This window comes from Cannabis sativa, chromosome 1 (genome assembly GCF_029168945.1).
Source record: "Cannabis sativa cultivar Pink pepper isolate KNU-18-1 chromosome 1, ASM2916894v1, whole genome shotgun sequence".
NCBI classification, from domain to species: domain Eukaryota; kingdom Viridiplantae; phylum Streptophyta; class Magnoliopsida; order Rosales; family Cannabaceae; genus Cannabis; species Cannabis sativa.
This window is the reverse complement of record NC_083601.1, coordinates 16175253-16247341: the sequence shown is the minus strand read 5'-3', so window position 1 is coordinate 16247341 and position 72089 is coordinate 16175253. Positions and strand designations below refer to the sequence as shown.

General features: G+C 36.4%; 3 protein-coding genes and 1 long non-coding RNA gene across 5 annotated transcripts; all 4 read right to left on the bottom strand.

Moving 5' to 3' along the window:
* Window positions 1-40581: 40581 nt before the first annotated feature.
* Window positions 40582-41340, bottom strand: LOC133039955 (uncharacterized). Its single transcript, XR_009688898.1, has 2 exons — window positions 41079-41340; window positions 40582-40788 (listed from the first exon to the last, which is right to left on the bottom strand). It is a non-coding gene; the product is annotated as an uncharacterized LOC133039955 (long non-coding RNA).
* Window positions 41341-51366: 10026 nt separating this feature from the next.
* LOC115702108 (transcription factor MYB1R1) lies at window positions 51367-53577 on the bottom strand. Its single transcript, XM_030629565.2, has 3 exons — window positions 52665-53577; window positions 52390-52586; window positions 51367-52292 (listed from the first exon to the last, which is right to left on the bottom strand). The coding sequence occupies exons 1-3, from the start codon at window positions 53077-53079 to the stop codon at window positions 51795-51797; spliced, it is 1110 nt and encodes a 369-aa protein (XP_030485425.2). The 5' UTR covers window positions 53080-53577; the 3' UTR covers window positions 51367-51794.
* Window positions 53578-57736: 4159 nt separating this feature from the next.
* Window positions 57737-66661, bottom strand: LOC115705232 (probable acyl-[acyl-carrier-protein]--UDP-N-acetylglucosamine O-acyltransferase, mitochondrial). Of its 2 annotated transcripts, XM_030632501.2 has the most exons (11): window positions 66345-66660; window positions 66156-66241; window positions 65898-66022; window positions 65694-65802; window positions 59718-59810; window positions 59509-59625; window positions 59329-59412; window positions 58978-59082; window positions 58794-58880; window positions 58532-58663; window positions 57737-58151 (listed from the first exon to the last, which is right to left on the bottom strand). In XM_030632501.2, exons 1-10 carry the CDS (start codon window positions 66436-66438, stop codon window positions 58544-58546), a joined length of 1020 nt encoding a protein of 339 aa, XP_030488361.2. In that variant the 5' UTR covers window positions 66439-66660; the 3' UTR covers window positions 57737-58151; window positions 58532-58543. The 2 variants fall into 2 exon arrangements, 1 of the variants encoding a protein (XP_030488361.2); XR_004009427.2 differs by lacking the exon at window positions 57737-58151 and having other exon boundaries at window positions 58794-58887; window positions 66345-66661.
* A 359-nt stretch (window positions 66662-67020) lies between these two features.
* Window positions 67021-69048, bottom strand: LOC115694972 (uncharacterized). The gene is made up of 3 exons (XM_030622074.2): window positions 68658-69048; window positions 68482-68550; window positions 67021-67944 (listed from the first exon to the last, which is right to left on the bottom strand). The coding sequence occupies exons 1-3, from the start codon at window positions 68892-68894 to the stop codon at window positions 67804-67806; spliced, it is 447 nt and encodes a 148-aa protein (XP_030477934.2). The 5' UTR covers window positions 68895-69048; the 3' UTR covers window positions 67021-67803.
* Window positions 69049-72089: the final 3041 nt, after the last annotated feature.

The window sequence follows — 72089 nt, the reverse complement described above, 5'->3', positions numbered from 1 at the left end:
ACATGACTCAACCTGTTGGTTTTGAGGAGCCTGGCAAGGAGCATATGGTTTGCAAGCTCAATAAGTCTATTTATGGACTTAAACAAGCATCAAGACAGTGGTATCTCAAGTTTGATGCAGTTGTCACTGCAAATGGTTTCATGGAAAACAAAGTTGATCAATGTATATATATGAAGGTCAGTGGGAGCAGCTTCATCTTCCTGGTACTGTATGTTGATGATATTTTGCTTGCTTCTAATGATAAAAATCTGTTGTCTGAGACAAAGCAATTGTTATCTGACCATTTTGATATGAAAGACCTTGGTGAGGCTTCATATGTACTTGGGATACAGATCCTCCGGGATAGATCTAAAGGTATTCTTCGATTGTCTCAGAGAACTTACATTGATCGGATTTTGAAAAGATTCAATATGCATACTTGTTCACCTGGAAAGGCACCAATAGTGAAAGGTGACAAATTCTCAAAGGGCCAATGTCCACAAAATGACAAAGAGAGAGATGAAATGAAAGTGGTTCCTTATGCGTCAGTAGTGGGTAGCCTGATGTACGCTCAAGTATGCACACACCCTGATATTGCTTTTGTTGTTGGCGTGTTGGGTAGATACTTGAGTGATCCTGGACTTAGCCATTGGAAAGCGGCTAAGAAGGTCATGCGGTATCTTCAGGGTACCAAGGATCATATGTTGACTTATCGGCGAGCTGACACTCTTGATATAGTTGGGTTTAGTGACGCCGATTATGCAGGATGCGTGGATGATAAGAAATCCACATCAGGCTACATTTTCATGATGGCTGGAGGAGCTGTTTCGTGGAAAAGTGTCAAACAGACACTCACAGCATCCTCAACAATGGAGGCAGAGTATATGGCGTGTTATGAGGCTACTTGTCAGGCAATATGGCTGCGGAACTTCATTTCAGCATTGGGTGTTATGGACTCTATCTCGAGGCCGCTGAAATTGTATTGTGATAATTCCGCAGCAGTAGCTTTCTCTAGAAATGTTAGAAGTACTTCTCGTTCTAAACACATTGACATAAAGTATTATTTTGTTAAAGAGAAAGTTACAGAGTCTCTTATTTCCATTGAATACACGCCCAGTACTGGCATGTTAGCAGACCCACTAACGAAAGGCTTACCCATATGTGTATTTTTAGAGCATGTTGCTCGAATGGGATTGTTAGGAGCCTAGCTTGTTGAGCTCAGTGGGAGTTTTATTATTATGTATCGGACATGCTAGTATCTTGTATGGAATGCTTATGATTTATGTTTTGAACATGCATAATGATATTGTAGTCACTTCTAGTTATTGTTGACATATGTGTGCATATATGTGTTATTCATCGAAGTGACAGGTACAAAAGGAGATGAATGCGCATAGTCTCAATTTTGTTGTACCTCATGCATATTTGGTTTGATTGTTAATGATTGTTATTGAATTAAAATGTCTTCAAGGTCAATTCATACATAATATATGTATCCCGTCGATATGATATTATGTACGTTTTTAATTGGTTACCTTATGTGTAGTAGACAATGTTATGGTGATTGATTATATTGTCCAAGTGGGAGAATGTTAGAATTATTTATTTGTGGACTAATATAATACTATAACAACAATCATTAATTATGTGCCTAATATTTCTCATACAATCATAATGGGATGGTTAACAACTATTAATTATTTAGAGGCACATGAGAGCACCCATATGACTATAATTGGCCCATTGAGTTATAGTCCACCATCAATTAGTCCTTATTAACCCAATAAGTTATATAACCCTTTAGGGTTAGATGGGTATGTGAGGTATGTATATATAAGGATGGATAGTTTGTGTGAATAGGATGGTAAGACATAAGTGGGTTTGCTCCACAATTGCCTCTTGATTACTCTTCACTCTCTAGCATATTGTTTTGTGTGTTTTGGACTTGGATATTGATCAATGGCTCAATATGATGGGATGAGCAATATGGGAGGTATGTTTTCTTAACCATTAATGCTCTAAATTTATTGCTTGGATCTTAGATAATTGTAAGAGCATCATTGGATTAATATATTTGATTATAGTGATTATAATGCTCTTGTTTGAATATTCCTTTAACAGATAAACCTAATGACAATTTTTTGATTAGTGGACTAGGCAATTCAAGGTTTGGTGAACCACTATAGTTCCCTTTCTGTCATTGTTATTTTCTTAACATTTTATTACTTACTATTTTGAGTACTCATCATTTTTTGTATATGTAAGTGTTCTTGTATTGCTCCAATACTCATATGTTTTTTTTTTTTTTTTGTGTTGTTAAAATTCCTCTAACATATAATATTAAACTCATTTTTTTACTCTGGAAACAATTATTATGTGATATAAAAAATTATGAAATATACTGTAATATTTTCAAACAAGAATTGAAATTTACGGTACAAAAAAAATAATTACAAAAATCTGATACTTGTAACGAATGGTAAATGCTTATAAGCTTTAAGAGCATCTCTAATCATGCTCTCTAAACATGCTCATTAGCTAAAATAGAAAGTGAAACTTGAAAAAATGAACTTCAACCATACATAAATAACTTTTGATAATCGAAAATGGATAAAGAACTCTCTCAATGTAAGAATCTCCTTACTTTTTTATTTAACTTTTTTAATAATATTTTAATCAATAACACTATTACTTTTTTATTATTTTATAAAATTAATTTATATTTAACAAATTCTAATTATAAATATTGTTAAAATAATCAAATACTAACTAAAGTAATGAACATAATTGAAGTAACAACATTAAAAATAGTTTTATATTTTAACTTTTTAGCTAAAAAAAATAGAGAGTACCCTTAGAGATATGCTCTAATAAATGTTTATAAATTCGTAAATGTTTATTATACTTTTCGTGTATTTACACTTTTGCCCTTTCATTATTATTATTTATTTACTTTTAACAAAATCAAGTATTTTTAACATGTACATGTATGTTTCTTTCTTTATTATTTTTTTTTTTTGCAAGGTTAACATGTATATATTTCAATGTTTGCTAATTATTCCCCTTTATGACAACTTTATACAGGTTATTAATTGATATATCAATATAGAAATATAAAATTCCGATTAACCTTATTGCTTTCTTCAATCCAAAGATACAACAAAGATCATCACCATGTTTTAAATGAAGCTGTTCACTGCCACTTGATCATAAAGGATAAAACATAGTTTTCTTTATACTTAATATATATAATTGTAATATAAACTTCAGCTGAAGGCACATATATATAAATATCATGATCCCAATTAATAACTATAATTATATATAATAATAAGAACAACTCATTATTAAAGTGTATATGTTGTTAGTTAAGTATATATATTTGATAATTAATTAATATTCAAATTTTGGAATTATTAGTCAGTCATAATTACTTAAAATTTAATCTAGTACTCGATCTAATATTATATATTCATATTCTATTTATATGTTGAAGTAGATGCCTAGATATAATGACTAATCATATATAAATTAATTATATATTATCATAATATATTATTTATTAAACTGTGTTGTATATATTGCTTACTCGACAGACTTTGAAGATTTGTGTTTCACGTTATGCTCATCGCTCAGCTCATAAAGACAACAACCGTTTATTTATTCATATTCAATTTAATAAACCAACGTTTTATTATCCTAATAATATATTATTCGATTTAAATTAATGCCCCTTTATATTATTAATCAAAATACCGAGAAGGAAAATGCAATTTGTTTTGTTGCTTAAAAATATTGGTTTATGTCGATTTTCACTCTTTTAAATGAAGCAGAATGATTAACTTATAAAGTCAAATATATATTAAACTTGCAATTAATGTAGCAATTGAAATAAGACTGATTAATATTATGTAAATGACGTGGTACACGTACCTGAACATAATCAAATACGTAGGATATAATAGTACCATTCAATGGTAGATACTATATACTATATATATAGTGCTTTTTAGAAAAAATAAATAAATATATAGTAAAAATGATTGAATATATATTGATTATTAAACTGATGGTAGTAATTAATTATAGAAAATAAAATCATTAAATTGTAAAAGATTATGGATGTAGACGCAGGCGTCCTTAGTTGAAATTGGCCATAAAAATAAAAAAAAAAAGAAAAAAATTAAATCCTTACTATAAAGAGAAATAGTATTTTTAAATATTATTAAAATAATATGTATATTTTTTAAAAGGTATTTTTTTTATTTAGGCCCCTAAAATGAGTGGGCTTTAGGCGCGAGCCTAGCCCACCTATGCTTAAGGCTGGCCTTATGTACACGGGATTGACTTTAAAATTTAATAGGTCATAAAAACAAATATTTTTAAGCTCTTATATTTAAAGTAAAATATAGTATATTTTAAAATTAAAAAAAAAAAAAAAACTAATAAGGATTTTTTTTCCCGAACTTTGACATGTACCAAATCATGCTTTCTGAACTTTTTTGGTCGTTAAAAATTCTTCTTGAACTGTTGAGATTGTTAGATTTAAGGACTTTTGTCCAATTTTAGTAAAAAAAATTTTAAACTAGATGAAAGTTCAGGGGTCATGATTTAGTACATATCAAAATTTGAGAGATAGTTTAGTACATAACAATCAATAAAACAGTAAAATTGAATGAAATTAGATTTTTAAATCTAACAATCTCAATAGTTCAGGGGAAATTTTTAAGGACCAAAAAAGTTAAAGGGTATGATTTGGTACATGTGAAAGTTCGGGGAAAAAAGTCCTAATTAGCCTAAAAAAAATATATGTAATTTTAAAATGAATTTTTTTTAGCACCTTAACTAAGTGGGCATAGATCTAACTAGTCTATACCCAGGCCTGTGTCCACATACATATAGAGAGAAAGAGAATAATTGAAACTTCACCATGAGTGTTGAAATATTATCAAGAATAAGGTATGTCCTTTGTCCACTTTGTTGTTTTTTTTTTTTTTACAGATTAATTGTCACCTCATTGATTGTCACATTTAATGTATGCGTCTAATATTATGGTAGGTGGTGTTCTAATTAATTGATAAAAAATATTGTTAATCATCAATATAAAATCTTTTTCAAAAAAAAAAAAAATCATCAATATAAAATAATGAAAGCAATTCTTTTAACGACCACATTGAAGAATATAATAATAGATTAATAATATACCATCATGATCATTAATGGTGTGGTCAGAAATCGCATTTAGGTAATTCTTTATTACTTTATTTATTTTGAGACCACTAGATTTTACATTTTAGACTTTAAATGTAATGATTTATTTTGTGAGAAAATTACACTCTATACCCTTTTTATATTGTCCTTTTTTATTTTTACCTTCTTTTTTAAAGTCTATCATTTTTACCTCTTTTTTTAAACATTGTACCAATTTTGCTCCTATCACTTCAAGATACTCTCCATGTGACTCTCTTATGTCAGGGTATTTTGGGTACAGTACATATAAAAAGAGGTATGTTTCAAATAAATATAAAATTAGAGGCAAATTTGGTTAATTGATTAATAAAAGAGGCATTTTTCAACTTATCCCTTATTTTGTTTGATTAGTTAAAGAAGTAAATAAATGATCATCATTTTTTATGTAAATATTATTTTCAAATTTATACTTAATGCTATTGATGTGAAATATTTTCCATTTATTAAGGATGATCAATATACACTGTAAATATTATAGCGAGAAAAATATATGGTGTAAATATTATTACATTATTGCGTGTAAAATTGTTAGGTCGTACAATTAATATAGTTGGTTTTGATAAAGAATTGATTTATTTTCCCTTAAAGTGTTATCATTAATTAGGTGGAGAATAATTTGAAAAATAATCTTTTTGATTCATTATTTTATTTGTGGCAAACTCTCTTATTATATGCATTCAATAAAAAAAAGTAATAGACTACACTCATAAAGTTTTTTTAAAAAAAAATTAGAAAGAACACAAATGTAGAAAAAAAAAAAAATAGCATAAATGTAAGCTTATTTTACCAAAATAATTAAAAAAAATGACAAATTGTAGAACTCAATTTGAAAACAATATACAGAAAATTGAGAAAAACAAATTACCCTCCACCGCTAATAACACAAAATAAATATACATTATATTACATACAATTTCGGAGACAGTTTAGAGCACTCATAATAAATAATATAAAATAGGATTTTTTTATAATGAATTTTAAGAACCAAACTAAATTTATTATTTTAATTTTTCTTTTTACGTGTGAATAGATGTTAATATTATACGTCTCTTCTATGATGCATCCACAAAAATGAGTGTACTAATGTATTTTCTTTGTGTTTCTGAATGTAGTGATAATCTTAATTTTTTACATAATAATGTAGTAGTGTTTACTAAGTATCCGATTTAATCCAATCCGCACGATCCAATCTAATTCCATCCGCAAAATGCGGATATCCACACTTGTTCGGATTTGATTGGATTGAAAAATCTAAAATCTGCACTTGTGCGGATTAAATGTTGTTTGACCTCAAAAAGTAACCGATCCAATCCAATCCGCACTTAATTGTATATATTTTTTTAAAAAATAATAATATGTAATATATATTAATTTTCTAGTAATATTAAAAGAAAGATAAATTTTTAATTTCTTAATCTTTTTTAGTAATATATTGAGTTAGTGTATGTTGCCCCTAATTTTGCCCAATATACGTGGACCAATCAGACAGGGACACGTGGATCAAGCAATTCACAATATTTGCTAAGTCTTTATGCCATAAGGTAACGTCTAGGACGTAGGTCCCAGAGAAGGCACATGGAACTCAGTATGCTCCCGGAAGCTCATATAACGCTAAGGCATCTCCGCGAGGTGTCAGGTTTCTCCTAAGCAATCAAGTCGCATTAAATGCCGCATGGGAGGAAGCGTGTTGGGACTGCTACACGCAATAAAGTCTGACGGCACAACCTCCAACCAGCAGCGGCACAGTAATGATCATTTAAGTCTAGCGACGGCTACACTGTGAAGAGTCACGTCAATCAAAAGACAAAAAGGACATTCCACATAAAAACCCTACAACACCTAGGGATTTGACTATGCATTACCCATGGTATATTCATTGGGAATACCCAACTTTATGGATACTTACAGATACACTTGTAAGGACAATTCTGGGGATTACCCCACCAAAAACACTATAAATACCCCTTAAAGCTCATTAAATGGGATCGAGAATCTTGGGTTGCATATGAGCAAGTAGAGTAAATACTCACCAAGAACATTCTCTGTATTTATAAGGGTGAAACTCTCCCAAATATATTCTCTGTATTAAAGACATTCATAAATAACAGAGACTTGTGGACTAAGGCTCATTAACGCCCCAACCACGTAAAAAATCCTCCTCTCACTTTCTTACAGCTCAATAACTTTATAATATTTTATTAGTTGCCGAAAATCTCGGTCAACATTTTGGTGCTTTCATTGAGAGCTGAAGAAAGCCACTATAAACAAACACTTGACTTCACAAACATGGTGGAGACTAGGAGTACTCGTCAGCCTCGCCCTCTTGAAAACGCTCAAGACCCGAATGAGGAAGATGTAGCCTCAAGAGCAGCAGAGGGGTCCGAGGAAGAGGAAATAATCCCCGACGATGACTACGAGGGAAACCTCGATGAGTATGCCTACGACGAAGGTAGTTACTCAGAACTGGTGCTTCTCAGACAAAAAGCTATCGATCACGAAGCCGAGATCGAAGCTCAGAAAGCGCAAAACCAGAAAATGCAAGAAGTGATGCTAGCCATGCAAAAAGCCATGGAGGCAGCTGACATTCACGTGCACCCCAAGGCAATGACCGCTGGACTTGACAAGGAGCCAGCGACGTCTTCGCCTAGTTCCCAACAGCAGAAATCTAGGGAGCCTAGCCCTATAAGATACCCTGCTGAAGGGAACCAAACAAAAAACCCTACTTCTACCCCAGGGCGAAAGAAAAAGGCGCAGGATTTGCGAAAGGTCCGCTCAGATTTCCCTAAAGGGAAAGGTCCGCAGAGGGGCAAGCCCCAAAAAGGGAGCTTTGGCCCTCAGGATCGAGGGGACCGAAAAAGCGTTTCCGTGCACCAAGAACCCGGGGGTAGAGGGAGAAGAGGACAGAGGTGTCCTCCCGTTGATCTGAGAAATCAAATCAATGGGAACCAAGGTGATCTCCGAGATTACCTTGACCAAAAAAGATACGGACACGCGGTCTCCACGGGTACGTTAAACGAAAGAATTATGGCGGAACTCGCCATACTTCGAAATGACATCGCCCGAGTCTCCCGGAGACAGAAAGGAGATGACTCTGACTCTGACAGCGAGGATCGAGAGCCCTGTGCTAAGCACATCTTAGAGGCGGAGCTCCCTAAGAACTTCAAGATGCCCGAAATGGCAGCTTATACCGGGAACTCCGATCCTAGCGACCACTTGTCACGGTTCAACCGTGTCATGACAGTCATGAGGGTCAGCAATGACGCCAAATGTCTGTGCTTCCCACTTACCCTAAGTGGGTCCGCGGAGGAATGGTTCAAAAAACTGGAACCAGGATCCGTGGGCTGTTGGAACAAACTACAGACCAACTTCCGGAGACAGTTTGTCGCCGCAAGAAAGGTCAATCTGGAGGTCAGTGCCTTGACTAATATCAAGCAACTGCCCACCGAGACCTTGAAGAATTATATAAAGAGGTTCCGAGAGGAAGCCTCGAAAACCAAGAAAGTTGACGACGCACAACAGCTTGCACTTCTCCAAGCAGGCATCCGCACTGGGACTCCTTTCTGGAATGAACTGCAGCAAGAAGGAGCTGCTAGCCTTCAGGACTTCCAGAAGAGAGTCCAAAAATATATCAACCTCGAAAAAGCCCAAATCGTGGCTTACGGAGGATACTATCCCACCGGGATAGCAGGGTAGATGCCCGGAGTATCGCCCTCGGGTACTGCCCCGACCGCCACTCCACAAGCAAGTGGCATACAATTCTCTGCTACCCCCGGATATAGCCAGGGCCAAGCCTTGGCACCAGCATCATCCCATTTTGGCAACCCGTCCGGAGTGAATGGACAAGCTCCTTCACACTCTGCTCCGGCTGCTAGTCTGGCAGGCCCTTCCCAGGGTTCGAGGAGTAAAAGGTCCTCCAAGGGCAGCACCCGGACGGGAGAGAAGCGCCAGAAAAGGGGGTACACCCCCCAGTATACTCAATACACGGAGTTGTCGGACTCCCAAGAGCGTGTGTACTGTAACACCCTAACTACCTTAGGCGTATTACGTGATTTTTAAACGTACTGTGCAGCTCGTTGCTAATCAACGAGGTTTATGGAAAAACGTGATTAATTAAAATTTTGCTTTTTGATTGAACTTGTAAAACATATTATAAAAGACTCGGGATCCCGATTATAAAAATATTTACAAAAGTTTCACTGTTTAACTATTACATCAAAATAAAAGTCGTCTAACGACAGTTACAAAAATCTCAGCCTTGCTGTCCCGAGGATCGTACGCTCCAGGCCTAACCGCCCCGACATGTACAATCTCATAAGCTCGCTCACGGTCCATCAGCTATAGCCTTGCCTTTACCTACACATGAACATAAACTGTGAGTCGACAGACTCAGTAAGAAAAGCATCATAATATCATACATAACTAACTGCCGTGTCCAACACGATACTGAGTCCCGCTACTGCCATGTCCAACATGGTACTGAGCCACTACTGCCATGTCCAACATGGTACTGAGTTTTGAACGTTCATAGGGACGGTACTATTGACACGTAACAACCTGATCGGTCGAACCGGTCATACTCCGGCTGCTGGTCATACTCCAGCCTGTACCGACGTGTTACTATATCCTCCTGATCGGTCGAACCGGTCATACTCCGGCTGCTGGTCATACTCCAGCTTGTACCGACGGGATACGTCAATAGCACGGAACCACCAACCAAGTGTCAGCCTGATCGGTCAAACCGGTCATACTCCGCCGGGTCATACTCCAGCCTGTACCGACGTGACAGGGTTGGATGGTTCGAAGCCAACATACAACTAATGTAATCTAATAGGCTTCCTACATGCTCGCTAAACATGTAATCTACATATGCATACTGTTATACTAATCTTACCTGGATTCCGATTTCAGGTGTGCCGGTCAACCTGACTGGAACTGAAGCTGAGCGGCGGATTACTGGCTCCTAAACCATAAAAATCACAACGCTATAAGTGACACGCTAAATCACTTCCCGGGGACTAAAACTTGGAACTAAAAGTTTCCCTATCGATAAAAAGCATGGCAATACCCCTAAAAACCTAAAAACGAGGAAAAAAGGGTTCGGAAAAATTCCCCAACCGGCAGACCGGTTGCCCAACCGGAATTCCGGTTCTGGGAATTACTGAACCCTCATCCGAATTCCGATGCACAACCGAATTCGGTTCACTTGCGAGCAGCCAACTAAAATTCTCATAACTCGACCAATTCAACCCCAATTGGTCCCAAACTTTCCAGACCTGTTCTAAACTATCCCTAGAACAAATCCAAAGCATCAAAACCACCCAGAAACCACATATACAAAAATCACCATTGGAGCTCAAGCTTTGAGTTCCAAACTCAAGCTTGAGCAAATCCACCTAAACATGCATTCCACTAGCTTAATTCTATTTAAACTAGCATAAAATCATCACTGAAAACAATTAGAAACTACAGCAACAATACAGAAACAGAATCACTATAATTTCCTCCAAAAATCATATTTTTGCAAAGAAAACTCAAAGCTTTAACAATCTAACCTACATGCTTTCATCATAGCTCAATTAATATCAAATAACATGCTTTAAATCACATATATCAACAACAAAATCACGGACAACATATACCAAAATCATGCATGCATTTCATCCATTTTCACCATTTTTTAAGAAATTAAAGAAGGAGAGACAAGAACCAACCTAGCTAGCAATGGACCTTAAGAGATGATGAATCAACAAGCCAAAATCAAGGGAGAAAAACCCACTCCTTGCTGCTCAAAGCTTGGCCGAAAATGGAAGGGAAAGAAAGAGAGAGTTTCTTTTTTTTTGAAAATTCTATTTTTGCTAAGTGTGAGAAATGAAATAAAAGCTATTTACATAAACTTATTTCAGCCAACTAAAAATAAACAATTAACATTTAATTTCCATTTAAAAGTCACTAAAAGACAAAAAGTCATTGGGGCAAAAAGACCATTTTGCCCCTCCACCATAAAATCACATAAATCATACTAAAGGGGTATTTTTGGGAAATTCTAAATTCCCGGCCATTCCCGACATTCCCAATGTCTAAAACCCGTCCCCAAAATACTAACATACTAAGTTGTGATTTCTACTGAGCCAAACGCCGAGTTCCAAAATACCGGACACCGGAAATGCGAAATATAAAAACTGCTGAATAACATAAATAACAGTATCATAAATTATTTAAATAGCTATAAATAATTTCATAATTAATCCCAATTAACTGATAATTTCCAAATTAGCTAAGCGGGCTTTACAACTATCCCCCCCTTAAAAGGATTTCGTCCCCGAAATCTAACTTGAACAACTCTGGATATTGAGCTCTCATATCTGACTCTAGCTCCCAGGTGGCTTCTTCCACCTTACTGTTTCTCCAGAGAACCTTGACCAATGCTATGGTCTTATTCCGAAGGACTTTATCCTTTCTATCCAGGATCTCGCACCGGCCGTTCCTCATATGACATGTCCGGCCGAAGGCCGAAGACTCTCATAATCGAGTATATGAGAGGGGTCGAAACGTATTTTCTCAACATTGAGACATGTAATACGTTGTGCACTGCTGATAAGGCTGGAGGCAATGCTAACCGATATGCCACTTGACCTATCTTCTCGAGAATCTCGAAAGGTCCTGTAAATCTAGGGCATAACTTGCCTCTTTTCCCGAAACGTTTAATCCCCTTCATCGGAGACACCCGTAAAAATACATGTTCCCCTACTTGGAACTCAACATCTCTGCGTTTCGGATCTGCGTAACTCTTCTGTCTGCTCTGTGAGGCAAGCATTCTAGCTTTTATCTTTTCTATTGCCTCATTGGTCCGCTGAACTGACTCTGGACCTAGGTATTTCCTCTCCCCTGTCTCATCCCAGTGGATAGGGGATCTACATTTCCTACCGTACAACAGTTCATAGGGAGCCATCCCTATCGTACTCTGATAACTGTTGTTGTACGAAAATTCTATCAACGGTAGATACTTACTCCATGAGCCTTCAAAGTCCATAACACAGGCTCTCAACATATCCTCCAATATCTGAATTGTCCTTTCGGACTGACCATCTGTCTGAGGATGGAATGTTGTACTGAATTTTAGCTTTGTACCCATTGCCCGTTGCAAACTTTGCCAAAATTTGGAGGTGAATTTCGGATCCCTGTCCGAAACTATAGACTTCGGTACCCCGTGAAGTCTCACTATCTCCCTGACATATAACTCTGCCAACTGATCCACTGTAAATGTTGTTCTAACCGGCAGAAAATGAGCGTATTTCGTAAATCGGTCCACCACTACCCAGATGGAATCATACATACCCGTGGTCCTAGGTAACCCGACCACAAAATCCATTGTAATATCCTCCCATTTCCATTCTGGTAGGGTTAGAGGCTGCAACAACACTGCTGGTCTCTGATGTTCAGCCTTGATCTGCTGACAAGTGAGGCATCTCGATACGAATTCTACCAAATTCTTCTTCATACCGTTCCACCAGAAGTACGGTTTCAAATCTTGGTACATCTTGGTGGTGCCGGGATGCAGAGAATACGGGGTAGAATGAGCCTCCTCAAAGATCTCATTTCTCAGTTCCACACTGTTCGGAACACAAACCCTGGCTTTATACAAAAGCATCCCACTGTCTGACACTGAAAAGTCTTTGGCTTGACCAGCCAATACCTCAACTCGGATTTTCACTAACTCCGAATCTGTCATCTGAGCGACCTTTATTCTTTCCAACAGATCAGATTGCAGCGTTAAGTTGTGAAGCTGACCTACCACAAACTCAATGCTGGATCTAACCATATCCTCTGCTAGCTGAGGTGAGATCTGAACCATGCTAGCTACTTGCCCGGGACCCTTTCTGCTCAGGGCATCGGCCACAACATTGGCTTTTCCGGGATGATAGAGGATCTCACAATCATAATCCTTCACTAATTCCAACCAACGCCTTTGTCTCATGTTTAAATCTTTCTGAGTAAAGAAATACTTGAGACTTTTATGGTCGGTATAGATCTCACACTTCTCCCCATAAAGGTAATGCCGCCAAATCTTCAGTGCAAAAACCACTGCGGCCAATTCTAAATCATGAGTCGGGTATCGCTGTTCATAATCCTTTAACTGACGGGAGGCATAGGCGATAACCCGATCGGCTTGCATCAATACACACCCCAAACCCTGTTTGGATGCGTCACAGTAGACTACGAACTTCTCCTTGTCCGAAGGCAAAGCTAGTACCGGAGCAGTAATCAACCTCTGTTTCAGCTCCTGAAAACTAGCTTCGCATTTATCTGACCAGATAAATCGCTGATTCTTCTTTGTAAGCTCGGTTAGGGGCATTGAAATTTTGGAGAACCCCTCCACGAACCTACGGTAGTACCCAGCTAATCCCAAGAAGCTTCTGATCTCTGTCACTGTCTTCGGTCTCGGCCAATCCCTGACGGATTCAATCTTCCCGGGATCCACCTTGATCCCATCTTTACTCACAATGTGCCCTAGGAAGGACATCTGAGATAACCAAAACTCACATTTCTTGAACTTGGCGTAGAACTTATGTTCTCGAAGTCGTTGCAGTACCATCTGAAGATGTAACTCATGCTCCTCTTCTGATTGAGAGTACACGAGGATGTCGTCGATAAACACAATCACACAAATATCGAGGAAATCCTTGAATACTCTATTCATCAGGTCCATGAATGCTGCAGGAGCATTGGTTAGTCCGAATGACATAACCAGAAACTCGTAGTGTCCATACCTAGTGCGGAAAGCCGTCTTCGAATGTCCTCCTCTCGGATTCTCAACTGATGATAACCCGAACGGAGATCAATCTTAGAAAAGACCGTCTTCCCCTGAAGCTGATCGAACAAGTCATCGATCCTAGGTAATGGATATTTATTCTTCACCGTCAGCTTGTTCAATTCCCTGTAGTCGATGCACATCCTCATGGATCCATCCTTCTTCTTGATGAACAAAACCGGGGCTCCCCAGGGTGACACACTGGGCCGAATGAACCCTATGTCAAGCAACCCTTGGAGCTGAATCTTTAATTCCTTAAGTTCAGCTGGAGCCATCCTATACGGGGCTTTGGAAACCGGATCCACCCCTGGTGCCAAGTCAATCACGAAATCAATCTCCCGCTGGGGTGGTAACCCTGGAAGTTCTTCGGGAAAAACGTCCAAAAATTCCCGAACCACTCTGATGTCCTCTGGCCGAATGGTGTCTGGCCGAGTGGTGTCCACCACCACGGCCAGAAACCCTAAGCACCCACCGTGCAATAATTCTCTCGCTGACATAGCCGAGATCACCGGGATCCGAGATCCCTGAACCGAACCCACAAAAACAAACGGTTCTTCACTTTCCGGTTGGAAGACCACCATCTTCTTCTTACAATCAATGCTCGCCGAATATTTAGATAGGAAATCCATTCCTAAAATAATATCGAATTCGACTAAGCTCATCTCTATCAGATCAGCGCTTAACTCTCTACCATCTATCCTGATCGGCATAGACCTAATCCACCTATTGGAGATAACCAATTCTCCGCTGTAACAGGGTTCCAAACCCTGATTCATATCTATCAAAGGGTCTACCCAATTTACTAAAGACTCTGGCCGCCACATAAGAATGTGTAGCCCCAGAATCAAACAGCACTGAATAAAGCGAGTTGTTAATAAAAAGCTGACCTGTGACTACTGATGGGCTGGCATCTGCATCAGCCTGCGTGATAGCGAACACCTTGGCTGGAGTGGGTATCGCTGGAGCTCTCGGTGCCTCTGGTCGGAGCTGGGGACATTCCCTCTTGAAGTGTCCGGGCATGCCATAATGAAAGCATCCCTGACCTTTGCATTCGCCCCGATGGTGCCTCTTGCAGCTAGGGCACTCGGGATAGGAGAATCGGGTCTCATTACCACCAGGACGACTCCTGCTCGTTGCGGTTCCCCCGAACCTCTTGTTCGACTCGAGCCGCCGGCGATGGGTGCCCTTTTCCTCTCGATCAATGGCCGAACCACTACTCCCCCGCTATAGCCCGATGCGGGGAGGGGGTAGGAGCTCCGCCACTAACCGAGTACCGACCGATTCCGACATGCACCCCACCGCGCCCTCGGCTCGCGGTGCCTTCTCCACCATCCGAGCATAGGTGGTGCTGTCGTCTGTGGTGATCATCAGGTCATGCCTGATCTTGGGATTCAACCCGTCCAGATACTTCTCCTTCTTGCTGAAGTCGGTCGGCACAATTCCCGAGGCTAACCTCGCCAACCGATCAAACTGAGTAGTATACTCAGTGACGCTCATGTTCTCCCGCTGGGTCAGGTGAACGAACTCTTTCCTCTTGGCGCTTCTGACCGCCTCATTGTAATACTTTGCGTTGAAGAGTTCTTGGAACCTTTCCCAAGTCATGGTGGTGACATCATGAATCTGAGACACCATGTCCCACCATACCAGGGCGTCCTCCTGGAACTGAAACGTGGCGCACACCACTCTGTCGTTACCGGTGACACCCATGAAATTCAGGATTCTGGTAATCACCGTCAGCCACTGCTCGGCTTTCATTACATCCGGACCTCCCAGGAATACCGGAGGTGCTTGCTTCCGAAACCGCTCATACAATGGTTCCAACATATGGGCCGCCACCACTATCTCGGCCTGGGCAGCAGGGGCAGGTGCCACTGGAACTATGGGCACAGGAACTGCAGGAGCACCCTGCTGTCTCAACCTCTGAATCTCGAGGTCTTGCTCTTCGATTCGGGCTTGCATCTCCGCAAACCGTAACTCCCAGTTCGGGGCTCCCCGATCGGCCGGGGGAGCCCAGGCGCCTGTGGCGGGTTCTCATCACCCCGGCCACGAGCCCTGCCTCGGGGACCTCTACCTCGGCCCCTGGCAGGTGGGGGAAACTGAGCTCCCTGTCCCTGATTCGACCCTACGGAGTTGCCCTGACTCCTGGTAGTCCGCCTGGCGTCCATCTAGTTAGAACCGCCTGCGAAACCAAGAGGTGGCAAATCAGGTCGTATTCAAGGCGAGCTTACTAATGCCGCTTAATTTGGATATTAAAAACGAAACATGCGCCTATTCTACTATCAGGCTACTAACATGCTTCCTAACAGGCTTTTCTTTTTCATAACTGAATAAAATAAACTACTAAAGCAATAAAGGCTTACTGAACCGTGAACCGAGCTAACTGCTGATGATGATTGTACATGTCGTGACGATCTTCGGAAGACAACCTGGCGGCTCTGATACCAAATTGTAACACCCTAACTACCTTAGGCGTATTACGTGATTTTTAAACGTACTGTGCAGCTCGTTGCTAATCAACGAGGTTTATGGAAAAACGTGATTAATTAAAATTTTGCTTTTTGATTGAACTTGTAAAACATATTATAAAAGACTCGGGATCCCGATTATAAAAATATTTACAAAAAGTTTCACTGTTTAACTATTACATCAAAATAAAAGTCGTCTAACGACAGTTACAAAAATCTCAGCCTTGCTGTCCCGAGGATCGTACGCTCCAGGCCTAACCGCCCCGACATGTACAATCTCATAAGCTCGCTCACGGTCCATCAGCTATAGCCTTGCCTTTACCTACACATGAACATAAACTGTGAGTCGACAGACTCAGTAAGAAAAGCATAATAATATCATACATAACTAACTGCCGTGTCCAACACGATGCGAGTCCCGCCATCGCCATGTCCAACATGGTACTGAGCACTACTGCCATGTCCAACATGGTACTGAGTTTTGAACGTTCATAGGGACGGTACTATTGACACGTAACAACCTGATCGGTCGAACCGGTCATACTCCGGCTGCTGGTCATACTCCAGCCTGTACCGACGTGTTACTATATCCTCCTGATCGGTCGAACCGGTCATACTCCGCTGCTGGTCATACTCGGCCGTACCGACGGGATACGTCAATAGCACGGAACCACCAACCAAGTGTCAGCCTGATCGGTCAAACCGGTCATACTCCGGCTGCTGGTCATACTCCAGCCTGTACCGACGTGACAGGGTTGGATGGTTCGAAGCCAACATACAACTAATGTAATCTAATAGGCTTCCTACATGCTCGCTAAACATGTAATCTACATATGCATACTGTTATACTAATCTTACCTGGATTCCGATTTCAGGTGTGCCGGTCAACCTGACTGGAACTGAAGCTGAGCGGCGGATTACATCGGCTCCTAAACCATAAAAATCACAACGCTATTTATAAGTTGACACGCTAAATCACTTCCCGGGGACTAAAACTTGGAACTAAAAGTTTCCCTATCGATAAAAAGCATGGCAATACCCCTAAAAACCTAAAAACGAGGAAAACTAGGGTTCGGAAAAATTCCCCAACCGGCAGACCGGTTGCCCAACCGGAATTCCGGTTCTGGGAATTACTGAACCCTCATCCGGAATTCCGGATGCACAACCGGAATTCCGGTTCCTCGCAGGCAGCCAACTAAAATTCTCATAACTCGACCAATTCAACCCCAATTGGTCCCAAACTTTCCAGACCTGTTCTAAACTATCCCTAGAACAAATCCAAAGCATCAAAACCACCCAGAAACCACATATACAAAAATCACCATTGGAGCTCAAGCTTTGAGTTCCAAACTCAAGCTTGAGCAAATCCACCTAAACATGCATTCCACTAGCTTAATTCTATTTAAACTAGCATAAAATCATCACTGAAAACAATTAGAAACTACAGCAACAATACAGAAACAGAATCACTATAATTTCCTCCAAAAATCACATTTTTGCAAAGAAAACTCAAAGCTTTAACAATCTAACCTACATGCTTTCATCATAGCTCAATTAATATCAAATAACATGCTTTAAATCACATATATCAACAACAAAATCACAGCAGCAACATATACCAAAATCATGCATGCATTTCATCCATTTTCACCATTTTTTAAGAAATTAAAGAAGGAGAGACAAGAACCAACCTAGCTAGCAATGGACCTTAAGAGATGATGAATCAACAAGCCAAAATCAAGGGAGAAAAACCCACTCCTTGCTGCTCAAAGCTTGGCCGAAAATGGAAGGGAAAGAAAGAGAGAGTTTCTTTTTTTTTGAAAATTCTATTTTTGCTAAGTGTGAGAAATGAAATAAAAGCTATTTACATAAACTTATTTCAGCCAACTAAAAATAAACAATTAACATTTAATTTCCATTTAAAAGTCACTAAAAGACAAAAAAGTCATTGGGGCAAAAAGACCATTTTGCCCCTCCACCATAAAATCACATAAATCATACTAAAGGGGTATTTTTGGGAAATTCTAAATTCCCGGCCATTCCCGACATTCCCAATGTCTAAAACCCGTCCCCAAAATACTAACATACTAAGTTGTGATTTCTACTGAGCCAAACGCCGAGTTCCAAAATACCGGACACCGGAAATGCGAAATATAAAAACTGCTGAATAACATAAATAACAGTATCATAAATTATTTAAATAGCTATAAATAATTTCATAATTAATCCCAATTAACTGATAATTTCCAAATTAGCTAAGCGGGCTTTACAACTATCCCCCCCTTAAAAGGATTTCGTCCCCGAAATCTAACCTGAATAACTCTGGATATTGAGCTCTCATATCTGACTCTAGCTCCCAGGTGGCTTCTTCCACCTTACTGTTTCTCCAGAGAACCTTGACCAATGCTATGGTCTTATTCCGAAGGACTTTATCCTTTCTATCCGGGATCCGCACCGGGCTGTTCCTCATATGACATGTCTGGCTGAAGCTGAAGACTCTCATAACTGAGTATATGAGAGGGGTCTGAAACGTATTTTCTCAACATTGAGACATGTAATACGTTGTGCACTGCTGATAAGGCTGGAGGCAATGCTAACCGATATGCCACTTGACCTATCTTCTCGAGAATCTCGAAAGGTCCTGTAAATCTAGGGCATAACTTGCCTCTTTTCCCGAAACGTTTAATCCCCTTCATCGGAGACACCCGTAAAAATACATGTTCCCCTACTTGGAACTCAACATCTCTGCGTTTCGGATCTGCGTAACTCTTCTGTCTGCTCTGTGAGGCAAGCATTCTAGCTTTTATCTTTTCTATTGCCTCATTGGTCCGCTGAACTGACTCTGGACCTAGGTATTTCCTCTCCCCTGTCTCATCCCAGTGGATAGGGGATCTACATTTCCTACCGTACAACAGTTCATAGGGAGCCATCCCTATCGTACTCTGATAACTGTTGTTGTACGAAAATTCTATCAACGGTAGATACTTACTCCATGAGCCTTCAAAGTCCATAACACAGGCTCTCAACATATCCTCCAATATCTGAATTGTCCTTTCGGACTGACCATCTGTCTGAGGATGGAATGCTGTACTGAATTTTAGCTTTGTACCCATTGCCCGTTGCAAACTTTGCCAAAATTTGGAGGTGAATTTCGGATCCCTGTCCGAAACTATAGACTTCGGTACCCCGTGAAGTCTCACTATCTCCCTGACATATAACTCTGCCAACTGATCCACTGTAAATGTTGTTCTAACCGGCAGAAAATGAGCAGATTTCGTAAATCGGTCCACCACTACCCAGATGGAATCATACATACCCGTGGTCCTAGGTAACCCGACCACAAAATCCATTGTAATATCCTCCCATTTCCATTCTGGTAGGGTTAGAGGCTGCAACAACACTGCTGGTCTCTGATGTTCAGCCTTGATCTGCTGACAAGTGAGGCATCTCGATACGAATTCTACCAAATTCTTCTTCATACCGTTCCACCAGAAGTACGGTTTCAAATCTTGGTACATCTTGGTGGTGCCGGGATGCAGAGAATACGGGGTAGAATGAGCCTCCTCAAAGATCTCATTTCTCAGTTCCACACTGTTCGGAACACAAACCCTGGCTTTATACAAAAGCATCCCACTGTCTGACACTGAAAAGTCTTTGGCTTGACCAGCCAATACCTCAACTCGGATTTTCACTAACTCCGAATCTGTCATCTGAGCGACCTTTATTCTTTCCAACAGATCAGATTGCAGCGTTAAGTTGTGAAGCTGACCTACCACAAACTCAATGCTGGATCTAACCATATCCTCTGCTAGCTGAGGTGAGATCTGAACCATGCTAGCTACTTGCCCGGGACCCTTTCTGCTCAGGGCATCGGCCACAACATTGGCTTTTCCGGGATGATAGAGGATCTCACAATCATAATCCTTCACTAATTCCAACCAACGCCTTTGTCTCATGTTTAAATCTTTCTGAGTAAAGAAATACTTGAGACTTTTATGGTCGGTATAGATCTCACACTTCTCCCCATAAAGGTAATGCCGCCAAATCTTCAGTGTAAAAACCACTGCGGCCAATTCTAAATCATGAGTCGGGTATCGCTGTTCATAATCCTTTAACTGACGGGAGGCATAGGCGATAACCCGATCGGCTTGCATCAATACACACCCCAAACCCTGTTTGGATGCGTCTCAGTAGACTACGAACTTCTCCTTGTCCGAAGGCAAAGCTAGTACCGGAGCAGTAATCAACCTCTGTTTCAGCTCCTGAAAACTAGCTTCGCATTTATCTGACCAGATAAATCGCTGATTCTTCTTTGTAAGCTCGGTTAGGGGCATTGAAATTTTGGAGAACCCCTCCACGAACCTACGGTAGTACCCAGCTAATCCCAAGAAGCTTCTGATCTGACAGCCTGACAGCCTTTCGTAGTGGTGGACTGTCTGACAGCCTACAATGCGATCCTCGGCCGACCGGCCTTGGTAGACTTTGGCGCAGTCACATCGATTCGGCACCTGTGCCTGAAGTTCCCTACATGGGAGGCCGGAATCGGAACTGTGAGGGGAAACCAGGGGGAAGCAAGACAATGTTACAATGTCGCAACCCACCTGCCCGTGCTAATGGTCCGGGAGTCATTTGAGCCAGAAGTGGCTGAAGAGGATGAGTTAGATCCCCGTGTGGGGTCCGAAAGAATTGTGGAACCAATGGAGGACGTCGAGGAAGTATTAGTGTGCGACCTCGACTCCACCAAAGTACTCCGGCTAGGGAAGAACCTAGATCCGGAGGAAAAAGAAAAAATAATAAAAACACTGAAGGGCGCCATCGACATCTTTGCATGGCGCCAAGAAGACATGACTGGCATAAGCCCTCATGTCATCACCCACGTACTCAACGTCAATCCGGACATGCCTCCCGTCCAGCAAAAGCGACGCCCGCTCGACTCGGTGAAAGCCGAAGCTCTGGAGAAAGAGGTGGACAAACTTTTGACGAACGGCATGATCCGCGACGTATACTATCCGGAGTGGCTGGCCAATCCGGTCCTGGTGCCCAAGCCGAACGGAACTTGGCGAGTTTGTATAGATTTCACCGATCTAAACAAAGCTTGTCCGAAGGACTGCTTCCCGGTTCCCAGGATCGACCAGATGGTAGATGCCACTTCTGGATTCAAACTGCTATCCTTCATGGACGCCTATGCTGGGTACAATCAAATAAAAATGCATACGGCAGACCAGGAGTGAACTAGCTTCAGGACCGATAAGGGGGTATACTGTTACTTAGTCATGCCCTTCGGACTGAAAAACGCCGGAGCAACCTATCAGAGAATGGTTAACCGGATGTTTAAAGGCCTCCTGGGGCGAAATATGGAGGTTTATGTAGACGACATGCTCGTCAAATCCAAGGCATGCAACAGCCATGTAAGCGATTTAGAAGAATGCTTCGAAGTGGTCCGGAGATACGGCATGAAGCTCAACCCAAAGAAATGCACCTTTGGGGTCAAATCAGGAAAGTTCCTGGGCTTCATCGTCAGTCAAAGAGGGATTGAGGCAAATCCGGAAAAACTCCAGGCTCTCCTGAGCATGCCATCCCCCAAAAAGCATAAAGATGTGCAGAGCCTGACTGGAAAGGTAGCTGCTTTAAGTCGCTTCATCTCACGGTCCACGGACAAGTGCATACCCTTCTTCAACGTGTTAAAGAAGTGCCAAAAGTTCGAATGGTCGGACGAGTGCGAGGAGGCATTCAAAAAGCTAAAAGAGCACATGGCCAAGCCTCCTATCTTATCAAAACCCGTTCTCGGAGAAGACCTATTTCTGTATTTGGCTGTCTCCGAACAAGCGGTCAGCGCTGCCCTAGTCCGGGAAGAAGAAAAAACTCAACATCCCGTGTATTATGTAAGTAAGCGCATGATAGGAGCCGAAACCAGATACCCAGTCATTGAAAAGCTAGTTTTTTGCCTCCTGATGGCGTCAAGGAAACTGAGGCCATACTTCCAAGCACATCCGATCAAGATACTGACCAATCACCCGCTCTGGCAAGTCCTCCAAAAACCTGAAGCATCCGGAAGGCTCCTCAAGTGGGCAATGGAGCTAAGTCAATTCGACTTGCACTACATGCCCCGAATTTCTATAAAAGGCCAAGCCTTGGCGGACTTCATCACTGAATGCAACGAAGCCGAGGCAACCGCGAATGTGCCGGTACCGCCAATACACACATAGAGAGTATTTGTAGACGGAGCCTCCAATGAAAACGGTTCCGGAGCCAGAGTGGCGATGATATCACCAACTGGACTGCGACTCCAGGCGGCCCTACGGTTTGACTTCGCAGCTTCAAACAATGAGGCCGAATATGAAGCCCTAATAGCAGGACTGAAAATAGCAAGAGTTGTAGGAGCCAAAAGAGTGGAAGTCTATAGTGATTCCCAACTGGTCGTAAACCAGGTATCCGGAGAATACCAAACACGCGGCGAGCGAATGGCCGCGTACGTAACAATAGTCTGGGAACGCTGGAAGCACCTCCTCTCGGCAGCACCTCCTCGTCATCCACTAAATCAATAGTGTCGGGGGGGAGCGCTGGAAGAAATCTTTAGAGCAGGGGCCATCGGGGAAGAAGTAAAGGCAGGAGGAGCCTCAGGAGTGTGAACCCCAGCGAGCTGATCCAAAATGGCGTCCATGGAGATACCTGCTACAACAAAAGAAAGCAAGTGTTAGAACATCCGTGGGAAACCACCAACACAAGATATGGCAAATAAGCTAGTCCTACCCTGACTCTCTAATTCGGCCCTAGCAAAGTTCCGAATTTTTATCTTTAGCGACATCATCTCCGAGATAGCTGTCCGAAGGCCGGAACCAGCTGGATGTAATGTAAGCTGAAGGACCTAAGGGAACGGGCTCCGGAGGACCAGAACCCATCCGGGACCGACCTTGGAAATTGTTGGAAATTATTTTACCAGGATCTTAGATCTACTCACAAGTATGTTGATTAACATCCTAAATAAGAACTTTCTAAAACGATAAATTAAACACATATAAAGTTTAAGAAACCTTACATTGGGTGCAGCGGAATATAATGACTCCTTCCGTTCAGATATCTAGCCCTTGATTCCTTTCTGTAGCAGAGCATTATCAATATCTGAACCTGGATCTCTTTCTCTGAATCTTTGATGCTGAAACTCCTTTGCTGATGAACTTTCTTCACGATTTTCCTCACTATGATTGAGGTATCACTTGATGTGTGTGGGCACTACTCATACACTAAGGATTTCGAAATGCAAAGGAAGAGAAAGAAGAAGTGGCAGCTAAAGATAGGGAGAGAGAAGGCTCAGTTTTTTTCTGATTCAGAAGAAGAAGTGTCAGAAGAAAAGTCTTATTTTCCTGAAGCCTTCACTATCTATTTATAGCATTCCACTAGGGTTAGATTTGAATTATATGGCATTAAAATAATGAAAAAATCAACTTAAAATACCTACAAAGGTGGCCGGCCATGCACTTAGTGGATTGGGCCTTGCTTTTTACAATTTTGCAATTTTAACACCTTTTGTATCTGATTTTCTCAAAAATGCCAATTTTCTAATTCAACCATTTAAATGCCAATTCTAACTATTTAATAACTATAAATAATTATTAAATAATATTGTCATTTATCATATTTATTAATTGAACCATACAAAGTATCATAATTAACAAATATGCCCCTATTAACTCTTTCTTTACAATTTCGCCCTTACCTAGTGAAAAATTCACAAATAGACATAGTCTAAATTGAGAATTATAATTGATTAATCAAAACCAATTATATGAGTCTTACAAGCAATATTATCTCAACTAGTGCACGGACCATGGGTCTATATAACCGAGCTTCCAATAAGTAGATCAAGAATTTAATACTAAAATTCACTAACTTATTAATTCTTCGTTGAATCCACGCATAGAACTTAGAATTGCACTCTCAGTATATAGAATGCTCTATATGTTCCACCATATAGATGCATCATTAGTTATCCATTGTTATAATCCTAATGCGATCAATGATCCTCTATATGAATGATCTACACTGTAAAGGGATTAAATTACCGTTACACCCTACAATGTATTTATTCCTTAAAACACTTGACCCCGTATAAATGATATTTCAGCTTATGTGAAATGAGTACTCCACCATTTATGTTCGTTTGGTCAAGCTCGAAGGAGATCATCCTTTGCTTACTATTCGCCAGATAGAAGCTATAGATTCCATGTTTATGCTAGCGCTCCCACTCAATTGCACTACCGTGTTCCCAAAATGTACGTATCACCCTGACCTAAAAGTAGGCTTAACTAACAAATCAAAGAACACGAATAGCCTTTCAAGATTGAGCCTAATCATATCAGGATTAAGACCATTTGATCTAGGATCAACTAGGCGATATTGACTTGAATAGATATTACGGTAAGTTTAATAAATCTAAGTCAAAGTTCAATATCGGTCCCTTTCGATGCATACTCCATGCATCCAACCTGAGCTTTACTTTAACCAATGCTCTGGAAAGAACATAGCACTTCTCCAAATGCAAGTAAACTCTGTTGTAGATTATCATATCAGTAAAACCCTATGTTTGATAAATCTAAGAAACTTTAATCACATAGTCATGTTTACTTTCCAATGTGTTGACGACACAATAAACAGGATCAAGTATGTGAAAAGGGTTTCAGATGAATCTATACATTATGTACATATAATCATGAAATAAATCATGTGAACCATGCAACATTAAATGTTATTTCTGATCTATATTAATAAGTAAATCTGATTATATTGAAATGAGTTTTATTTAGGGCATAAAACCCAACAAACTCCCACTTGCACTAATGTAAAACAAAAAGTGCGTTTCAAATAATCTCAACACCTTGATATACAAATCAAGTGTAGTAGTAGTAAACTCCTCGTAATAGGATCTGAAAGGTTGAATTAACCACAACCTTTTCTCCACTATTACTCTTCCTTTAATCACAAAATCATTGATAATGTGAAATTCCTCTCTATATGTCTACTCTCTTGGGATACTGGATTCTATATCTTTGGCAACTACTTTTGGTTAATCAGGAAATTAACACTAGTGGTTTAAGGCAATTTGGAATGATGCCAAAAATGTATAGAACTTTCCTTAGACTGAATAAGTACCTTTCCTGCAACCTTAACATTCAGTCTCTCTCTGGTAGACCTAGAAACTTCAGATAGGTTTTTACACTTCTCCAAAATCACTATTCCACCCCTAGAGTAACCACCATCTTATCAGAAAGATTTTCTAGCACAAAGGCAAATTTCGAAATCTGATATGGTGTAGTCTAAGAGTTTTAAACACACCCTTATAGACTAACATATAGTTCCTCTTCTTAATCTTAGGATTTACTTGATTGTCTTCCAATGTTCTTCTCCTGGATTAATCTGATACCTACTCATTACTCCCACTCAACAAGTTGCGGAGTGTCGGGTCTAAGGCATACAAAAGCATATCTAAGACCTCTCACTGTTGATATAAGAAATTCTTTCATGGCTTTATCTTTTCTGGAATAGTTAAGACTTTTCCTTAGATAAATAAAATCTATACCTAAGAAGTTGTGAAGCTTCTATAGATTGCCATTAGAAAGAAAATGCTTCGGCATCTTACTAAAGTAAGTTGCTTGCATTAGAGTAAGTAATTACCAGGTATACCACAAGCCATAGGTTTAAATAAACTCAAACCTATAATACTAGGAACAGGAAGTTTTGTTAAGTCCATTGAATGGACTTATAAACGAAAATTTCCTTTTATGTCCTTGTAATAGAAAACTTTAGGTTATTCCATGTGAATGGATTAAACCATAGTTCTATTGGCTTTCTTATTAGTTTCTTATCTTGACAATCCATTACTTGTTTAAACTCACAATGGATTTTAATCACTAGTGTCTCCCAAGTCATGAGAAGGTGAGTTCCTAGAAACTCTCCCACTACGACAAGGTACCATGAATTATGTCGAAGAAAACTAAATGGTATTGATCTCTTCGGTTGTGACAAGACAACAGAGGCAGTGGGATCATCATATTTTATATAAGATGATAGAACACTTTTGGAATCAAGAAAAATATCTCCTTTATTTGCTACTTGTTTTTCAGACTTAGTCATTTTCTTAGAAAAGTAGTATTTGTTTGAACAAACACTTTCTTATCTATTGACAATGGGATGGTCCACCCCTAATCACTTAGAATAGCTAACAAACCATGGTTAACAGTTCTAGCTTTTCTTAAGATTTTTGATTAGGTCATCCATGAATCTAGTAATGTTTTACATTAAGTATGCAACCATTACATCATTCTGAAATTGTATTACCATAGAAGGAATTAGGCAACGACTAGTAACTAATCATCAATATGCAACTCGAAATTTCTGGGGAGGTAAGTTTGGATATAATTCAAAAATCAATTTAATGATCTTTGAACTGCATATCTACTAACTATTTCTCCACCCCTATCAGTTCGCAAGATCTTTAACCACTTACCTTAATGGTTTTAACCATTGCTAGAAATTAATGAAATTTTTCAAACATTTCAAATTTTTTGCTAAAAGGTATAATCTTGAGTTATCATTTTAAGAATACAACGATAAACTCATATCCACCCCTGAATGTACATCCATCTGCGAATGAGATGAACTACTTTCAGTGGATATAGGCATATTAACTCTTTGCAGAGCTTGATCTTGTCAAATCCACTATGAACAAGATACAAATGCCATAGATTAAAAAAATGTAGTTGAGTCTTTTGATGACTTAGGTGTAGTTACATCAATGAGTTCATAGAATACTGCAAGTGGATCCTGGTCACAGAATACCTAACTCATATTCCATACAATTTTAATCCATTAATAGAAGATGGATATTAAACACTTGAGAAAGTGTAACTGTATTGTATTCTGGAATTAGAAATACAAGAAAATTTCTGTTTGGATTCTAAAATTAAAGTCAAAGACTTAAATTCAATCAAATATAATGAGTAATTCTTTCTTGGACCACCACTACTATTTAAACTCTAAGTCAGATTTGCCCATACAAGTAGGAGATTTCTAAGATTGAGAATTTATATCAATTGGAAATAGAATGTCGGGATTATAATCATATGCGTCATTTAATTTCTTAAGAGAAAATATAATGACATGAAATGATTTATAGACCATTCATCCAATGATATGTTTTTAAAGCTAATTCGAAATGAATAAGCTAAGAGGAATTAGGATAATTTCGTTTATAAATAAGAATCCAATGATGCTTCGATTAGCGAAAGACAAAGTAATCTTATTTATGTAATCTTTTTGTTTCATATTGTAAAAATACTAGTCTAAGGTGTCATCAATTGATGAACAGCTAGATGTTGCATATACAATATTTATCTTTCGAGATCTTACACTATTATGTATGTCTAATGGTGAAAATCCATTAGGGATTTATCTCATTAGAAAAACAAACATGTTAGACCAACAATGAAGATTCGAAATTAAACTACAACTTAATAACAGAAAATAACATGGTTCAATATAAATTCATACACAATTCAGAAATTATAAACATATAGCAAGTAGGAATGACTAGTGAAAATACTAAAACATACAATCCTAAATAATTTCCAAGGTTTTCAACAAACTGATGCAGTGTCCCGGTAGGCGAGAGTCAAAGCATCATTTATTGAATAGAGTTGTCAGCTCATCTAAAATATAAACCATTCTAGCAACCTTTTATTCAATCAAAATAAGAATCCAACGTTGTCCCGGTAGGCGAGAGTCAAGGTTATTCTCATTTTATGAGCTTCCACCATTGTTTCATGTTTCATAAGTTTATCTCTAAGTAGTCACCGTAGGGGAGAGTCTAATAGAGACGAAAACTTACAAAATACTTATCAAATGAAATCTTACGGTGTAAAATGCGTTCAACGAATAACCATCCATAGGGGGACGAAGTCTAGCGTCTCGAGGTTATATTGAAAACATTTAACTTTTGTAAGACCAACAATGGAGATCGAATATCTTAATAATAATCAAGCTCATTATTTAAAGTGAGTTGTATTTTCTTTGATTCTCTTTATTTAATTTATTTATTTTAAATATATATTTATTTAAAATTTCCAATTTAGAATGAAAAATTCTAAATATAAATTTTAATTTAATATTTATAAATTTTACTTAGATGGATATGAAAATAACATGAATTATTTCCATCTTAGTAATAATTTCCAATAAATATTTAGAAAAATATTCAATTTAAGTTGTTACAAAATTAACATAAATTAATTTACAACTCAAATTTAATTTTCTATAAATATATATTGCATTTCGAAAAATTAAAGTATTTAAGAATACAATTTTCGAAAAATGCATATTAAAATAAAGAATAAATCCTGGAAAAATTATTTTAATTTAATGTTGGCCCAAAATTAATTAATAAAATTAATTTACAACAAAAAATATAATTTTCCTATTTAATTAAATATATAAGAAAAATTTCAAATAATTAAGTATGATGATGAAAATCAACTTAAATATTAATTTTCTATTTAATTAAATACACTAGAAAAATACTTCAAACAAAAATATCATCTATCTAGATTTTCCTTTGACTAATTAATTCAATTTCTAATAATATACTTTAATTCAATTTATTTTAAATTAATCAATAAATGAAAAAATCATTGATTTAAGTTGATCCAAGAATTAATTAAAATAAATAATTAATTTACAACTTAATCTATTTTTCAAGATAAAATTCGAAATTCTAGCATTTAAGAAATGCAATTTCGAAAATTGATTAATAAAATAAAGAAAAAAATATATATTTTGAAAATTATTTAAATTTAGTTGAAAAAATAAATTTCAACTAAAAATAATTTTCTATTTAATTAAATGTCATGAAAAAGAAATATTTAAGTATGATGATAAAAATCAACTTAGATATTCAATTTTCAAATTAATTAAATGTATTAAATTCAAGAAATAAATAATTAAGTGTAGAGAAGGCTTAATTATTAGTCTCTAGTTTAATACTAGGAAAAATATACTTAAAATAAATTGTACCAAAATTAATTATTTAAATAATTAATTTCACAATGTATAATATTTTCCTATTTAATATTAGAAATAATTAGTCTAGAAATAACTATCTGGAAAATATCTTATTTGACTAAGTATCTTTTCTACAAAATTTAAAAAAATTATCTAATTTAAGTTGTACTAGAAAAAATCTAGAACTTAAATATTTTCAAATTTAAATTTAATTAAATATCAGAAATTAAGTTGTAACCACTTAATTCAAAAATATTCTATTTTAAGTTAATATTTGAAAAGATATTAACTTAAAAAATATCTAAAGAATCTTAATAACCAATGCCTAAAATTCCTCAACTTAATTTTGAAATTTGAAATTCAAAAGATATTCAGATTTAAGTTGGTTAGTTGTAGATAACTAAATATCAACTTAAATAAGAATATTTAATGAAAAATTTAAATTAAGTTCCAGAAAGAATCTAGATGGTTATAATTCTATATTTAATTAAATACAAGAAAATACATATAGTTTAGCTTAGAATAAAAAATTCTTTAAACTATAATTTTCTTAAATTAATTTCAAAATAAATGAAATTAATTATGTTGCTAATCAATTTTATTAGGTTATACTAGTTTAATTAACCTAGTACAGTTATTCAAATCAGGCAAATGGGCCTTCACAATTGGGGTGGTTCATGTGAGGGGGTGCTGGGTTCAGTATGTCGTACCCACTTCTATGGCTCCCAACTCTCACACAAACTGTTATTAATTGAATAAGCTCAATAACTAAATGGGCCTAAATAAATTCTATCAAGAACTATGATAATTTATTTTAGCAACAACAACCTATATGTATCTATAATCAAATTAAACACATAGGCTCACACAGGCACACTTTGGATGGGTCCTATCATGTTGCTAGGTCATACACAGATGAAAGAAGATTGTAAATATACCTGTTACAAATTATTATCTTGACCAAGGGAGCCATCAGATCATTAGATCTGGCAAAAAGTAACCATGGCTATTTGCAATCAAGTAATAATAGGTTTTGAAAACTTACAAACAAGTTAAAACACATATTCCTGCACACAAGGTTAGTTGGATAGTTGGATGTAGGATTTATTTAATTTTAAATTAAATATTTAATTTCGAAAATAATTAATTAAATAAAAAATAAAAAAAAATCGAAAATTTAAAAAAAAATTTGAAAAATTCGAAATTTTTAAAAAATTTAAAATTAAACCTACAATTTTTGAAAAATTAGGTTTCAACCAACCTAAATATCATTTTAAAAATTTGCTAACTACTTTTAAATTTTAAATGTTATTTTATAAATAAAAATTAAATAAAAAATTAGAAAAGATAAATAAATATCTTTTTCAAATTTTAAATGTAATTTAAATAAATAAAATAACAAAATTTAAAAAAAAAAAATTAGCAAAATATCTTATATCATTTAAAGATAAATGATTATAAATATCTTATTTTTAAATTTAAAATAAGATAAGATATAATCAAATTTTAAAATAAGATAGATTTTTAAGCAAGAAGATAGATACTAATTCTATTCAAATTCAAATTACACTAATATCTTGAATTAAATTTAAAAAATATTAAATTAATTCAAAATGATAATTAGAATTGAATTAGGAATAGTAATAGTATAAATACAAAACTATACCAAAAATCGGAAGTTAATTCCATGAAAAAGCATGAAAATCGAAGAAAAACGAAAAAATTGTGAACTGTACGGACAGATTTGCGATCGCAGGAAAATATCAGCACAGCCCCGATTTTTTCAAATCTTCAAAAATTCATAACTAATTCAAATAAAATCGAAATTGAGTTCTGTAAAAGGCTAACTTGCTTAATTTTTCCCATACTATCCAATAAAAATAATTCCAGAAACAAAATCGCAATTATTTTTCACGAAAATTTACAAACATCAATCAATCATCAAATAACACTCAATACAACATGATACCATCCAAAAATCATACAAACAATCGTTTTAAAGTCCAAATTTCTTGCAAGTAAATCAATTACCATGGCTCTGAGGCCAGTTGTTGGAAATTATTTTACCAGGATCTTAGATCTACTCACAAGTATGTTGATTAACATCCTAAATAAGAACTTTCTAAAACGATAAATTAAACATATATAAAGTTTAAGAAACCTTACATTGGGTGCAGCGGAATATAATGACTCCTTCCGTTCAGATATCTAGCCCTTGATTCCTTTCTGTAGCAGAGCATTATCAATATCTGAACCTGGATCTCTTTCTCTGAATCTTTGATGCTGAAACTCCTTTGCTGATGATCTTTCTTCACGATCTTCCTCACTATGATTGAGGTATCACTTGATGTGTGTGGGCACTACTCATACACTAAGGATTTCGAAATTAAAAGGAAGAGAAAGAAGAAGTGGCAGCTAAAGATAGGGAGAGAGAAGGCTCAGTTTTTTTCTGATTCAGAAGAAGTGTCAGAAGAAAAGTCTTATTTTCCTGAAGCCTTCACTATCTATTTATAGCATTCCACTAGGGTTAGATTTGAATTATATGGCATTAAAATAATGAAAAAATCAACTTAAAATACCTACAAAGGTGGTCGGCCATGCACTTAGTGGATTGGGCCTTGCTTTTTGCAATTTTGCAATTTTAACACCTTTTGTATCTGATTTTCTCAAAAATGCCAATTTCCTAATTCAATCATTTAAATGCCAATTCTAACTATTTAATAACTATAAATAATTATTAAATAATATTGTCATTTATTATATTTATTAATTGAACCATACAAAGTATCATAATTAACAAATATGCCCCTATAAACTCTTTCTTTACAATTTCGCCCTTACTTAGTGAAAAATTCACAAATAGACATAGTCTAATTTGAGAATTATAATTGATTAATCAAAACCAATTACATGAGTCTTACAAGCAATATTATCTCAACTAGTGGGGGGACCATGGGTCTATATAACCGAGCTTCCAATAAGTAGATCAAGAATTTAGCACTAAAATTCACTAACTTATTAATTCTTCGTTGAATCCACGCATAGAACTTAGAATTGCACTCTCAGTATATAGAATGCTCTATATGTTCCACCATATAGACACATCATAAGTTATCCATTGTTATAATCCTAATGTGATCAATGATCCTCTATATGAATGATCTACACAGTAAAGGGATTAAATTACCGTAACACCCTACTATGTATTTTATCCTTAAAACACTTGACCCCGTATAAATGATATTTCAGCTTATGTGAAATGAGATCTCCACCATTTATTTTTGTTTGGTCAAGCTCGAAGGAGATCATCCTTTGCTTACTATTCGCCAGATAGAAGCTATAGATTCCATGTTTATGCTAGCGCCCCCACTCAATTGCACTACCGTGTTCCCAAAATGTACGTATCACCCTGACCTAAAAGTAGGCTTAACTAACAAATCAAAGAACACGAATAGCCTTTCAAGATTGAGCCTAATCATAACAGGATTAAGATCATTTGATCTAGGATCAACTTGGCAATATTGACTTGAATAGATTCTACAATAAGTTTAATTAAATCTAAGTCAAAGTTCAATATCGGTCCCTTCCGATGCATACTCCATGCATCCAACCTGAGCTTTACTTTAACCAATGTTCTGGAAAGAACATAGTATTTCTCCAAATACAAGTAAACTCTTGTTGTAGATTATCATATCAGTAAAACCCTGTGTCTGATAAATCTAGGAAACTTTATTCACATAGTCATGTTTACTTTCCAATGTGTTGACGGCACAATAAACAGGATCAAGTATGTGAAAAGGGTTTCAGATTAATCTATACATTATGTACATATAATCATGAAATAAATCATGTGAACCATGCAACATTAAATGTTATTTCTGATCTATATTAATAAGTAAATCTGATTATATTGAAATGAGTTTTATTTAGGGCATAAAACCCAACAGAAATCTCCTAAGTTTGAAAAATAAAATTCCTTCAAGTGATCCCCCCACCGGGTCGAGGGCATCCTAAACCTATAAAGACGCTCGTCGAACCCTACGGGCCTACGACTGGCATACTCGCCAACAGAAGGAACATAATGAATTACCAAAGGAGACTTACCGCCGACGCCGGAAGTGCTGGCACCAGGAGCCCCAGTGTTCGGCTCTGGAACCAAAGGCTGTGGCCTGGGAGCCCTTCTCTCCGTTGAATCCCCAATGTGAAGGGGCTTCCCGGCAATCGCCTGACTCCTTCTCTCCACCAGGCTCCCCACGCGGAGCGTCCTCCCGGAAGCCGCTTGGGCCTTAGAGTACGCCTTCTCCTGGGCCTTCCGGTAGAGATACTCCTGGTATTTCTTCTCTGCCGTGGCAATGATCTCGTCCCGGAAGGTCTTCTCTGCGACCGGCGCCCTCACATTGGGACAGATGACCCGGGAAAGGTTAGAGTCCTCCACGGATTGATGCGGAAGGATGAGTTTTGCCTTCCTACAGTTCTCCGTAGTGACCAGACCCCCGACGTCGAGATCGGCCCGGTCGTAAGAGGAAAAGGCCTGGGCTCTCTGAAGAAAGGCCTGAGTAGGTGCAGTCCGTTCATAGGGGGGAATCCTCACCCACTCAGTAAGGAGCTCCAGATGGTCCACTGCCCGGAATCCGGAGGAGAAGAAAAAATGATGGCGATACTCCTTAACGTGAGTTTGCCTGTTGTACGGGTCCACCCCTTCGTTAGCAAGGTAGGCCCGGAACCCATAAAAAACCGTCCTTAAGTTTGTCCCCCTTCTTGGGGACGGAAACAAGTTCATAAAAATACAAAATTTCCGTCGGGCGAGGAGATCCCCATCCCCGGGCGGAATAAAAAATAAATAAGCCTGAAAGCAGGCGGTATGCTTGGGGAATAAGTTGGTATGGCGCAAGGCCGACAAAAACTAGAAAATTAACAAAATAATCCTAGAGAGGAAGCATGGCCCCAGCCATCAGATGCGTTTGGCTCCAGGCCCCGAAGCCGCCGTAGTTGTGGTTGGGCGTCTCCGCGTCGCAAGGTGGCCGATGGTAGGTCCCAGATGTGGAAGGCTTGATCCCAGCAACCTCCACAATGTTCTCCAACTGGTGGGGACAGGTCAAAGTGGAGTAAAGCTCAGCCGCCTCCCATCCGGTCGCCCGGGACTTATACCCCTCCTGGGCAACGGGTCCCAGGGAGACCTCTTCAAGGGTAGCCATGCGCTTACCACTTTTCTTTGATGACTTTGAGCCAGAAGCAGACATTTTTCTATTCTGAAAAAAGAGTAAGATTCCAGCAGTTAGGTCCCATACCAAACCCTAAATTAAGAAAAAGGGAATGGGGGTCCCCTAACCGCTGGAAAGAGGCCCCCTCCGGACACGTGTCACACAGGAAACCCTGGAAGGATTCCCTGGACAAGAGTCGAGTGCAATAAATTCACAGAAGACGGCTTTACGCGATAAAGAAAACAGAAAGAAAAGAGTCTGTCCTATGCCCTAAGCAACCATTATACGAATGACGTATGGCCTTCTACTAAGAAAGTAATAACAACAAAGGCGTGACAATAACAATCCTATCACTAGAGCAGTAAACTCAAACCGACTATATGAAGGATTTAAACACTTGCATGCCCAGAAACTTCAAATGCAAACCCAGAAAAGAACAAACAGATAAGTAATAGCATGTCATTCAATAATAAAGCAAAGGATGCAAAAAACTTACGATGAAGTGTTGAAACTGGGGGTCCTGCTGTGAGTCGAGTAAAGACAAGAAGGACTGGTAGCAACGAGCGAAGAAGAACTGGGAAAATCGCAAAGTGTTTAAAGGCCTTGGTCTGGGTCTGAGAATTTTCTCTCTAGGAAATTTGAGCAAAGTTGGCAAGAAATGGGAAGTAACCGAAATGAAGAAAAAATGGTGGCTTTTATAGGCAAAAATGCATGAGGAACAGGCGTCATCACCTACCAATCGAACGGTGGGGGAAGCGCACGATTCAAATGCTCAAAGATCGACGGACCAGATTGATTTACAATAAAGGCGGTGGAAACGCTTGAGTATCCGTCTGACACCATTAATGCGCCGTATCAATCAATGGGCGCGAAACGAATCGACCCCTGCAAAAAGTGAATCGCTGCATTAAAAGCCATCATTAAATACACCCTCACGCGCTCAAAGCTCGTGCCAGGAAACTGAGGAGTCAACCGGAGGCACTTGAACAAGCCTTGTTTCATTTTTCAAATAAACAAGGCTTGAGGGGTAAATGTTGCCCCTAATTTTGCCCAATATACGTGGACCAATCAGACAAGGACACATGGATCAAGCAATTCACAATATTTGCTAAGTCTTTATGCCATAAGGTAACGTCTAGGACGTAGGTCCCGGAGAAGGCACATGGAACTCAGTATGCTCCCGGAAGCTCATATAACGCTAAGGCATCTCCGCGAGGTGTCAGGTTTCTCCTGAGCAATCAAGTTGTATTAAATGTCGCATGGGAGGAAGCGTTTTGGGACTGCTACACGCAATAAAGTCTGACGGCACAACCTCCAACCAGCAGCGGCACAGTAATGATCATTTAAGTCTAGCGACAGCTACACTGTGAAGAGTCACGTCAATCAAAAGACAAAAAGGACATTCTACATAATAATCCTACAACACCTAGGGATTTGACTATGCATTACCCATGGTATATTCATTGGGAATACCCAACTTTATGGATACTTACAGATACACTTGTAAGGACAATTCTAGGGATTACCCCACCAAAAACACTATAAATACCCCCTCAAAGCTCATTAAATGGGATCGAGAATCTTGGGTTGCATATGAGCAAGTAGAGTAAATACTTACCAAGAACATTCTCTGTATTTATAAGGGTGAAACTCTCCCAAATATATTCTCTGTATTAAAGACATTCATAAATAACAGAGACTCGTGGACTAAGGCTCATTAACGCCCCAACCACGTAAAAAATCCTCCTCTCACTTTCTTACAGCTCAATAACTTTATAATATTTTATTAGTTGTCGAAAATCTCGGTCAACAGTGTATTTTATTTGTTTTATAATAAAAAATACCAAAAAAAAACTATTCTTATTCTATAGACACATACATAAATTTAAATATATATACTAACTTATTTATTTTAGTAATGAATACATATATATTTTAGTGTAAATCTAAAGATGAGTACTTATATATTGACATATATGTATATTGATTCAATTTATATAGAAATGGATATGGAAATAAATTATTATTGGAGATTAAGAAATGATAGTCTTTTTTTAATTTTTTTCTATGAAATATTAAATAATTTATCATTAAAAAAAATAATCGATCCAAAATAACCGATCCAATCCGCACTATTGCGGATTGGATTGAATTAGATTTAAACTGTTATGCGGATCCAATTGGATCCAAAATATGAAATCCGCACTTAGTGCGGATTGGATGTTGTTTAACCCAAAAAAGTGCGGATTGGATTGGATAAACACCCTTAATGTATATTGTAATTATTTAAGACATCTTGTAAAACTTTAAAGAATTCAAAATAATTTACAACACAGAAAGTAGGGTTCAAATAACTTATTTTGCACGCCTATAAAATAAAAGAAGGAAGTGTGTGAAAAAAAATTAAATTTATTTTTGGCATGTTAAATTATTCTAAATTTTTAAAAAATTAGTATAATATGTCTTAAATAACTACTATACATACTGGTAATATTAAAAAAAAAAAAAATTCTAAAATATAGAAAACAGGAAGGGTTTGAATCGGTACACCGTACACCCATTGTTGTGAGGTGAATAATAGAATTACTTATTATTATATATTCAAAATAAATGAAATATATTTAAAAATTAAAAAAAAAAATTGGTGATGTATTTTAAAAAATTGATGTATGTTATAATATAATTTATTTTGAGGTAAAATAGAAAAAATTGGGATTTATTGAGGTATTTTAAATGATAGGGTAGAGAAATTATTGAGAGTAATTTGTTAGACTTTTTTTTTTTCATATACTTTTAATATACTAGCAAAAATTACGTGCGAGGCACGTATACTAAATTTTATGCTAGTTTTTTTCTATGTTATTTAAAAATGATACAATTAAAAATTAAAGAAAAAATATTATTAGTTATTAGGTGAGATTATTATATTATGTGTATTTAAATATTATAGTTTATAATGCTGTCAATTAAAAGTGAGTACCAAATGTAATATATTAGGAGGCGTTTGGTTGGGAGGAATGAAAATATATGAATAGGAATGGAAATGGGAATGGGAATAGGAATGGAATAAAAATTTAAAATGCATAAAAAAATTATAAAAAAATCATTCATTTTTTTTTTCTTGTTACATTGGAATGGTCATTCCTTTCTTTTTAAAATGGAATAACCATTCCACCAATACTTTAAAATGCAACCAAACAAAGGAATAGAATGAAAATTATTTCCTTTCCATTCCATTCCATTTCATTACCTCCAACCAAACGTCACCTTAGTGTTTAAGAAAGCTTGATGATTTAAATATGTTCTTAAGTTAATCCAAAAATAAATTAAAAGGTGATGTTCCAATACTTAAAGAAACATTACTTAAATGGGTGTAAGATAGAAAGAAAATTAAAAATCAATCTCTAAATTGTTGATAATTGAAGATAGCATTTGTCTAAAAATTGTAGATAAGAAAACTAATAATAGTCATTGGTGGATTTCAATCATCATTTGCTTCGATAGAGACAATAGTGTAATTTTTGTATTTTGCACTTTTCATTCTAGCCGGGTCCGCATATATCTGGATTGTCCATTTTTTCATTGATAAATTAAATATAGTAGTGTCGACAAAGCAGCGGTGTTCCTACAAATCGTGATGTATTTTCATTTAAAATGATTAGACATGGTGTGCATAGCTTATTTAATTAAAAAAATCAACTTATGAAAGGCATGTAAAACTATTTTATTTTTTTAAAATTACACCTTTGCGGTATATTTCATTAGTTGGGTAGCAGTACACGAAAATATTTTTTCCACAATATCTGCGAACATGACAGCAGATAGGCTCTTTGTATTGTCATCAAGTTCAACATATGCTATAGCACTGTAAAATGCATAATAAGATTGTTAGTATCTTTTTTTTTATTATTATTTTAACTTAATTTCAATAACATCATATGTGTTTTGTAATATACCGTGGTGTAAGAAATCCTTCCTGGCTGCATGATGGCTTGTCACATATAATTTTTTCATTGCGATTGTATAAATCTATTTTTTTATGACATGCGTCACATAACATGTAATAAAAACTCTGGACATTATCAATTATTTTTATTGCCGCCTCAATCCAAAAATATTTTTTCTACATCCAAATTAAATGGTGGTAATAATAGTAAGATATTGAAACAAAAGTTTTATAAAGTAAATATTGTAGTAGTCGATCTTTACCTCATTCAGTTGCAGATTTTTCATCAACTCTGAAATTTGGATGTTAGTCACTATTTCGCTAATTTATTTAATTGTGCTTCTAATTTATGAGCACGTGATCAAAAAAATGCTGTAATGTACTCTCTGATTTGTTTTTTTTTTTTTTGCATCTAATGCCTCAAGTTTAATTATGATAAGTTTTGGTGGGTTTTAGTAAATGTTTTTCTTTTTCTGGTTTGCATTAATAGCTAGAACATGGAGAAATTAATAAGATTGACATTCCTTTTTGTCGCAGCATGTACAAAGCAGCATAATTATAATAATGCTTCAAATTGCTATTATTTTTATTTAACAGAAGACGAAATTATAAATTTTATGACTTCTTAGTTATACTGTATGTGCTAAAATATAACTTTTTCTTTTAATGAGTGTTTTTATAGGAAAATGGTAATTCTAGAAGAGAAGAAGAGAAGAAGAGAAGAAGAAGAGAAAAATCATAAATGTACAACAACAAAAACCCAATCATATTTTTTTTAGATTTAATGGGATTTATTTTATTTATTTTATTATATATAAATAAAAAGTGACATGAATTTCTCATAAACTATTTTATTTTTAATAATAAATTATTTTATTTTTAATATAAATAAAAAGTGAACCATGAATTTCTCATAAACTATTTTATTTTTAATAATAAATCATTTTATTTTTAATATAAATAAAAAGCCTCCCACAAATTTCTCATAAACCAAGCATTCGGTTATATAGGCACACTTTATATAGAAGAGACTAGGTTGAAATTACGTGACAAGTCACGTATGTTAGTGTTATTTTAGTATTTAGTTATTTTTTAATATTATAATTTTAAAATTAATAATGTTCAACACAGTGATAATTGTTGAAATTTTAAAGCATAATAGTGATTTGAATAAAGACAAAAATTACTCTTATACTTTATAATAGTAATTTGAAAAGAAAAAAAAAATTATTATTATCCTAAATTTATTTTCAGCAATTAATGACAATGCCCATCAGGTTAAATTATAAAAAAATTCAAATTTAATTTAAAATAATATTTAAAATTTAACTAACTTCAAATATCAAAATTTGAAAATAATTTTTAATAAAAAAATAAACAATATGAGCAAATTTGTTTTTAATAATTAATGACAATGCCCACCAAGTTAAACTATCAAAAATTTAAATTTAATTCAAAATAATATTTAAAATTTAACTTACTCCAAATATCAAAATTTAAAATAAAAAATATACAATATGAACAAATCTGTTATTTTTTAATAGTTTATTTTTGTAAATGAGAAATCTCAATTGTTCCATCTACATCACTACCATATCATAGCTAAATAAGAATATTAATTGATACATCTACAAGTTTTTTGCTTAAATGATTTCATCTGCATGTATTCATTTAAATAAATCTTTTATTTGTACAAAAGAAATAAATCAAGAGAAAAATATTGTTTTATATGTTACCCAAAGTCCTTTTTATAGGGCTAATTGAATGATGAGTTTATTGCGATGAAGACTATTTTGCTATAGTCCAAAATCATAAAAAAGAAAAAAGAAAAAAAATAATTATAATAATGAAATTGCAATTGAAAAGAAGATGAAAAATTTACCAAAACTTCAAATTATATTTCTTAATTTGATGAACCACCAAAGAATTTATTGAAGTAGTAGAATCAAGAATCAAGGCTTTATTCAGCAATAAAATCATCATGTGGATGATCATCAACATATCTAGGTGACATTTGGCTTGTTCTCATTCCACACAAAACTCCATTGGAATAAGTGGACTCACACTTGTATAAAAATCCATGACTGCCTGCATACATATTTCACCTTGATGATCAGCTTTTCCTATTTATATATCACAAGATATATTCAATAAAATTTTAATGTCTCTTTCTAGCTAAAAAGACACAAAAAGAAAAAAAAATCCAATAACAGTCGAAAAGAAAAACAATTCGATTGTTAATGTATAATTCTCTTTTTATTCACAACTTAGATTTATATATGTATCACTTTATATATAGGACAAAAGTCATAACGAAAATCTTGTACAACAATTATAGAATATTTGGAAACTTAAAAAACATTGTGCTTAAATATTACCTTTGTAGAAACCAGTGAAAAACCAGAGAAAAATAAAAGATGAAGAATTGCAGTATAGATGGAGGTATAAGACCATCTAAGCGATTGAATAGTAATTTATATTTTAGGGTTTAATATATTGCGATTGAATGGGTTAATTTATATTTAAGTGTTTAATTTATTATTTTTTTTTTCAAAATGTTAACGGAGAGCTAATTATCTCTGTTAAATTTAACAGAATATTCTTATATTCTTAAAATATTCTGTTAAACCAAGAAATGCCGTTAGATAGACACTTTTAATATATAAAGATATATTTTTTAACAAATTTATATTTTGGTTAATTAGTTTTTTTTTTTTTAGAGAATATTTTGGTTAAATCTTTGTGCGTATATGGTTCTACTATTATACTATTATGTCTTTTTTAATTTTTTTTCTTACAAACAATGTTTATCAATAAACATACTCATACAATCGGTACTAGAATATATATACATATTTTTTTTGTTAAATATTATTTTGGACTCTGTATTTTATAAAGGTTGCCGATTTAATTTTTTATTTTGTTAAATGATAAAATAAACCTTATATATTTCAAAATAGTAAAAATAGGACTTTAAACTTAATTTTCGACAATTTTTTTTTAATATAATCAACTTCAATACAATTCCTAACACTAACAGATACAAAAAATGTAAACAGTTTTGTCATAACACCTTTAGATCGAATTATTATTAAATTTTATTTTGACAAAAAATTAATTCAGGGTCCTATTTGTACTATTTTAAAAAATATAAGATCTATTTTATTATTTAACAAACCAGAGAGTCTAATTAATAATTTTTATAAAACACAAAATTCAAAATAATATTAACTCCATATTTTTTTTATAACTCTTTCTGAAGTAAAGCTTGTAATTAACATATTCTTGTTTTCTAAAAAAAAACATATTCTTGTTTGTAATTGTTTGGGTGATTAAAACAATTCTTAGTGATTTACCAAAAAAAAAAAGAACTCTGTATGAAGTATTATATTATTATTTTAATCTATTTTACCTAACGCATGAATTATAATAGATAAAAAGTAGAAGAAGAATATGCAAATAGAAGAAGAAATACTAAGATTTATATTCCTTGCTATGTAGTCTATGTAGGAATTGAAGTTTTAGCTAACAATTACTATGTTATGAATTGATCTATTCTCCCATTTTGGACTTTCCAATTAAATGTTATCCCCCCAATCCCATCATTATGTCAGATCTACCAATTATTCAACTCTCTCTCTCTCCAACAACAACAAAATTAAGTCCAAATTAATTTGAAGACATTGAATTTCATCATGAATCTACATTCCATGCTAATTAAACATGTGTTGATTATCATCAATTCATCATCATTTAGGATCATAATAATAAAGAGCTAATCAATAAAAGGCTATTTATTCTTTTTTGGATGATAATAACATGGAAACAAAACAACAAAAAGCTCTATCCTATTATTCTTCCTCCACTAAAAAATTCATGTGAACCAACGTATGTTAAAAGTGAATATTTTTACTTGGGATTTGATTGAGTAAAAAGATCCAAATAGTAAGACACCTCATAAAGATGGTTACTGGTTGAGGACATAATATAAAGCGTTAGTTGAAGAGTCACTGTTTCTTAAAAGTGACTATAAATGTGACAAGTCCCACTTTTCTAAGCAGACAAAATTTCACATAACAAAAATCCAAATATATATCTACACTTTCGATTCTTTTGTGTTATATTTATGAACACATTTAATTAGTTTGGATATTGGAAGGCTCATAATTATTTATTGTAATATATAACAGCTTCTCCTTCTAGATATAATAGATAAGGGTAATACTAATATAGTTTTTCACAATGGAATTCATTTCAATTTTTTTTTTCATTTTATATATATATATGATAGATATATATGTTGAGAATGATGAAGTTACATTTTAAAATTAATTGGTAATGAGTAGAGTAGCTCATGTTTTTATATATAGCTCAAAATTTTTATATTTGATCCATGTGAGACAATATTGTCCAATAAAATAGTTCATTGAGTATTGTTCTGAAAAATAGAGTTTGGACCAGAAACAAAAGAGATGGAAATTAAAATATGTAACAAATACATTTCATTTTGAATAATAGAGTTTGGATTTGATATGGAATAAATGGAAATAAAATGGATGACCAAATATTAAAAACTTGAATATAAATAAATTGGTATGTACTGTTTAATGGCCCACATAGAGGGAAAAAAAAAACAAAAAGTACAAACTGTTTTTTTCTGTGCTAGTGAGCAGAGAAGGCTAGAAGGTGCTTAGGGTAATGCATGTGTTTCCCTTCACACGTTTATGTACTGCCTTCATTGCTTCTCTTATCTTTTCAAAACTTATTATAGAGATGTGTCACCTTCCTGCTCATATAAAATTATATTTTTTTTTATCTTCTCAATATGATCTAATAATCTAATACATTCATTAATTAATCCCTTCAACTCCACCCAAGTGGTACATATACAACCCTATATTACTGATCTGTCGTGAACATAATAGCTAGACACAATTTGCTTTTCTTTTGGCCATTAATAGTCAATGGTCATTGTTTTCGAGTTTTCTTGTCATTTTCCTTCTAATTCCAATTTTGACTTAGAGGGGTCAAGAATATTTCTAGTAATGGGGACGTAAATATATTGTTATTGCTAAGAATCATGAATAATATCAAATAATGTCACATTTGTTTGGGATGAAATGAGAATATAATAAAAATAGAAATGGAATAAAAATAAATTTAAAATGAGTAAAATACATTAGTAAAAAAAAAATTAATCTTTTTTCTTATTTTGTATTGTAATGATCAATTTTTCATTATTTTACTAAAATAATAAAAAACTCATTATTTTCAATATTTTAATCACATTAAAAAATAAAATAAAAGTTATTTTTTTTCATTACCTCCAACCAAACAGCATTAATGTAGAGTGGAATCAAAGAAATTCCATAAAAATTACAGTATGTGTAAAAGTCAAAAGGAGTGTTTACTTACCCCAAATTTTAATTTATTTATTTTTGGGCTAACATAATCTTTAGAGTAGGACCCAAGAATAGGTGCTGGCTAAGATTTTATAATGAAACCTGAATATCAACCTACCAAAAAAACTAAAAATGGTGGCCCAATCATTTATAATACCAAGACAAAATATGTATATATATACCCTCTTGCTATGTCTATATCTGTGCATTTATTTGCTGTGGTGTATTAATTATATCCAGGTCCTTTAGTTTATTTCTTTTCTTAAAATATGCAGTGTCTCTCAGTAAACCTTTCTCATAAATTTTGTAGTCTTGCACCTTTGATGGATGCACTTGAGAAAAATGATCAATATTTTGTCAGAACTGATAAAAATCTCATGGAAAGGAAAATAAAATCTCATAGATTAAGAAAGATATCAGGTTTTTTTCCTTTAAATAAAATTAAAAATTATTGTGTTACATGTTGTATTCGTTTTAGATATCTAAACTTTTTCTTTTTTCTTAGTTAAAATTTTCAGAAAAGAAGATAATATTAGAGTTTGAACTTGAGTAATCCTAGTTTGTAACTTAACAGCCAGCCAAAATGAGGAATATGTTTATACTATTTTGTTGCCCTTTCTCAACATTATGCTAAAAGAGAAGAAGCTGAATAAGAATTCTTCATTCTATCAATTGTCACTATTATTATCACAGCTAGCTACCACTCAAAAGTAACTGAAAAGATATGTTAATGCATAAATTTATATATATTTATTTATTTATCTACTTTCCTGATCCCATCTCTAACCACACTCCAAATTCATTGGTGAATCAGTTGTATATATAAATATAGTATATGGGCTCGTTTTCAACGCTCTATTAGGTCGTATTGTATTGTATTGTATTGTATTATATTGAATTGTATTTTATACAATATTTTTATGTAAAATTATATGTGGTATTAACTTTAATGGACACTTAAATATATAATATTTTAGTATAAATTAAAGTTTAACATAGTATTATATAAAAATATGATATATAATCAAATTTAATATAATACAATACAATACAATACGACCTATTACGGCGTTGCAAGCGAGCCCTATATGTACATTATTATGCGGTTCATTTAATTAAGTTGCTTCTCCTACTTATCTAATATATATATATATATATATATATATATATATATATATATAAATTTGTGACAAAGTTTTATAATCTAAAAAAAAGGAATTAGAATGTGTGTAACGTCCCCGCTTCAAGCCTCCATTGGACCCTTACACCCACAGAATGAATGGCTCTTATACACGAGTACGTCACTCTGGCTGCTTCCTGGATTGATGACTGACTCTACAGACCAACACAAGTGTTTCCAGCGTGCTTTGTCCTCACTCACACGCATCTTGGGAAAACTTCCCAGGAGGTCACCCATCCTTGAAATTGCTCCAAGCCAAGCACGCTTAACTGTGGAGTTCTTTCGAGACGGGCTACCGAAAAACAAGATGCACCTTGTTGATATAGGTAGTACCAATTGATCCATTTAAGCCTTCTTCAACTGTATAGTCCCATACCTACACAGTCTTAGAATCATCCCACTTGACCTTCCCCAGGCGGTGTGGGATTGCACAGCTTACCCGGTGTTTCCCCTTACGGATCACGGGACTACTGACTGTCACAATCACCCCCCCTTACGGGGTCCGACGTCCTCGTCGACCACACTTCCGGCTGGGTCAAGGCTCTGATACCATTTGTAACGTCCCCGCTTCAAGCCTCCATTGGGCCCTTACACCCACGGAATGAATGGCTCTTATACACGAGTACGTCACTCTGCCGCTTCTGGATTGATGACTGACCCTACAGACCAACACAAGTGTTTCCAGCGTGCTTTGTCCTCACTCACACGCATCCTGGGAAAACTTCCCAGGAGGTCACCCATCCTTGAAATTGCTCCAAGCCAAGCACGCTTAACTGTGGAGTTCTTTCAAGACGGGCTACCGAAAAACAAGATGCACCTTGTTGATATAGGTAGTACCAATTGATCCATTTAAGCCTTCTTCAACTGTATAGTCCCATACCTACACAGTCTTAGAATCATCCCACTTGACCTTCCCCAGGCGGTGTGGGATTGCACAGCTTACCCGGTGTTTCCCCTTACGGATCACGGGACTACTGACTGTCACAATAAATGTAACGTCCCCGGCTTTCCCATTTTGTAGTTCGACCCGCTTCTTGATTAAAAACTCATCTTGGGCTTGTTCTTCTTTGATATTCTCTAATAAATTTGATTCAATTGTGAGGTTAGCTAGCTTTCCTGTTACTAACTCTATTCCAGATCTCTCGATTTCCTGTTGCAACGGCACTTTTAATGCCCTTAACATTGATAAGCTTGCATAGTTGCGTCTGCTAAGTGCATCCGCCACTACATTAGCCTTTCCAGGATGGTACAGTATCTCACAATCGTAATCTTTTACCAGTTCCAACCACCGCCTCTGTCTCATGTTGAGCTCTTTCTGCGTAAAGAAGTATTTTAGGCTTTTGTGATCTGTGTATATTTCACACTTCTCTCCATAGAGGTAGTGCCTCCGCATTTTCAATGCAAAGACCACTCGCCGCCATTTCTAAGTCATGAGTTGGGTACCTTGTCTCATACTCCTTTAGCTGCCTAGAGGCATAGGCTACCACCTTCTCATTCTGCATCAACACACAACCGAGCCCTTGCTTTGATGCGTCGCAATATACTACAAATTTGTCCTTGTTAGTTGGAACACACAGGACGGGTGCTGTTATGAGTTTATCTTTCAATGTCTGAAAGCTTTCCTCACATTTATCTGTCCATGCAAATTTTTGTTGCTTTCGAGTCAGATTGGTCAATGGTGTGGCTATTTTTGAGAACCCTTCAACGAATCTCCTATAATATCCAGCTAGTCCGAGGAAACTCCGAACCTCACTTGCAGTTTTTGGTTTTGGCCAGCTCTTCACTGCTTCAATTTTCGCAGGGTCCACCTCTACCCCATCTTTGGACACTATATGGCCTAGAAACGCCACTTTCTCCAACCAGAACTCACACTTTTTGAATTTGGCGTACAATTGGTGCTCTTTGAGTCTGCTTAGAGTTAGCCTTAAGTGCTCCTCGTGCTCTTCCATTGTCCTTGAATAAATGAGTATGTCATCAATGAATACCACCACAAACTTGTCAAGATATTCCTTGAATACTCTATTCATTAAATCCATGAAGGTTGCTGGGGCATTGGTTAACCCAAATGACATCACTAGAAATTCATAATGCCCATACCGTGTTCGAAATGCCGTCTTTGGTATATCTTCCTCTCGGACTTTCAATTGGTGGTACCCAGATCTCAAGTCGATCTTTGAGAAGACGATCGCCCCTTGCAACTGATCAAACAAATCATCAATGCGAGGCAAGGGATACTTGTTCTTTATAGTCACTTTGTTCAGCTTTCAATAGTCTATACACATCCGCATACTACCGTCCTTCTTCTTGACGAACAACACTGGCGCACCCCAAGGTGAGTAACTTGGTCTAATGAACCCCTTGTCTAAAAGATCTTGTAGTTGAGCCTTCAATTCCTTCAATTCATTGGGAGCCATGCGGTATGGAGCCCTCGAGATTGGTGCTGTGCCTGGCACTAACTCAATCACAAATTCTATCTCTCTATCTGGGGGTAGCCCTGGTAGGTCTTCCGGAAAAACTTCTTGGAATTCACATACTATGTGGACATTCTCTGGCTTGAGGGTGGTTTCTCTTGACTTGTCTACTATGCTGGCCAAGTATGCTTGACATCCCGCACGTATCATCCTTTGTGCCTTCAGGGCTGTAACTAGCGGTAAGCTTGACTTGACTTTGATTCCTTCAAATATGAATGCCTCTCCAGATTCAGGGGTGAAAGTCATTGTCCTCTTTCGGCAGTCTATTGTTGCTCCATGTCGTGATAGCCAATCCATACCCAAGATAAGATCGTAATCCCTCATCTCCAGCTCTATTAGATCTCCACTAAGTTCCTTGTCTGCAATCCTTATTGGCGCATCCCGCACTCCTCTAGATGATATCATAACCTCGCCCGAGGGCAACTCCGTCATGAACTTATAACTAAAGTTTACATACGGCAGTTCTAACTTATCTATCATCTTTAAAGCAATAAATGAGTGCGTAGCTCCAGAATCAAATAAAACAGTACATAGTTTTCCAGAGATAGAAATCTGACCTGCAACCACAGTGTTACTAGTCTCAGCCTCCCCTCTGGTTAGTGCAAATACTCGAGCTGGGACAAGTTTGTCATCCTTGAGCTGATCACCCTTTTGCGGACAGTCCTTCTTATAGTGGCCTGGTTGCCCACACTTGTAACAAGTCTTGCCTTTCAGTCGACATTCTCCCGGATGCTTACGACCACATGTTGGGCATAGGGGGTACTCCACATATGGCTTCTTCCCTTTGTAGTTATTGGACCCTATCTTGTTTCTCTTGTTGGCTTCGTTGTGTTGGTTACTCGGAGGTTTCCTTTTGTTATCATTACCTCCATCACTGGCCTTCTTGGCCTCCCACCCAGCCATATTATCTTTATGTATATGACTTTCACACAACTCGACTTCTAGGGCTTTTTCCAATGCCTCAGCATACGTGGTTGCCCTTACTCCTGACATCGCTATGTCCCGACTTATTCGGGAGTCGAGCCCTTCAGTAAAACGATGAATCCTCAGAAACTCAGTAGGAACCAAATCTTTGGCAAACTTTGCTAATCTGTCAAATTGGCGAGCATACTCTGTAACTGTAGACTTACCCTGCCTCAGGTTCGTGAACTCATTAACTCTAGCTGAGCGTATTGCTTCACTGTAGTATTTTTTGTTAAAAACTTGTACAAAGTCAGCCCAGGTCATTGCGGCCACATCCCGTGTTTGTTTAATAACATCCCACCGCATGCGGCATCCTTTTTCAATAAACTAGCGGACAAGCTACACTATCTCCGTTACCGAGCCGCATGTACTCAACAATACCTTCCACTGTTCTTAACCATTCCTCAGCTTCCATTGGATCTGAGCCCCCTTCAAAATTTGGTGGGTGTTGCTTGCGGAACCTTTCATATATTGGTTCCCATCGACCCTCCGGCACAGGCATGTATTGCACCGACAAAGATCGATGTTGTCCTTGATTGGGTTGTTCCTGACGGTTGTGAGCCTCTTCATCTCGCTTCCTAATTTCTTCCTTGAGACGAGCAACTTCTTGCGCCAAATCTTCTTGTTGTGGTGGCACCCCTACAGGGGCGTTTTGGTGTCCTTGACCAACTACCCCAGCAGGGACTTCGTGGTTGCCCCCACCTTGACCTGGTTGTTGTCCATTTACAGGGGCATTTTGATTCTCCTGGATCACCGCCTCGGCAGGGACATGCTGGTTTCCCCTGCCTCGACCGCGACCTCGACCGCGAGCACTTCCTCGCCCTCGACCTCTAGCTCGGTCTCTTACAGCCGCTCTTTCATTCAACCGGGTTGATCTTCTGGGTTCACCGTTTTCCATCAAATCCCTTAACTTGTTCTTCAAAAGAAAGGAGATGGTATCGATAAGAAAAATAACCAAAGATGTATCTCGCTCAAAAAGGAAATATCTATACACTAAATTATATAAACTTAAAAAAAAACGTAAATCATCAAGCAACAATTCACCATGTAAAATAAATAAATAAATAATCTTTACTCATAAAAAAAAAAATACACTAATAAGAAAATTGTTTGAGTTATACTATAATTCTAACTCCGAAGAATCAGTTAATTGTTTCGATTAACCATACCCTAAACTTCTAGCTAACTAAAGGAAAATCAAAAGATAAAGACTAAACCAAATTTAACATATAAGACATAATATATATAAAGCATACATACTTGATGACAAGTTGATCCTTTGCAGCGATGGTGTGTATGTCGCGTGAATTCAAGATCAATGTAACTGTGGCCCCGTGATCTGTAAGGGGAAACACTGGGTAAGCTGTACAATCCCACACCGCCTGGGGAAGGTCAAGTGGGATGATTCTGAGACTGTGTAGGTATGGGACTACACAGTTGAAGAGGGCTTAAATGGATTGATTGGTACTACCTATATCAACAAGGTGCATCTTGTTTTTCGGTAGCCCATCTCGAAAGAACTCCACAGTTAAACGTGCTTGGCTTGGGGTAATTTAAGGATGGGTGACCTCCTGGGAAGTTTTCCCAGGATGCGTGTGAGTGAGGACAAAGCACGCTGAAAATACTCGTGTTGGTATGTAGGGTCAGTCATCAATCCAGGAAGCAGCCAAAGTGACGTACTCGTGTATAAGAGCCATTATTCCGTGGGTGTAAGGACCCAATGGAGGCTTGAAGCGGGGACGTTACAAATGGTATCAGAGCCTTGACCCAGCCGGAAGTGTGGTCGAAGAGGACGTCGGACCCCGTAAAGGGGGGGTGATTGTGACAGTCAGTAGTCCCGTGATCTGTAAGGGGAAACACCGGGTAAGCTGTACAGTCCCACACCGCCTGGGGAAGGTCAAGTGGGATGATTCTGAGACTGTGTAGGTATGGGACTACACAGTTGAAGAGGGCTTAAATGGATTGATTGGTACTATCTATATCAACAAGGTGCATCTTGTTTTTCGGTAGCCCATCTCGAAAGAACTCCACAGTTAAGCGTGCTTGGCTTGGGGTAATTTAAGGATGGGTGACCTCCTGGGAAGTTTTCCCAGGATGCGTGTGAGTGAGGACAAAGCACGCTGAAAACACTCGTGTTGGTCTGTAGGGTCAGTCATCAATCCAGGAAGCAGCCAAAGTGACGTACTCGTGTATAAGAGCCATTATTCCGTGGGTGTAAGGACCCAATGGAGGCTTGAAGCGGGGACGTTACAATGTGTCCCGAAATTTTGATATGTACTAGATTCTGTTCTTTAAATTTTTTTTCCCAAATTATTAAATATGTTATTCAATTATTTCTGTCCAAATTCATTCAATTTCGACACGACGATTATGCATGTATCAAATTGTATTGCTGAACTTTAATACGTACTAAATCATGTTCTTTAAACTTTCACCTATGACAAATGTCTGTTAATTAAGTACTGAACGAAAATACTTAAATCTAACAATCTTAATATAATTCAGAAAAAAATTTTAACCAACTAAGAATTTAGGAACACGTACATATCAAAATAGATAAAAAAATCTTAACTAGCCAAAAGAAAAAGCATTCATAATTGTGTTTTTTGTTCTTTGGTTTTTTACATTGGGCAATAAGTACCAAAAGCACTTTGAGAAACTTTGATTAGATATTATAATAACAACAACAATAATAATGAGCCAAATGGCAATACAGAAAGAGTGGGATGGCTCTACCCTCTTAAAATCATCATCATAATAATTTGCAGCCATATACATATATCATATATGTAATTCAATTCAATAGAACATGTTTATATACTGATATTATACTACAGCAAATAGTACTGATACATCTGTTTATTACAGAAAAAAAGATAAGAAAAAAAATTAAAAAAGAATTAATAAAGATATTCCTGCTATATATGCCGGACCTCCAAGATCTGTTAAGATTCTAATTATAGTGGCAGTGAGATTCTGTGAATTCGATCTTCCTTGGTGAAGTTCTACTTAATTCCTGGGATACATTAATAAAGACTGCAAAATGATTTATATATCTATGTAATATTATCATTGATATCATGTAACAGTAATAGGGCCAACAAAGAGGAGACCTGGACATGGATTTGATGACTTATTATTATTATTTTGTTCCAAACTAGCAGCAGCAGCAGCAGCAGGCCTTGCTGGCCCTCCACCCAGATTCAGCTCTAGATCAACCCCTGCACCAGTATTTGAGCAAGTAGTACTGTTTGCTTTGGAATTTGAATTTGATGATGATGATTTCAACTGGGAATCCATTAATCCATGTATCCAAACAGGTACTGAATTATTATTTTTGTTATTAGGAGGAAGAGGAAGGCCATGATGATGATGATGATGATGATGATGAGAAGAAGCTAGTTGAGTAAAGTCAACTACTCCTCCAGGTTTTTGATCATGATGATGATTGTTGTAATCTGATAATGAAGTACTAAGTTCCAGCTGTAGAGGCAGGACGACACCGTTTTGCTGAGTTTTAATATCCTTGTTGTGCTGATTATCACTACTAGTATGTTGAGGAGGACTACAACCAACCTGTCATCATTTTTTTCATCAGTAAAATAAATAATCAAACATATATATAGATAGAGAAATTATTTAATAACCTCTATATGTACATATGTATATATACCATATCAAATAGGCTTGATCTTCTCTTCTTCTTGTCGAGAGTTGCTTGTCTTAGAAAATATTTCTGGGCATGACTTGCAACTTGGGTTGGTGTTCTTGTAGTGACAAAGCTTCTAGAAATGCCTCTCCAGTCTCCCTTTCCTAGCTTCTCAAGCCCAATCAGAAATGTCCTGTGCTCTTCTTCTGTCCATGGAACACCTATATATATATATACATAAATATTAATCAATTCAAACACACATAATAAAAGATTTAGTTAGTTATAATATTAGTTACCTTTTTTTCTTTCCTGAGGTCTGCCAATAATGAGACCATCAGAGAGATAACCAATACTTGTTGCTGCTTTGTGATGATCAGAAATATTGGTTTCATCAAGGGCAATTATGGCAGAAGAAGAAGAAGAAGGTGAAGAAGAAGGTGAAGATAAAGAGGAGTGCATTAAGCAATCCATGCTGAAGCTTTTCTTCAAGACATTTATATTAATATTGGAATTAGAACAAGAAGAAGAAGAAGATGATGAGGTTAATGATGATGGTGATGATGATACTATATCTACTTTCACTCCAAATAAACGAAGTGATGAATTTGCATTATTATTATTACTATTAACAAAAGTAGTCATAGTAGAAGATGTGGTGCAGGTCCTTGAATTATGACCTATGTTTCCACAATGTGAGCACTTTCTGCCCATCTAGATCGAGATCTAATTCTAGCTCTCTCAAACAAAAAGTTTTATTGTAAAGAGCTATCAAAAAAGATTTCCAATTCCAAAAACTCAAGGAGAGAAGAGAAGAGAAGAGAAGAGAGAGAAGACAAATGAGTGATATATGTTTGGTGGTATATATGATGATGGGGTGTTATGAAAATGGATGGATGGCACACCAAGAGAAGATGATTGGATATTATTCTACATATGTTATTGTTTGGATATTTTCTTTTTCCTATTTTTTTTTCTTTTTTTTCCCACTTGGGTTTCCTTAATTAATTACAAAATAATACTCTTAAGTACAGCTCTTCTCTCCAATAGAAATATATAACAAAGCTTATCCTAGGGTGGACAAGACAGCTTTGTCCTATGAAGTACTATCCCATTAAACATTGAGGAAGTATATATATTTGGTATATACTTTTCTCTTAACATCTCTTATACAACTTATCTAGTTTTATCTCATCTCATGCAACAAATTATGGTCCTCTGAATGATTACACACCCAAACTTATTTATGGAAAAAATATAAGTGGGGTATGTTGAGAATCATACAATTTCTTGGCTCTAATAATATGTTAAAAACCCAATTAACAATGAATAGAGTAGCTCATGTTCTTATATATAACTCAATATTCTACTATTTGTAACATATAATATGTATTTTATACTAATAATTTACTACAACAAATATTAACTTTTCATGGAATACATATAGATAAAAAAATGAAAAAAAGAAAAAAGAAAAAAGGGATCGTCTATATCTTTGGAGGTAGGTAGGTGTAAAAGAAAAAAGAAGAGAAGAGAAGAAATGTCATAGAAATTAAGAGGTTTGAAAGTTGAAATTAATAAACTACGCTACCACTTTCGTGTGAAATTCATGGGAATTACAACCAAACTGTAGTGAAGGCCAAGTTTTTCAGCATAAAGATAACTACGTACGGGTGAAAAAAAAAAAGACGTTTCAATTTCAGAGTTAATTTTCTACAAAATTATAAGTAAAATTCTTTATTGTCAAGTCAATCAAATCCTAAAGCTAAAAAACTTGTATGTGAAAACAAAGTAAATAATTTTCTGCAACTTTGCAAAAAAACTTCTCATAGATGTCCTTGATTCAATCATTCAAACAAAATGATGACCAAAATTATATATATATATTTATATAAAAATAAATAGTGTTCAAAACTTCAGATTTGAATTGATTATCAAAACACCTGAAAATATATGACCTTGAGAGTTAATTTTTGGACTAATTAATGTTTTATAATGCATAGTAGTTACCCTGTACTTAAAATATACCATTTCAATCAACAGACTGAAGAACAAAGTAGTATAATGATAACATAGAAAATATACATATGTCACATCAATTCTTTTTTTATAATTAAAAATAAATAAAGAAGAAGAAAAGTCCATTGAACTGTGTTATAATGAATTTGGCTAAGGTAGTATTGTCTCAAACAGAATCCTGAGAGTTTGAGTAAATGGAATTAGGAGAGCTGAAGGATATTCTCTTTCCATTATTGGTAAACATATGCATAAAATATTAATATACAGATAGAGACTGAGATATAAATAATATATATTGGATAGATATCTAAGCCAACCAGCTTTTGTCTTAGTTAATGTTTATTATTAAATTTACATTGTCATGGATTTCAAGCTGATGGCTTTTATTTATTTATTTTGAAAGCAATAATTTATTTATTTATTATTTTTAATACCAATGAATCTTGAAGAAGCCAACTTGGGGATTTTTAAATCCCTCTTTCTTACCTTGTCTGACAAAGAACGACTAGTGATTTTATTTGGATTCATTTGGCATTATTTTACCAAGGAATCTTCCAATCACATGAGACGAGAAGATAATGGCTTATAATTGTTTTTATAATCTTGTCTAACTCGGAATTAAATAACTTGCTTGTGTTTTATAAAGTATTATGTATCTATAAATATATATTTATATTAATCAGAAGTTGGTGATATACTCTTTGATCTTATATGTTTCATTTTGCTACTTAATATTATTATTAGAGTTTTGATAAGTTGGTAGCATATATCAAAGCTCGATATCAACGTTATCTTTCCCTAAGAAAATAAATATATATCAACATTATCGCAATATTGTGACTTGGATAACTCCAACATTAATTTCATAATACTTTAATATAAGGATGAGTTTGATCAAATCCAACTTGGTTCAAAATTAGCCCTCATAGAAATATGAGTTTTGTGATCCTGAGAATAATAATACCTCATATTCATAATCATAATCATAATCATAGCTTTTGAGGCAACTAGAAATCAGAATATTTCTCTTTTTCAATAAAGCATGGAAATTTAAAATTGTTGGTAATAGAAACTTTAATCATGCATCTCCTAAATCATTGAATTGTTAACTATGTAAAAATAATAGTGGAGTGAAATTGATTAAAAATCATTGCTTATTATAACAAGGTATCAACTTTATGAGAAGCAAACCAAAGCCACCAGTGTAAGTTGATGGAGTGAAAAGCATTGCTAATTTTTAACAGGTCTATTGATTTATATATACATTAATGGGTAATTAAATAGAAAAATTAATCATAAAAATTCAAAATTTTCTAATATTACCCATTTATGGATAGTACCCATTAAGAATACACTCTTATAAATATATATTTAAAATATTAAATGTTAACATTCTTATGAGACCATTATTGACTTAGTCCACTCTTCTTCTGCTTTGGCTAAAATTTCCACACTGTTCAATTCCATGTATTTGGCTCTCTCATATGGCTTTCTTCAACTTAACAAGTTTGAGTAAAAAAAAATTATTAGTAGTGTTTAGTACCCTCCTATGTGTTAATATCACTATTATTGGTGCAATTAAGTATCGGTACCTATAAAATTTAATGTAATAACTTTTAAAGAGTATTACTAACCAATTGCAAGGTGATACGTCTAGAAAGTATTAAGCACCACTGATGTTCAATAGCAATACTCAACTTCTCTATTTTGGTCTATTTGTTCGTCTTGAAAACGAGCAACAGCTCGAGCTACAAATCTCTGTAATTGTTTGCATTAGTTTAGAACAACTTTTTAATGAGATTGTTCAACAGTTTTAGTATTCAAAATTCAGAACATAGAAATATCATGCGTTAAAGTAAATTTAGATTTGATTGGATGAAATTTACATACATTATAAGAGAAGATTTCTAATTTTGATTAGTCTCCTTCTCACATATCCCTTTACCAATCTGGGGAAAAAAAACTACTAACTGCTCTGATAATTAATAATTGGGCAGCATTAAAATGGAGCACTTCCTTTTTTTTTTTTTGAAAAGAATGGAGCACTTCCTTTCAAAGTTACAATTTTTTATTAATGAAAAATGAACGGGTAAGGTTGTTGCATGGGTCATACTCAAATAAAGGATTACAACTGCTAGTTTAAAATTAATTAAGCAACTGGCTTTCTAATCTCATTTGATGAGGATGGTATTATTTCTATATCACTATCCAGCCACTTGAAATTAATTAAAAAGATTACATCACGGACCATAATCCAGTCTATTACTACAATATGAAGAATGTCCAAATGTATCAGCACTGACCATATAAATATACATAAATATTAAAAAATAATTATATTACTAATCTCGCCATAACCCACATATAAGGAAATATTACTATCATTTTATTCAAATGAGTGATTGAAATAGTAGGCCAAGAACACTTGTACTTGAAGTTTGTTTAAATAATTATTGAATATAATAATACCATATTCCTCAAATTAGTGTCTTGTACCATATGATTTAAGATTTAAGAAGGATTGTTATGCAAATGACAAGGGAAAAAAAATGTGAATATAATTTTTAATCAAACAACTTGACAAGCCTATTCAAAATTAAGTCACCATATTTACAGCAAATTTCAAGTCTTGGCCTTTCATAGTGTTTTGATAAAAGTTTGGAGCACAATGTTTTGAAGACCAGGACAATCCAAACGTTGCTATTTCTTCTTTATTGCATAAAGGTATCTTTCTCAAAGATACTTTGTAAATAAATAAATTATTAAGTATTTTGTCAAGATGGTGTTTACTTATTAAAAAATGCAAAATTAAAGTGTTGTTAGAAATTAAAAATGAGTGGTCAAGTAACTTGCTCCCAGATCTGACCAGCCCTAAGTAGCACCTAAGCTAAATTAAATATGTTCCAAATAGAAAGTCTCATACCTAACATATTCTCAACCAGGCCAGTAGGAATGGTGTATCTTTTTCTTTGGAGAAAAAGTTGTTGTACTACAAAATCTTGGATCAACTAAATTGGATTGAAAATCCCCAAAATATTTGTAGGCATTTCATTGATCAGAGTCAACATATATTTTCGTGACTAATTTATCCTAAGCAATGGTGATTAAAGCAATCAGTGACCAATTGGCATCAAGGCTTTATAGAAATTGATTTAAAAGAAATGATGTGAAGTAAAAGTCTTAAGTCAGCTGCAGATTTTGCATGGATTTGCTTATACAAAAAAACAAATATCAACATCCAATGTTCAATGTTCAATATCTTTATATTATTCAAGTAAGTTTATAGAATGAGAAAATTGCATTATGTAATGTCCTTGAAAATGCATGAGAAACCAAACCCCGCAAAGAAAGCTATCTAAAGAATTCAATTACTTCTACCAATAAGCTTGTGTTCTATTTATATGGTCATATTACAATTAGCACTTACTCAACTGAGTTTTGTCATCATTCAACGAAATTTCTAAGCTAATTACCACTAAACAACACAACCTCAACTGGTCATTCTTTCTACATATACCTTATGATTTACTCCATGCCAAGTATACACATAAATATATATGTTATAGATATAGCTTCCATCAGCATATTCTCTCTGTGCTTACAGCCTTTATCAATACAAATACTCTTTTAATTTAATAAAGTGAGTGCTAAAGAATCTACCTTCAAAATTTCACAACTCAAAAGCTGCATGTTGGGGTCTTCGTTTGTTCGATATCAGTCCAGGTCCTTCACCAGCTTACGTGATGTCAAAAGTTGGGCTTAATCTTCTGAAAAAAGAAATCAAAATCACTCAGTTACTGCAACAATGAACAACTAAAACTCTTTCTCTAGAAACCTAAATTTGATTTGTCATATATTACAAAGATATCCAATAAAAATGAATGCACATATAATACTTTACTAGGAATTGAGATCCAACAGTAAATGGGGTGTTATAAATATAATCCATACACGAACATAAATAAATAAAAGCACAAATGTATCGAGAACAACAATCAGTTGCGACATATTTTCTATGTTCAGCCAAACAAATGATGTGTAATCTAATTACTGTCAGTTTGGGACCAACAGGGTTAAGATGAAATAAAGTGGTATGTTTATAATTGTTGTATAATGAAACTTATTGAAGACAGATACAAAAACATACTATATGATGAATTTAAGAGCTGTTCCAAAGTCTATGTTTGCATATTCCTCGTCGGTCTCCTTCAAAAGATTTGCGTATAGAATGAACCATGTAAGATACTGCAGGAACATTTGCCAGTTTCTCGTCATGCTCCTGCAACATAGATAGAGCTTTTCATAAATATATAAATATAGATATATAAAAATAAAAATAAATTGATGTCTACTATCTCTCTCTCTCAGTTTCTCTCTGAGGGTATGAAGCAGATTGATTCAGGACTTACCACTTCTGAAAGACGTTCTTCAAAACCCCTGGCATCTTCTTGACTAGGCATGAAAATCTTTAGGTAAGCTTTTCTAAGGCTTGTGATCTAGGTCCTTGTCCAAAGTAATATAAGTTATTTCATCAATTAACACTAGAATGGACATAGTATAGCTTATTTAAAAATATAGATTGTCAATGCAAACCTCAGTAGCTGTAAACCCATTGCGTCTAAGGCCCTCTAGATTCAAACTGCGAAGCTCAGGCCCATCTCCTGCAACCATCATGTATTTTGGAACATCATTTTTAACCTATAGAAAAAAACAAACCAAATATTGAAAACTGACATACTTATTATCTATCTAATAGGGTAATAAAAACACTCTTAAATTAGCATATACAACAATATGGTTAAAGAAAAATATAATTCATTTTGTGGCATGCACCAATTGAAGTACTGACACATTTCAAGTAGCAGTTTCAATAACTTATGTGCATGCTGGGCATCAACAACTAACTATTGTTATAAAAAAGAAAACATAAGTTAATGATCGTACCATTGCACCAGCACCAATGAACGAGAAAGAGCCAATATGGCAGAATTGATGAACAGCAGCACCTCCTGCAGTGTGAGCATAGTCCTGCATAGCACTTAAGTCAATTTCACGACAAACTTTGCTTGCAAAACTTATGCGGGAATTGGATTCATGCTATTACAGAAACAAGAAAGGACTTACTTCAACCACAACATGTCCTGCTAGAAGAGTGCCATTTGCAAAAATATTACTGTTTCCTACTTTGCAATCGTGAGCAATATGACAAGAGCCCATGATGAGATTGTTGTTCCCAATAACCTGGTTACATAAGGCGAGACAGGATAGCATCAGTCTTACTAAAATATAATTCTGTTAGGAGAACAAAACATTGTGTAGGCTTATTCACATACAGTTTTATCACTTGATTTTGAAGATCTGTGGATTGATGTATGTTCTCGGATATCATTGTTCTCCCCGACATAAAGGAAACATTCATCACCTGGCTAAATCATGGAATAAAATAAACATATCACAATTGAGTATAGCAGCCACACATGCCTGAAACTTATACTATAGCTTAAACGACTATGTGCCAGAGGCGATGCTAATGGTGATTAACTAGCAATCACATAGAGAGGAGCAGGAGAGATTTCATATACTAGCACCCATATAGAAGATGCATTTTATGCACCCCATACATCCATGATGAGCATTTTAAAAGCAGAGGAAAAAGTGTTCAATCGTCACAATTTTTGAAGCTAAAGAAAACCACCCAGTGACAGGGAACACTGATAAGCCCCTGGTTAGATTTGTTTACCATAGAAAAAGAGGGGCCTAAAGGCCACACTTATGTCTTTAGTTGAGTTTTATTCAAATTGTTTTAAGGGTTGAATTGTCTTTTTGTATTGGTCACTTGGGTTTAATTAGAGCTGCTGATGTGGCAGGCTTATTATGTATATATATAAGAGATTAGAACTCATTATAGGCAGGGAATTAAGTATTAAGAGAAGTCTTTTGGAGAGAACAACCCTCTCGAAAGGTTGTGTACTTGGGAGAGACTAGCCTCTCGAAAGCTAGGTGTAATCTGATCATTATTCATAAATAAAAGACAATTCTTTGAGGGATTTCATTCAGGGAATTCGAATACTTGATAGCAGATTTCTAATCTAAGAAATTCTATCAATTTGGTGCGGTGAGCTGCGGACAATGCCGAAGAAACCAGCAGAGAAGAGTCAATCGGAGTCCATCCCTGAAGAGGAGGCTTTGAAGTCAACGATGCAATCGGTCCAAGAATCAATTCTGGAATCGGTCACGGAAACTGTCACAAATTCCGTCAAGAGGATTATTAATGACTCGGTGAGTGAAATGAGTCGCCAGCTTCATGAACAATTGCAGCAGCAGCTACAGCTTATTTTGGAGGCTCAAGAACAGTCAAGAAAGGTCCAAGAACGACCAAGAAATGATCACGGACAATCAAGAAGCGTCCAAGAACATATGGGAGAAGTCTTCCGCCGATCCGACACTCGAGATGCGTCTGAGGAAAAGAGTCCTGGTGCTTCCCGCATCTTCAACAGTGGCAGAAATCCAATAACAGTGGATGCCCCAATGGAACGAAATTATTACAATCCCCATCATCGAAACGATCAGCGGCTCCGTAAACTCAAGATGCCAACCTTTGAAGGGGAAAATCCCGACGGGTGGATTATGCAAGCAGAGCGATTTTTTGCTTGCTGCCATTACAGCGAGGAAGAAAAGGTAGAGGCAGCGTTTATCTCTTTTTCGGGTGACGCACTCCTTTGGTATCAGTTTGAGAATAAAAAGCGAGCAATCTTGAGTTGGGAGGAGATGAAACGATTGGTGTTAAGGCACTTTCGAGATACACGGGCTGGTTCTTTATATGATCAATTTGTGGCGGTAAGGCAAGAGGGTACAGTGATCGAGTTCAAGAGGCAATTTATCCGACTTTTGGCTCCTCTAGAAAATGTCTCACCTGAAATACAACTTAGTACTTTCATTAATGGCCTTCGTCCCACTATCCGCGCGAAACTCCGTGTGCAACGACCAAGAAATATTGATGAGGCAATGGAAATTGCCCAAGACATTGAGGAAGAGTTGAACGCAACCACCCACTACAGACCAAAAGTTTCTGGTTTCAACCGCACCACGACACCACCACTTCATACTTCCTTTACCCCAGGGCATATGAAAGACACATACCAAAAACCAGCCGCCGAAATACGAAAATATACCGACAGTCAGATTCAATACAAGCGAGAGAAGGGCCTTTGCTTTCGTTGCGATGATAAATGGTCGCCGGGACATCGCTGCAAACAAAAAGAGATAAATGTGGTAATTATCGCTGATGAAATTGAAGGTATCAATTCAGAACAAGGTTCAGAAGAGGCTAACGAGGGTGTGGCTGATTTAGAAATGGCAGAACTCAAGGGTACAGTGGAAGTCTCTCTACAATCAGTAGCGGGTCTTTCTTCAAATAAGACTATGAAATTGAAGGGGCTGATTGAACAATGTGAAGTGGTCATCTTAATTGATCCCGGCGCCACACACAATTTCATCTCTCAAGTGTTGGTGGATAAACTCAAGCTTCCTATTGTTAAGACCAGTCAATATGGTGTTACAATGGGCAATGGAGATTCCATGCGCAATGAAGGGATATGCAAAAATGTCCACCTACACTTACAAGGGGTAGAAATTTTTGATGATTTCCTACCTTTAAAATTGGGGAGTGTTGATGTTATTTTGGGACTTCAATGGTTGGCAACTCTAGGGATGACACACACGGATTGGAAACTTCAAACGATGCAATTCCAAATTGGCAGCCAACAAGTTACTATCAAAGGAGACCCTTCTCTTGAGAGAAGCCTCGTCTCGCTTAAGACCATGTCTAAAACAATGTATGCAGAGGGGAATGGCCTTTTAATTGAATTTAATTTTGGGGGCCTAGAGGAGAACCAAACAGCCAGCGATACTCCGGAGTTCCTTCAACCGATTTTGCTCAAACATGAAGGGGTCTTTGCTCAACCTAGTGGCTTACCACCAGTTCGAAACCATGAACATGCCATCAATTTACAACCAGGTGCATCTCCAGTGAGTGTGCGACCCTACCGATACCCACATTTTCAGAAATCAGCAATTGAACAATTCATGAAAGATATGATGGCCACTGGCATCGTACAACCAAGTAACAGCCCTTTCTCAAGTCCGGTGCTATTGGTAAAAAAGAAAGATGGCTCATGGCGATTTTGCATCGACTACCGGGCACTCAACCGTGTCACCATTCCAGATAAGTACCCTATTCCAGTCATTGATGAATTACTTGATGAACTTCATGGTGCCTCAATTTTTTCTAAATTGGACTTGAAATCAGGTTATCATCAAATACGTGTCAAGGTCAAGATGTTCACAAGACGATTCCGAACTCATGATGGGCATTACGAATTCTTAGTCATGCCTTTCGGGATGACCAACGCACCAGCTACATTCCAATCATTAATGAATAGCATATTCAGACCCCATCTTCGCCACTCGGTTCTCGTCTTCTTTGATGATATATTGGTTTACAGCAAATCCGTGAAAGAACACCAAAAACACTTAGATGAGGTCTTACAAATCCTAGCCCAAAATCAGCTCTACGTCAACAAAAAAAAATGTGACTTTGGGAAAGCTGAAATATCCTATTTAGGACACATAATCTCCAACAAGGGAGTGGCAGCCGACCCTGATAAAGTGAAGTCCATGTTGGACTGGCCTACACCTAAAACTTTGAAAGCTTTGAGAGGATTCCTTGGCCTTACCGGGTACTACAGGAAGTTTGTGGAAGGCTACGCTCGGGTGGCTCAACCACTAACTGACCAATTAAAAAAGGACCAGTTTAATTGGAACCAATTGGCAGATGAGGCATTCCAGGAACTCAAGCTTAAGATGACTCAAGTTCCTGTCCTATCATTACCAGACTTCTCAAAACCGTTTGTGATCGAAACAGATGCCTCCGGTCATGGGTTAGGGGCGGTTCTTCTTCAAAACCAGCAACCTATTGCGTATTTCAGCCAAGTTTTAGGGGCCCAAGCTAGAAGAAAATCGATATATGAGAAGGAATTAATGGCTATTGTTTATGCTGTTTCCAAATGGAGACCGTATCTAATCGGCAAAAAATTTTTAGTTAGAACCGACCAACAAAGTCTAAAATACTTGTTGGAGCAGCGGGTAATTGGAACGGAGTATCAAAAATGGGTCTCTAAACTAATGGGCTTAGATTTTGACATTGAGTATAAATGTGGAGCTAGTAATAGGGTCGCCGATGCTTTGTCACGCCAAACAGATGTCGCTGACTTACAGGTTTTGGTGACAACCGAATGGCCACTTTGGCCAGAAATTCAACAAGAAATAGCCGCTGACCCTTTTTTGGTACAACTCCGTGCCGATCTTCAATCAGGTCAACACCAACACCATGGGTTTACCATCCTAGATGGCAGCCTCTATTACAAAAATCGTCTAGTCATTCCAAAAAAATCTAACAGTATTTTACAAATTTTGGATGCATTTCACAAGAGTCCGATTGGGGGTCATTCAGGTGAGCTGAAAACTTACAAGCGTATTGCAGCTGAATTGTATTGGGAAGGAATGCGCAGTGATATTCAAGACTTTGTTCGTAGGTGCTCAGTGTGCCAACAAAATAAACTCCTCACCACTTCACCTGCTGGATTACTACAACCGCTGCCACTTCCAGCACAAGTTTGGGATGAAGTCACAATGGATTTCATTGAGGGTCTTCCCAAATCTGAAGGAGGAGATACAATAATGGTAGTTGTGGACCGTTTGACCAAGTATGCTCATTTTCTCAAGCTTAAACATCCTTTTACTGCCGTAACAGTGGCTGACCTTTTTATGCGTGAAGTTGTGCGGCTACATGGTCTGCCCATTTCCATCATTACTGACCGGGATAGGATTTTTGTGAGTCATTTTTGGACCCACCTATTTAAGCTGCAAGGAACATTCCTCAAACGAAGCACGGCGTATCATCCCCAAACTGATGGTCAAACAGAAGTGCTTAATCGATGCTTGGAAACATACCTCCGCTGCTTCACATATGAACACCCGAGACAATGGTCAAAGTGGCTGTCTTGGGCTGAGTATTCATATAACACATCTTACCACACGTCTCTCAAATCCACACCCTTTCGGGCATTATATGGTCGAGATCCACCACCCATATTACCTTATAAAAAAGGTATTGCAGTGGTTTCGTCGGTGGATGAGTTGCTGGCTGCAAGAGATGAGATCTTAGATGATTTGAGGATGCATCTCTTACGTGCACAACAGAGAATGAAAGCTCAAGCGGACCGAAAACGCCGTCCAGAAGAGTTTAAAGTGGGGGACAAGGTGTTTTTAAAAATTAGACCTTACAGACAACGCACCTTAGCCAAACGATCCAATGAAAAGCTCTCTGCTCGATACTATGGCCCTTATTCCGTTCTACAAAGGGTTGGGGCCGTGGCTTATAAGCTCCAGCTACCGGATTCGGCAACAATACACCCGGTTTTCCATGTCTCCCAGCTCCGTCGAGCCATTGGTGATGTCCACTCTTCTCCCACGATTCCACCGCAACTTACATCAGACCTAGAATTGCACGTTGAGCCCGAGACAGTGCTTCAACATCGTTTTACAACCACGGGCACCCTTGCTGATTCTGAAGTGTTAATCAAGTGGAAATCTTTACCCGAATTTGAAGCTACATGGGAAAATTTCTCAGCTATATATACTCGCTTCCCAAATTTTCACCTTGAGGACAAGGTGAAGGTTTTAGGGGGGGGGTATTGATAAGCCCCTGGTTAGATTTGTTTACCATAGAAAAAGAGGGGCCTAAAGGCCACACTTATGTCTTTAGTTGAGTTTTATTCAAATTGTTTTAAGGGTTGAATTGTCTTTTTGTATTGGTCACTTGGGTTTAATTAGAGCTGCTGATGTGGCAGGCTTATTATGTATATATATAAGAGATTAGAACTCATTATAGGCAGGGAATTAAGTATTAAGAGAAGTCTTTTGGAGAGAACAACCCTCTCGAAAGGTTGTGTACTTGGGAGAGACTAGCCTCTCGAAAGCTAGGTGTAATCTGATCATTATTCATAAATAAAAGACAATTCTTTGAGGGATTTCATTCAGGGAATTCGAATACTTGATAGCAGATTTCTAATCTAAGAAATTCTATCAAACACACTCAATAATGGTGGGCTAACATCATGTAAGTTTACATTATAGTTTGGTTCTTTGTAAAGTGAGTAAAAAAAAAAAAAGTTCAAATACCAGCATAGTATCACATAATGACATTCTAAAAAGTGATTAGTTCATATCAAGCCAGTTTGAAAACTGACCTTGTACTTCAAGTCTTGGCCTCTAATCCCAACAACAGCATAATGTCCAACAACGTTGTTGCATCCCATCACGGTACGCCCAGGAAGATCATCACCAACCACAGCACCACTGCCTTGAAAATTTTCAAGCAAGTCAAAAATGTGGAACCAAATATACAAAATATTTTACCAAAAATAATACAATATACCAATATCCAAACTCACGTCATCAGAACGCAATCATTCCCCAATTCTGTATTCCCATATACATGGCTTCCTGTATGCAATTTACAACCATTGCCAAGCTTTGCAGAGGACCCAACAGTACAAAAGGGGCCAATGGAAACACCCTGAATCATCATATACAAGAATTTTACCAACATACGCAATAACTGAAACTAAAGCAACTCAGATAGACAAAAGCTCATAGACTTCGAATAGTTCATAGGGTAATGTTGCAAAGTAGATTACATAAGTACCTACCAGACCAACTATAGCATTGGGGTCAACAATGGCAGTGGGGTGGATGAAGGTGGTAGTAGATTTGGCAAGTTCCAGACTTTCAACATCTGCACCAAAATGACAAGAGAAAAAACAAGGAACTGATAAACCCTCCACCATCGCAGCCCAAAACTAAATATTATATAGGGAAAAGAGAGAGAAAGGTGTTACTTTGAACGGAGGCGGAGAAGGGTCGGAGAGAGAGAGCGGTGAAAGGAGAGGAAAGAGGGTTTGCGGTGGTAGCTTTGAAGAGGCGACGGAACATGTCTGTGGAGGTGGAAGAGTCCCTCACTCACTGTCACTCAAGTGTCAATTGTGTAAATCTTTTCCTGATTGGATTTGAAACAAAACGCCTTTCTTTTAAGTTTTAAGGATGTATTTGTATGTATAATTGTATATCCGAACCATCCTCTTTCCGATCATTTTCGCCTTTTTTGTTTTTTACCACAATCTAGTTCCTCGACTCTTTCCGCACCAACATAGTTCTTGTTTTTTTTTCCTTTTTTTTTTTGTCGTAAGTTATATATAAAAAGAAAAGAGAAATTTCATATTTTAGCCTTAATAAAGGGATTTTTTCTATAATAAATTAAAAAGGGAAGCAATTTACATTTATAATCTAAAAAGGAAAAATAAACATAAATAAAAAACAAAACTTTCTATTTACAAAAATACTAGCCAGCCAAAAAAAACGGAGGAGAGACCTCCTTCTTCATGACCCAGCCAAGAAACCCCAAACAACCAAATCTCCACCATTTTTTTTTCAAAAACCAAGGAAATCAGATCTGAACAAGATGTAGATCTCATCGAAAAACAAATCAAAATCCGAAAAATTCATATAAGAAAAAAAAAAAGTATTCAACCTCCATTGCTGTACAAAAAATGCAAAAACAACCTACAATCAAAAACCCAACGAGTTCAAAGGAGAGGAATCGAAGAGAAGGACATTGAGAAATCATTGAAACTCACCCATAATCGAATCAAAGAAAGAATTGAAGGTAATACAATTTCTTCATGAACCTCTTCCTATTTTTTTATTCTACATAATTGAGAATGTGTTATAAATTCAGGAAAACAGGAAAAAATTGAAATAATCAGGAAATTTTATAAACCTGAACAAAAAAACAACAACAAATTGTATCAAAAAAAAATATTAATGCATATAATTAGATGCTACAGGATTTGAATCTGTAAATAGTTGTTTATAAGTTGTTTTCCAGTAAAATAATTGTAGTTTGGGATCTCCAAACAAGAAATGTTGAATTTATCCTTATTAACTAACGTATGCTTCAAAATAGTTGTTTAATAGTTGATTTCACAGATAAAAATATGATGATGGCAGCATATGACAACAACTCAGCACAGGAAGATTTGCAGCAACCTGGAAACAACCCAGGAACAACTTCCAAGCAACAACTATTTGCACACACAATTCAAGATGATACATTTTTTCTAGAGACAGGGACTGTGACATCAGAGACAACCATCCAACAACCAAAAAACAACACAAAAAAAACTACAGGAGTAAATGAATATTTTGACTACGCAAAGCTTGTGGCTGCAGAAATGGTACAACAGCTTGAAAACAACCAGGAAGAAGAAAAAGAAGTCGACAACACAAAAATGATTATCATCACTGACAAATGACATGAAACAATAGAAAAGGGAAAAACAGAAATGTACTATAAAAAAACACAAAAAAAGACACCTTAGAAGGATTTTTTTTTTTGGGTAAGTCAAAGTCTTCATACTTTTCTGAGCTCTTAGCATGGACCTGAAAGAGGGAAAACAAAAAAAAAACATAAGCAACAAATTTGAACAACTAAATAAATACATTGCAAGTAACAACTAAAATGCAAAACAAAAAATAAGCAACCAGGAAAAAACCAAAAAATAACATTTAAAAAACAACTCCAATATGCTCATCCTAAAAAATGAGCAACTTCAAAGCAATATATTAACAACAATATGCAGAAAATAAAATTAAAATAGTAATTGTCAACTAAGAAATTAAATTAAACAACCTAAAAATAACTGAAAACAAACAGTTAAACAAATGTTCATAACAAGGCCATAAGTTACTGGAAAACTAATAATGCTATAAACTGTTTAATAGCACAAAAAAAAACCAAAAAACACTACAGAATAATACAAAAACAACATCAACAAAAAAGACATAAAAGAAATACAAAAAAAAAGAGACAAAACATAAAATCGTCATTATAAACAGGTAAAACATTGACAAAAAGAAAACAAAGGGTGATTAAAAATTTTAAACTTAAGATAATGAGAAAATTCAAGGTAACAATACCTTGGATTTAACTTTAGGCTTCACTTCCCCATCATGCACTTCATCCTCAAAATCAAAATAAGATATAACCTAAAACAAGAAGGGGGAAAAATTTAAAACACAAAACATCATATGAAAAAACACAACAACCAGAAAAAAACTAAACAAAAATTGAAAAACAACATAACCCAACTTACATCCTTGGCAGATTTCGAAGATTTTGCTCTCTTTGTCTTACGAGACTCAATTTTATTTGGAATAGGTCTTTTCTTAGAACCAGATGGCTCTGCAACATCACTCATTCCTTTCTTCGCAATGCGCTTCAAACTCATCTTAGGATCAACTTTAGATGAATTTGTAGGAGGTTTCTTAGAAATTTTAGAAATTTTTTTAGCTGGGGAAGGTAACTTCGAACCCGACTTAGTGGTGGCCATTTATAGAAGAAGAGAAGACAATATGTGGGAGGAACAACTTACAGAGCTTATGGAAGATAATGGAGATAGTGACATAGATGAGAGGTTGAAAAATCGTGGGTTAGGGCTTTGGACGGGATGATCGTGGGTTGTGGTAATGAAGAACCAAGGAAAGAGAAACAGAAAATCAAAAAATCTCAAAAAAAAAAGGAGAAGTTATGGAAGTGGTGGCGTGTAAGAAGAGAGAAAACCATGACATAAGCATAGGGATAGGTATATTTGTAATTATGAAACTTTTGAAAATGTAAAATTGAAAAATAAAACTTGTATAAAAGTTTAAATAACCCAGCATTGACAAAAAAGTAAAAAAAAGGACAAAAAAGGACACCAAGTGTAAAAATCTCCCTAATAAAATACTCCATATTAAACTTTAGACTCTTTAATTTTTTGAACAAATTGATTCCACTAATTTAAAAAAATTCCTAAAATACCCCTAAAATAAAATTTTCACTCTCTCTCTGACTTTCCCTCTCTCTCTCGCTCTCTGAGTTTCCCTCTCTCTCGCTCAAAGACTTTCCCTCTCTCTCGCTCTCTTCACGAACCAGGCAGCTTGTCCAACGAACCCACGCCGTCGACCACGAAACCAACAAACCCGCGCCGCCGTCGACCACGAAACCAACAAACCCACGAACCCAAACCCATGAACCCAACCCCACGAACCAAACCCACGAACCCAACCCCACAAACCAAACCGTCTGTCGATCTTCGACCCAAAACCGCCGTCGCCACCACGAGCAGAAATCACCGTCGCCACCACGAGCAGAAACCGTCGCCGACACCACCAATTCAGTCAAAGGTAAGATTTTTTTTTTGAAAAAATATATTTTTCATAGATTTTGATGCCAATCATATAATGTTGTTGAGATTAGTGGATTTTTTGTAGCTTTTGTGATCTTTAAGTTGTAGATGTTAGTGTTCCAATGGTATCTGTGTTTATTACAGGGTTGTCGATGACATATCGATAGGATATCGATAGGATGTCGATAGATTGAGTGTCTGTTTGATTTATGATGTATGTCGATAGGATATCATTTGTATGTCGATAGGATGTCGATTGGTGGTTTAAGTATTTTTCTGCCCTATATTGTCGACGACTTGTCGACAGTATGTCGATGGTTTGTCGATTTAATTAACTTGTTGATTGTTAGGTTGTATTGTCGACTGAATATCGACAGTATGTCGATATGTTGTCGACTTGTTGTGAAATTATTGTCTGATTGAATTTGTCGACAGCATATCGACAGGTTGTCGATATGTTGTCGATTATATTAACATGTTGAATTTAAGTTTGTATTGTCGACTGAATGTCAACAGGATGTCGATATTTTGTCGACAAGCTGTGAAAATGTTGCCCGATTAAAATTGTCGACTGAATGTCGACAGGATGTCGATATTTTGTCGACATAATTGAATTGTGTTTTCTTTTGATAATGTCGACATAATGTCGACGGCATGTCGATAAAATGTCGACATGTTTTTAAATTTTTTTGGCAGCTTTATTTATTTGTTTTTTGTTTTTTCAGATGGCTCCCAAACTCATAATTTCAGCACCCGGGCATTTTATTGGCCGCGTGACATATAGAGGCACCAGAATTTTTGCAAAAATCAAAGCTCGGTTTGAGGAGTTCAATCTGAATAACAAGGCGAAGGAAAGCCGTTTCGGCAACTTTTGGAATGTCGTACCCTTGACATTCTCCTCGGTGTTATTTCACTAGCTGATGCTCTACAAAATGAAAGTTGATGCTCAGGAGGAGTTGAGGATGCGGTTTTACGTTGGTCGGAAGGAGGTCAGATTCGGAGTGCTTGAGTTTGCACTCATTACAGGACTGGACTTTTCCTCGGGGCCAACAGAAGAGGAGAAGGTTGCGCAGGTTGCTCGCTCAGGCTCAGACCGATTGATCAACAAATATTTCAGCCGCTCTGGTAGTGTGAAGACAGAAGCACTCCAAGATAGGTTCACAAACTGTCAGAACCTGGAAGACTTGTACAAGCTCGGCTTGTGCTTGTTTGTGGAGTCAGTGCTTCTGGGGCGCGAGGCTAACGCGCTGATTACTCCTGACATACTTAGATATGTCGAAGACCTCGAGTTCTTCTTCTAGATTCCTTGGGGGAAGCACTCATTTGCCAGACTCATGCACTCGCTTCAAAAAGATATGTTGAAACAGAAGGCCAACTACGAGAAGAAGCTGAGTTCGGATGTTCAGCACGAGTGCAAATACACAGCATAAGGCTTCGCACCTGCAGTACAATATTGGGCGTACGAGGCCATTTTGGAGGTAGGGAAGAGGTATGGCACGAATCACGGGATTCGGTTCCCCAGGATGCTTAGCTGGACGAGCAAGGGTGATATTGGGAAGAAAGAAGTTAGCGCATTATTTTCTAGACGGGTATGAATTTCACTTATGTTCAGAGTTATTATTTAACATAAATGCTTGTAATAAATGCTAAATGGTTCTATTTTGATATTTTTTGAACCATAAACAGAATCTTGAAGTGGTGAAGGGGCTACTTCCACGGACAGAGGAGGAGGCATTTGTGAGGACCATATCTTACGATGGTGTGGAGAACTTGGTTGATGATGGTGTGGATGACACAGAGGCTGAGGCAGGTAGTCAGGTACCAGGCACTCAGGTACCAGACACTCAGGTACCAATTTTTGGAACTTTTTTTTTTATGTCTTGATTTTTTATTGTTTTTGTTTTGTGATATTTGTTACATTGTGGAATTATCGTATGCTTACCGTATTTTTTTGGTATATATTTTTTCAGGCCACTGGTTCAGAACCTCAGCCCAGTGCACCATCTTCATCAGGCGTTCGTGGTGCCGAGTACACTGATTTAGTGGCGAGGTTGGATAGGATCGAGGCTCACACTCAGGGTCTGTATGCTGCTCATGTCGAGCTGAAGAAGGCATACAAGACCAGCCATGTAGAGCTGAAGGGTGGTCAGAACGTAATTATGGAGCAGCTCAGAGACATATTGGCCATGTTGAATCGTCCGCCAACGACAGCTTCAGCACCGAAGGCCCCAGCAGATCCATCTACCCCACCACCAGCTGCATCACCCCCAGTAGAAGAGGAGGAGGTCTTCCCTGACGGGTACGATCCTTATGAGGGAGCTCCAGCGACTCCCATCAATACAGGTGTTATCCATGTAC

What these genes read in the sequence shown, in the direction of transcription:
- LOC115702108 (XM_030629565.2), bottom strand. Translation starts at nt 53,079, where the DNA reads ATGGGCAGAAAGTGCTCACATTGTGGAAACATAGGTCATAATTCAAGG. An exon ending in ACCTCAGGAAAGAAAAAAAG is followed by an intron (nt 52,587 to 52,664) that starts GTAACTAATATT and finishes ATATATATATAG; the next exon opens with GTGTTCCATGGACAGAAGAA. An exon ending in GATCAAGCCTATTTGATATG is followed by an intron (nt 52,293 to 52,389) that starts GTATATATACAT and finishes AAATGATGACAG; the next exon opens with GTTGGTTGTAGTCCTCCTCA.
- LOC115705232 (XM_030632501.2), bottom strand. Translation starts at nt 66,438, where the DNA reads ATGTTCCGTCGCCTCTTCAAAGCTACCACCGCAAACCCTCTTTCCTCT. An exon ending in CTTCTCCGCCTCCGTTCAAA is followed by an intron (nt 66,242 to 66,344) that starts GTAACACCTTTC and finishes ATTTTGGTGCAG; the next exon opens with ATGTTGAAAGTCTGGAACTT. An exon ending in ATGGGTTTACAGCTACTGAG is followed by an intron (nt 58,881 to 58,977) that starts GTTTGCATTGAC and finishes ACAAGGACCTAG; the next exon opens with ATCACAAGCCTTAGAAAAGC.
- LOC115694972 (XM_030622074.2), bottom strand. Translation starts at nt 68,894, where the DNA reads ATGGCCACCACTAAGTCGGGTTCGAAGTTACCTTCCCCAGCTAAAAAA. An exon ending in CTTCGAAATCTGCCAAGGAT is followed by an intron (nt 68,551 to 68,657) that starts GTAAGTTGGGTT and finishes TTCTTGTTTTAG; the next exon opens with GTTATATCTTATTTTGATTT. An exon ending in AGCCTAAAGTTAAATCCAAG is followed by an intron (nt 67,945 to 68,481) that starts GTATTGTTACCT and finishes TCCCTCTTTCAG; the next exon opens with GTCCATGCTAAGAGCTCAGA.